Source organism: Calonectris borealis, chromosome 30 (genome assembly GCF_964195595.1).
Source record: "Calonectris borealis chromosome 30, bCalBor7.hap1.2, whole genome shotgun sequence".
Lineage (NCBI taxonomy): Eukaryota > Metazoa > Chordata > Aves > Procellariiformes > Procellariidae > Calonectris > Calonectris borealis.
The window spans coordinates 3987752-4052817 of record NC_134341.1 but is presented as its reverse complement, the minus strand read 5'-3'; positions in this window follow the sequence as shown (position 1 = coordinate 4052817).

The window sequence follows — 65066 nt, the reverse complement described above, 5'->3', positions numbered from 1 at the left end:
TTGTTCTTCAGGCCTTCCTTTTTGTCCTTGGGTTCTGGTTTTGTTCCTCGAACTCTGGTTTTATTCCTTGGGCACTGTTTATGTTCGTCAGGCTCTCGCTTTCTTCCTCGGACTCTCGTTTTGTTCCTCGGGTTCTGGTTTTGTTCCTTGAGGTCTGGTTTTCTTCCTCGGGCTCTGGTTTTCTTCCTCGGGCTCTGGTTTTCTTCCTCAGGCTCTGGTTTTGTTGCTCGGGCTCTGGATTTCTTCCTAGAGCTCTCCTTTTCTTCTTCGGGCCCTAGTATTGTTCCTCGGGCTCTGGTTTTCTTCCTCGGGCTCTGGTTTTCTTCCTTTGGCACTGGTTTTGTTCCTCGGGCTCTCATTTTCTTCCTCGAACTCTCGTTTTGTTCCTCGGGTTCTGGTTTTGTTCCTTGAGCTCTGGTTTTATTCCTCGGGCTCTGGTTTTGTTCATCGAGGTCTTGTTTTCTTCCTCGGGCTCTGGTTGTGTTCCTCGGGCTCTGTTTCTGTTCCTCAGGCTCTGGTTTTGTTCGTCGAGGTCTGGTTTTCTTCCTCGGGCTCTGGTTTTGTTCCTCAGGCTCTGGTTTTCTTCCTCGGGCTCTGGTTTTCTTCCTCGGACCCTGTTTCTTTACCTCGAGGGGTGGTTTTCTTCCTCGGGCTCTGGCTTGGTTCCTCAGGCCCTGGTTGTTTTCCTCGGGCTCTGGTTTTGTTCCTCGGGCTCTGGTTTTGTTCCTCGAGGGCTAGTTTTTTTCCTCGGGCTCTGGACTTGTTCCTCGGTTTCTGGTTCGGTTCCTCGGGCCCTGGTTTTATTCCACGGGCTCTGGTTTTCTTCCTATGGCCCTCGTTTTGTTCTTCAGGCCTTCCTTTTTGTCCTTAGGCTCTGGTTTTGTTCCTTGAGCTCTGGTTTTATTCCTTGGGCACTGGTTATGTTCCTCGGGCTCTCGTTTTCTTCCTCGAACCCTCGTTTTGTTCCTCGGGTTCTGGTTTTGTTCCTTGAGGTCTGGTTTTCTTCCTTGGGGTCTGGTTTTCTTCCTCGGGCTCTGGTTTTCTTCCTCAGGCTCTGGTTTTGTTGCTCGGGCTCTGGATTTCTTCCTCGAGCTCTCCTTTTCTTCTTCGGGCCCTAGTTTTGTTCCTCGGGCTCTGTTTTTGTTCCTCGGGCTCTGGTTGTGTTCCTCGGGACCTGGTTGTGTTCCTCGGGCTCCGTGTTTGTTCCTCGAGCTCTAGTTTTGTTCCTCAGGCCCTGGTTTTCTTCCTCGGGGTTTCCTTTTGTTCCTTGGGCTCTGATATTGTTCTTCGGGCTTTGGTTTTGTTCCTCGGGCTCTGTTTTTGTTCCTCGGGCTCTCCTTTTCTTCCTTGGCATCTGGTTTTGTTCCAAGAGCTCTAGTTTTCTTCCTCAGGCTCTGGTTTTCTTCCTCGGGCTCTGGTTTTCTTCCTCAGGCTCTGATGTTGTTGCTCGGGCTCTGGATTTCTTCCTCGAGCTCTCCTTTTCTTCTTCGGGCCCTAGTTTTGTTCCTCGGGCTCTGTTTTTGTTCCTCGGGCTCTGGTTGTGTTCCTCGGGCTCCGGGTTTGTTCCTCGAGCTCTAGTTTTGTTCCTCAGGCCCTGGTTTTCTTCCTCGGGGTTTCCTTTTGTTCCTTGGGCTCTGATATTGTTCTTCGGGCTTTGGTTTTGTTCCTCGGGCTCTGTTTTTGTTCCTCGGGCTCTCCTTTTCTTCCTTGGCACCTGGTTTTGTTCCAAGAGCTCTAGTTTTCTTCCTCGGGCTCTGGTTTTCTTCCTCGGGCTCTGGTTTTCTTCCTTTGGCACTGGTTTTGTTCCTCGGGCTCTCGTTTTCTTCCTCGAACTCTCGTTTTGTTCCTCGGGTTCTGGTTTTGTTCCTTGAGCTCTGGTTTTATTCCTCGGGCTCTGGTTTTGTTCATCGAGGTCTGGTTTTCTTCCTCGGGCTCTGGTTTTGTTCCTCGGGCTCTGGTTCTGTTCCTCGGTCTCTCGTTTTGTTCATCGAGGTCTGGTTTTGTTCCTCGGGCTCTGGTTTTGTTCCTCAGGCTCTGGTTTTGTTCCTCGGGCTCTGGTTTTCTTCCTCGAGGGCTAGTTTTGTTCCTCGGGCTCTGGATTTGTTCCTCGGTTTCTGGTTCGGTTCCTCGGGCCCTGGTTTTATTCCACGGGCTCTGGTTTTCTTCCTATGGCCCTCGTTTTGTTCTTCAGGCCTTCCTTTTTGTCCTTGGGCTCTGGTTTTGTTCCTCGAGCTCTGGTTTTATTCCTTGGGCACTGGTTATGTTCCTCGGGCTCTCGTTTTGTTCCTCGGGTTCTGGTTTTGTTCCTTGAGGTCTGGTTTTCTTCCTCGGGCTCTGGTTTTCTTCCTCGGGCTCTGGTTTTCTTCCTCAGGCTCTGGTTTTGTTGCTCGGGCTCTGGATTTCTTCCACGAGCTCTCCTTTTCTTCTTCGGGCCCTAGTTTTGTTCCTCGGGCTCTGTTTTTGTTCCTCGGGCTCTGGTTGTGTTCCTCGGGACCTGGTTGTGTTCCTCGGGCTCCGGGTTTGTTCCTCGAGCTCTAGTTTTGTTCCTCAGGCCCTGGTTTTCTTCCTCGGGGTTTCCTTTTGTTCCTTGGGCTCTGATATTGTTCTTCGGGCTTTGGTTTTGTTCCTCGGGCTCTGTTTTTGTTCCTCGGGCTCTCCTTTTCTTCCTCGGCACCTGGTTTTGTTCCAAGAGCTCTAGTTTTCTTCCTCGGGCTCTGGTTTTCTTCCTCGGGCTCTGGTTTTCTTCCTTTGGCACTGGTTTTGTTCCTCGGGCTCTCGTTTTCTTCCTCGAACTCTCGTTTTGTTCCTCGGGTTCTGGTTTTGTTCCTCGGGCTCTCCTTTTCTTCCTCGGCACCTGGTTTTGTTCCAAGAGCTCTGGTTTTATTCCTCGGGCTCTGGTTTTCTTCCTCGGGCTCTGGTTTTCTTCCTTTTGCACTGGTTTTGTTCCTCGGGCTCTCGTTTTCTTCCTCGAACTCTAGTTTTGTTCCTCGGGTTCTGGTTTTGTTCCTTGAGCTCTGGTTTTATTCCTCGGGCTCTGGTTTTGTTCATCGAGGTCTGGTTTTCTTCCTCGGGCTCTGGTTGTGTTCCTCGGGCTCTGGTTCTGTTCCTCGGGCTCTGGTTTTGTTCATCGAGGTCTGGTTTTCTTCCTCGGGCTCTGGTTTTGTTCCTCAGGCTCTGGTTTTCTTCCTCGGGCTCTGGTTTTCTTCCTCGGACCCTGTTTCTTTACCTCGAGGGGTGGTTTTGTTCCTCGGGCTCTGGCTTGGTTCCTCAGGCGCTGGTTGTTTTCCTCGGGCTCTGGTTTTGTTCCTCGGGCTCTGGTTTTGTTCCTCGAGGGCTAGTTTTGTTCCTCGGGCTCTGGACTTGTTCCTCGGTTTCTGGTTCGGTTCCTCGGGCCCTGGTTTTATTCCATGGGCTCTGGTTTTCTTCCTATGGCCCTCGTTTTGTTCTTCAGGCCTTCCTTTTTGTCCTTAGGCTCTGGTTTTGTTCCTTGAGCTCTGGTTTTATTCCTTGGGCACTGATTATGTTCCTCGGGCTCTCGTTTTCTTCCTCGAACTCTCGTTTTGTTCCTCGGGTTCTGGTTTTGTTCCTTGAGGTCTGGTTTTCTTCCTTGGGGTCTGGTTTTCTTCCTCGGGCTCTGGTTTTCTTCCTCAGGCTCTGGTTTTGTTGCTCGGGCTCTGGATTTCTTCCTCGAGCTCTCCTTTTCTTCTTCGGGCCCTAGTTTTGTTCCTCGGGCTCTGTTTTTGTTCCTCGGGCTCTGGTTGTGTTCCTCGGGACCTGGTTGTGTTCCTCGGGCTCCGGGTTTGTTCCTCGAGCTCTAGTTTTGTTCCTCAGGCCCTGGTTTTCTTCCTCGGGGTTTCCTTTTGTTCCTTGGGCTCTGATATTGTTCTTCGGGCTTTGGTTTTGTTCCTCGGGCTCTGTTTTTGTTCCTCGGGCTCTCCTTTTCTTCCTTGGCATCTGGTTTTGTTCCAAGAGCTCTAGTTTTCTTCCTCAGGCTCTGGTTTTCTTCCTCGGGCTCTGGTTTTCTTCCTCAGGCTCTGATGTTGTTGCTCGGGCTCTGGATTTCTTCCTCGAGCTCTCCTTTTCTTCTTCGGGCCCTAGTTTTGTTCCTCGGGCTCTGTTTTTGTTCCTCGGGCTCTGGTTGTGTTCCTCGGGCTCCGGGTTTGTTCCTCGAGCTCTAGTTTTGTTCCTCAGGCCCTGGTTTTCTTCCTCGGGGTTTCCTTTTGTTCCTTGGGCTCTGATATTGTTCTTCGGGCTTTGGTTTTGTTCCTCGGGCTCTGTTTTTGTTCCTCGGGCTCTCCTTTTGTTCCTCGGCACCTGGTTTTGTTCCAAGAGCTCTAGTTTTCTTCCTCGGGCTCTGGTTTTCTTCCTCGGGCTCTGGTTTTCTTCCTTTGGCACTGGTTTTGTTCCTCGGGCTCTCGTTTTCTTCCTCGAACTCTCGTTTTGTTCCTCGGGTTCTGGTTTTGTTCCTTGAGCTCTGGTTTTATTCCTCGGGCTCTGGTTTTGTTCATCGAGGTCTGGTTTTCTTCCTCGGGCTCTGGTTGTGTTCCTCGGGCTCTGGTTCTGTTCCTCGGGCTCTGGTTTTGTTCATCGAGGTCTGGTTTTGTTCCTCGGGCTCTGGTTTTGTTCCTCAGGCTCTGGTTTTGTTCCTCGGGCTCTGGTTTTCTTCCTCGAGGGCTAGTTTTGTTCCTCGGGCTCTGGTTTTGTTCCTCAGGCTCTGGTTTTCTTCCTCGGGCTCTGGTTTTCTTCCTCGGACCCTGTTTCTTTACCTCGAGGGGTGGTTTTGTTCCTCGGGCTCTGGCTTGGTTCCTCAGGCGCTGGTTGTTTTCCTCGGGCTCTGGTTTTGTTCCTCGGGCTCTGGTTTTGTTCCTCGAGGGCTAGTTTTGTTCCTCGGGCTCTGGACTTGTTCCTCGGTTTCTGGTTCGGTTCCTCGGGCCCTGGTTTTATTCCATGGGCTCTGGTTTTCTTCCTATGGCCCTCGTTTTGTTCTTCAGGCCTTCCTTTTTGTCCTTAGGCTCTGGTTTTGTTCCTCGAGCTCTGGTTTTATTCCTTGGGCACTGATTATGTTCCTCGGGCTCTCGTTTTCTTCCTCGAACTCTCGTTTTGTTCCTCGGGTTCTGGTTTTGTTCCTTGAGGTCTGGTTTTCTTCCTTGGGGTCTGGTTTTCTTCCTCGGGCTCTGGTTTTCTTCCTCAGGCTCTGGTTTTGTTGCTCGGGCTCTGGATTTCTTCCTCGAGCTCTCCTTTTCTTCTTCGGGCCCTAGTTTTGTTCCTCGGGCTCTGTTTTTGTTCCTCGGGCTCTGGTTGTGTTCCTCGGGACCTGGTTGTGTTCCTCGGGCTCCGGGTTTGTTCCTCGAGCTCTAGTTTTGTTCCTCAGGCCCTGGTTTTCTTCCTCGGGGTTTCCTTTTGTTCCTTGGGCTCTGATATTGTTCTTCGGGCTTTGGTTTTGTTCCTCGGGCTCTGTTTTTGTTCCTCGGGCTCTCCTTTTCTTCCTTGGCATCTGGTTTTGTTCCAAGAGCTCTAGTTTTCTTCCTCAGGCTCTGGTTTTCTTCCTCGGGCTCTGGTTTTCTTCCTCAGGCTCTGATGTTGTTGCTCGGGCTCTGGATTTCTTCCACGAGCTCTCCTTTTCTTCTTCGGGCCCTAGTTTTGTTCCTCGGGCTCTGTTTTTGTTCCTCGGGCTCTGGTTGTGTTCCTCGGGCTCCGGGTTTGTTCCTCGAGCTCTAGTTTTGTTCCTCAGGCCCTGGTTTTCTTCCTCGGGGTTTCCTTTTGTTCCTTGGGCTCTGATATTGTTCTTCGGGCTTTGGTTTTGTTCCTCGGGCTCTGTTTTTGTTCCTCGGGCTCTCCTTTTCTTCCTCGGCACCTGGTTTTGTTCCAAGAGCTCTAGTTTTCTTCCTCGGGCTCTGGTTTTCTTCCTCGGGCTCTGGTTTTCTTCCTTTGGCACTGGTTTTGTTCCTCGGGCTCTCGTTTTCTTCCTCGAACTCTCGTATTGTTCCTCGGGTTCTGGTTTTGTTCCTTGAGCTCTGGTTTTATTCCTCGGGCTCTGGTTTTGTTCATCGAGGTCTGGTTTTCTTCCTCGGGCTCTGGTTTTGTTCCTCGGGCTCTGGTTCTGTTCCTCGGGCTCTCGTTTTGTTCATCGAGGTCTGGTTTTGTTCCTCGGGCTCTGGTTTTGTTCTTCAGGCTCTGGTTTTGTTCCTCGGGCTCTGGTTTTCTTCCTCGAGGGCTAGTTTTGTTCCTCGGGCTCTGGATTTGTTCCTCGGTTTCTGGTTCGGTTCCTCGGGCCCTGGTTTTATTCCACGGGCTCTGGTTTTCTTCCTATGGCCCTCGTTTTGTTCTTCAGGCCTTCCTTTTTGTCCTTGGGCTCTGGTTTTGTTCCTCGAGCTCTGGTTTTATTCCTTGGGCACTGGTTATGTTCCTCGGGCTCTCGTTTTGTTCCTCGGGTTCTGGTTTTGTTCCTTGAGGTCTGGTTTTCTTCCTCGGGCTCTGGTTTTCTTCCTCGGGCTCTGGTTTTCTTCCTCAGGCTCTGGTTTTGTTGCTCGGGCTCTGGATTTCTTCCACGAGCTCTCCTTTTCTTCTTCGGGCCCTAGTTTTGTTCCTCGGGCTCTGTTTTTGTTCCTCGGGCTCTGGTTGTGTTCCTCGGGACCTGGTTGTGTTCCTCGGGCTCCGGGTTTGTTCCTCGAGCTCTAGTTTTGTTCCTCAGGCCCTGGTTTTCTTCCTCGGGGTTTCCTTTTGTTCCTTGGGCTCTGATATAGTTCTTCGGGCTTTGGTTTTGTTCCTCGGGCTCTGTTTTTGTTCCTCGGGCTCTCCTTTTCTTCCTCGGCACCTGGTTTTGTTCCAAGAGCTCTAGTTTTCTTCCTCGGGCTCTGGTTTTCTTCCTCGGGCTCTGGTTTTCTTCCTTTGGCACTGGTTTTGTTCCTCGGGCTCTCGTTTTCTTCCTCGAACTCTCGTTTTGTTCCTCGGGTTCTGGTTTTGTTCCTCGGGCTCTCCTTTTCTTCCTCGGCACCTGGTTTTGTTCCAAGAGCTCTGGTTTTCTTCCTCGGGCTCTGGTTTTCTTCCTCGGGCTCTGGTTTTCTTCCTTTTGCACTGGTTTTGTTCCTCGGGCTCTCGTTTTCTTCCTCGAACTCTCGTTTTGTTCCTCGGGTTCTGGTTTTGTTCCTTGAGCTCTGGTTTTATTCCTCGGGCTCTGGTTTTGTTCATCGAGGTCTGGTTTTCTTCCTCGGGCTCTGGTTGTGTTCCTCGGGCTCTGGTTTTCTTCCTCAGGCTCTGATTTTGTTGCTCGGTCTCTGGATTTCTTCCTCGAGCTCTCTTTTTCTTCTTCGGGCCCTAGTTTTGTTCCTCGGGCTCTGTTTTTGTTCCTCGGGCTCTGGTTGTGTTCCTCGGGCTCTGGTTGTGTTCCTCGGGCTCCGGGTTTGTTCCTCGAGCTCTAGTTTTGTTCCTCAGGCCCTGGTTTTCTTCCTCGGGGTTTCCTTTTGTTCCTTGGGCTTTGGTTTTGTTCCTCGGGCTCTGTTTTTGTTCCTCGGGCTCTCCTTTTCTTCCTCGGCACCTGGTTTTATTCCAAGAGCTCTAGTTTTCTTCCTCGGGCTCTGGTTTTCTTCCTTTGGCACTGGTTTTGTTCCTCGGGCTCTCGTTTTCTTCCTCGAACTCTCATTTTGTTCCTTTGGTTCTGGTTTTATTCCTCGGGCTCTGGTTTTCTTCATCGAGGTCTGGTTTTCTTCCTCGGGCTCTGGTTGTGTTCCTCGGGCTCTGGTTCTGTTCCTCGGGCTCTGGTTTTGTTCATCGAGGGCTTGTTTTCTTCCTCGGGCTCTGGTTTTGTTCCTCAGGCTCTGGTTTTCTTCCTCGGGCTCTGGTTTTCTTCCTCGGACCCTGTTTCTTTACCTCGAGGGGTGGTTTTGTTCCTCGGGCTCTGGCTTGGTTCCTCAGGCCCTGGTTGTTTTCCTCGGGCTCTGGTTTTCTTCCTCGGGCTCTGGTTTTGTTCCTCGAGGGCTAGTTTTGTTCCTCGGGCTCTGGATTTGTTCCTCGGTTTCTGGTTCGGTTCCTCGGGCCCTGGTTTTATTCCATGGGCTCTGGTTTTCTTCCTATGGCCCTCGTTTTGTTCTTCAGGCCTTCCTTTTTGTCCTTAGGCTCTGGTTTTGTTCCTTGAGCTCTGGTTTTATTCCTTGGGCACTGGTTATGTTCCTCGGGCTCTCGTTTTCTTCCTCGAACTCTCGTTTTGTTCCTCGGGTTCTGGTTTTGTTCCTTGAGGTCTGGTTTTCTTCCTTGGGGTCTGGTTTTCTTCCTCGGGCTCTGGTTTTCTTCCTCAGGCTCTGGTTTTGTTGCTCGGGCTCTGGATTTCTTCCTCGAGCTCTCCTTTTCTTCTTCGGGCCCTAGTTTTTTTCCTCGGGCTCTGTTTTTGTTCCTCGGGCTCTGGTTGTGTTCCTCGGGACCTGGTTGTGTTCCTCGGGCTCCGGGTTTGTTCCTCGAGCTCTAGTTTTGTTCCTCAGGCCCTGGTTTTCTTCCTCGGGGTTTCCTTTTGTTCCTTGGGCTCTGATATAGTTCTTCGGGCTTTGGTTTTGTTCCTCGGGCTCTGTTTTTGTTCCTCGGGCTCTCCTTTTCTTCCTTGGCATCTGGTTTTGTTCCAAGAGCTCTAGTTTTCTTCCTCGGGCTCTGGTTTTCTTCCTCGGGCTCTGGTTTTCTTCCTCAGGCTCTGATTTTGTTGCTCGGGCTCTGGATTTCTTCCTCGAGCTCTCTTTTTCTTCTTTGGGCCCTAGTTTTGTTCCTCGGGCTCTGTTTTTGTTCCTCGGGCTCTGGTTGTGTTCCTCGGGCTCTGGTTGTGTTCCTCGGGCTCCGGGTTTGTTCCTCGAGCTCTAGTTTTGTTCCTCAGGCCCTGGTTTTCTTCCTCGGGGTTTCCTTTTGTTCCTTTGGCTTTGGTTTTGTTCCTCGGGCTCTGTTTTTGTTCTTCGGGCTCTCCTTTTCTTCCTCGGCACCTGGTTTTGTTCCAAGAGCTCTAGTTTTCTTCCTCGGGCTCTGGTTTTCTTCCTTTGGCACTGGTTTTGTTCCTCGGGCTCTCGTTTTCTTCCTCGAACTCTCGTTTTGTTCCTCGGGTTCTGGTTTTATTCCTCGGGCTCTGGTTTTGTTCATCGAGGGCTTGTTTTCTTCCTCGGGCTCTGGTTTTGTTCCTCAGGCTCTGGTTTTCTTCCTCGGGCTCTGGTTTTCTTCCTCGGACCCTGTTTCTTTACCTCGAGGGGTGGTTTTGTTCCTCGGGCTCTGGCTTGGTTCCTCAGGCCCTGGTTGTTTTCCTCGGGCTCTGGTTTTCTTCCTCGGGCTCTGGTTTTGTTCCTCGAGGGCTAGTTTTGTTCCTCGGGCTCTGGATTTGTTCCTCGGTTTCTGTTTCGGTTCCTCAGGCCCTGGTTTTATTCCATGGGCTCTGGTTTTCTTCCTATGGCCCTCGTTTTGTTCTTCAGGCCTTCCTTTTTGTCCTTAGGCTCTGGTTTTGTTCCTTGAGCTCTGGTTTTATTCCTTGGGCACTGGTTATGTTCCTCGGGCTCTCGTTTTCTTCCTCGAACTCTCGTTTTGTTCCTCGGGTTCTGGTTTTGTTCCTTGAGGTCTGGTTTTCTTCCTTGGGGTCTGGTTTTCTTCCTCGGGCTCTGGTTTTCTTCCTCAGGCTCTGGTTTTGTTGCTCGGGCTCTGGATTTCTTCCTCGAGCTCTCCTTTTCTTCTTCGGACCCTAGTTTTTTTCCTCGGGCTCTGTTTTTGTTCCTCGGGCTCTGGTTGTGTTCCTCGGGACCTGGTTGTGTTCCTCGGGCTCCGGGTTTGTTCCTCGAGCTCTAGTTTTGTTCCTCAGGCCCTGGTTTTCTTCCTCGGGGTTTCCTTTTGTTCCTTGGGCTCTGATATAGTTCTTCGGGCTTTGGTTTTGTTCCTCGGGCTCTGTTTTTGTTCCTCGGGCTCTCCTTTTCTTCCTTGGCATCTGGTTTTGTTCCAAGAGCTCTAGTTTTCTTCCTCGGGCTCTGGTTTTCTTCCTCGGGCTCTGGTTTTCTTCCTCAGGCTCTGATTTTGTTGCTCGGGCTCTGGATTTCTTCCTCGAGCTCTCCTTTTCTTCTTCGGGCCCTAGTTTTGTTCCTCGGGCTCTGTTTTTGTTCCTCGGGCTCTGGTTGTGTTCCTCGGGCCCTGGTTGTGTTCCTCGGGCTCCGGGTTTGTTCCTCGAGCTCTAGTTTTCTTCCTCAGGCCCTGGTTTTCTTCCTCGGGGTTTCCTTTTGTTCCTTGGGCTCTGATATTGTTCCTCGGGCTCTGTTTTTGTTCCTCGGGCTCTCCTTTTCTTTCTCGGCACCTGGTTTTGTTCCAAGAGCTCTAGTTTTCTTCCTCGGGCTCTGGTTTTCTTCCTTTGGCACTGGTTTTGTTCCTCGGGCTCTCGTTTTGTTCCTCGAACTCTCGTTTTGTTCCTCGGGTTCTGGTTTTGTTCCTTGAGCTCTGGTTTTATTCCTCGGGCTCTGGTTTTGTTCATCGAGGTCTGGTTTTCTTCCTCGGGCTCTGGTTGTGTTCCTCGGGCTCTGGTTCTGTTCCTCGGGCTCTGGTTTTGTTCATCGAGGTCTGGTTTTCTTCCTCGGGCTCTGGTTTTGTTCCTCAGGCTCTGGTTTTCTTCCTCGGGCTCTGGTTTTCTTCCTCGGACCCTGTTTCTTTACCTCGAGGGGTGGTTTTGTTCCTCGGGCTCTGGCTTGGTTCCTCAGGCCCTGGTTGTTTTCCTCGGGCTCTGGTTGTGTTCCTCGGGCTCTGGTTGTGTTCCTCGGGCTCCGGGTTTGTTCCTCGAGCTCTAGTTTTGTTCCTCAGGCCCTGGTTTTCTTCCTCGGGGTTTCCTTTTTTTCCTTGGGCTCTGATATTGTTCTTCGGGCTTTGGTTTTGTTCCTCGGGCTCTGTTTTTGTTCCTCGGGCTCTCCTTTTCTTCCTCGGCACCTGGTTTTGTTCCAAGAGCTCTAGTTTTCTTCCTCGGGCTCTGGTTTTCTTCCTCGGGCTCTGGTTTTCTTCCTTTGGCACTGGTTTTGTTCCTCGGGCTCTCGTTTTCTTCCTCGAACTCTCGTTTTGTTCCTCGGGTTCTGGTTTTGTTCCTTGAGCTCTGGTTTTATTCCTCGGGCTCTGGTTTTGTTCATCAAGGTCTGGTTTTCTTCCTCGGGCTCTGATTGTGTTCCTCGGGCTCTGGGTCTGTTCCTCGGGCTCTGGTTTTGTTCATCGAGGTCTGGTTTTCTTCCACGGGCTCTGGTTTTGTTCCTTAGGCTCTGGTTTTCTTCCTCGGGCTCTGGTTTTCTTCCTCGGACCCTGTTTCTTTACCTCGAGGGGTGGTTTTGTTCCTCGGGCTCTGGCTTGGTTCCTCAGGCCCTGGTTGTTTTCCTCGGGCTCTGTTTTTGTTCTTCGGGCTCTGGTTGTGTTCCTCGGGCTCTGGTTGTGTTCCTCGGGCTCCGGGTTTGTTCCTCGAGCTCTAGTTTTGTTCCTCAGGCCCTGGTTTTCTTCCTCGGCGTTTCCTTTTGTTCCTTGGGCTTTGGTTTTGTTCCTCGGGCTCTGTTTTTGTTCCTCGGGCTCTCCTTTTCTTCCTCGGAACCTGGTTTTGTTCCAAGAGCTCTAGTTTTCTTCCTCGGGCTCTGGTTTTCTTCCTTTGGCACTGGTTTTGTTCCTCGGGCTCTCGTTTTCTTCCTCGAACTCTCGTTTTGTTCCTCGGGTTCTGGTTTTATTCCTTGAGCTCTGGTTTTATTCCTCGGGCTCTGGTTTTGTTCATCGAGGTCTGGTTTTCTTCCTCGGGCTCTGGTTGTGTTCCTCGGGCTCTGGTTCTGATCCTCGGGCTCTGGTTTTGTTCATCGAGGGCTTGTTTTCTTCCTCGGGCTCTGGTTTTGTTCCTCAGGCTCTGGTTTTGTTCCTCGCGCTCTGGTTTTCTTCCTCGGACCATGTTTCTTTACCTCGAGGGGTGGTTTTCTTCCTCGGGCTCTGGCTTGGTTCCTCAGGCCCTGGTTGTTTTCCTCGGGCTCTGGTTTTGTTCCTCGGGCTCTGGTTTTGTTCCTCGAGGGTTAGTTTTGTTTCTCGGGCTCTGGATTTGTTCCTCGGTTTCTGGTTCGGTTCCTCGGGCCCTGGTTTTATTCCACGGGCTCTGGTTTTCTTCCTATGGCCCTCGTTTTGTTCTTCAGGCCTTCCTTTTTGTCCTTGGGCTCTGGTTTTCTTCCTCGAGCTCTGGTTTTATTCCTTTGGCACTGGTTATGTTCCTCGGGCTCTCGTTTTCTTCCTCGGACTCTCGTTTTGTTCCTCGGGTTCTGGTTTTGTTCCTTGAGGTCTGGTTTTCTTCCTCGGGCTCTGGTTTTCTTCCTCGGGCTCTGGTTTTCTTCCTCAGGCTCTGGTTTTGTTGCTCGGGCTCTGGATTTCTTCCTCGAGCTCTCCTTTTCTTCTTCGGGCCCTAGTTTTGTTCCTCGGGCTCTGTTTTTGTTCCTCGGGCTCTGGTTGTGTTCCTCGGGCTCTGGTTGTGTTCCTCGGGCTCCGGGTTTGTTCCTCGAGCTCTAGTTTTGTTCCTCAGGCCCTGGTTTTCTTCCTCGGGGTTTCCTTTTGTTCCTTGGGCTTTGGTTTTGTTCCTCGGGCTCTGTTTTTGTTCCTCGGGCTCTCCTTTTCTTCCTCGGCACCTGGTTTTGTTCCAAGAGCTCTAGTTTTCTTCCTCGGGCTCTGGTTTTCTTCCTTTGGCACTGGTTTTGTTCCTCGGGCTCTCGTTTTCTTCCTCGAACTCTCGTTTTGTTCCTCGGGTTCTGGTTTTGTTCCTTGAGCTCTGGTTTTATTCCTCGGGCTCTGGTTTTGTTCATCGAGGTCTGGTTTTCTTCCTCGGGCTCTGGTTGTGTTCCTCGGGCTCTGGTTTTGTTCATCGAGGGCTTGTTTTCTTCCTCGGGCTCTGGTTTTGTTCCTCAGGCTCTGGTTTTCTTCCTCGGGCTCTGGTTTTCTTCCTCGGACCCTGTTTCTTTACCTCGAGGGGTGGTTTTCTTCCTCGGGCTCTGGCTTGGTTCCTCAGGCCCTGGTTGTTTTCCTCGGGCTCTGGTTTTGTTCCTCGGGCTCTGGTTTTGTTCCTCGAGGGTTAGTTTTGTTTCTCGGGCTCTGGATTTGTTCCTCGGTTTCTGGTTCGGTTCCTCGGGCCCTGGTTTTATTCCACGGGCTCTGGTTTTCTTTCTATGGCCCTCGTTTTGTTCTTCAGGCCTTCCTTTTTGTCCTTGGGCTCTGGTTTTCTTCCTCGAGCTCTGGTTTTTTTCCTTTGGCACTGGTTATGTTCCTCGGGCTCTCGTTTTCTTCCTCGGTCTCTCGTTTTGTTCCTCGGGTTCTGGTTTTGTTCCTTGAGGTCTGGTTTAATTCCTTGCGGTCTGGTTTTCTTCCTCGGGCTCTGGTTTTCTTCCTCAGGCTCTGGTTTTGTTGCTCGGGCTCTGGATTTCTTCCTCGAGCTCTCCTTTTCTTCTTCGGGCCCTAGTTTTGTTCCTCGGGCTCTGTTTTTGTTCCTCGGGCTCTGGTTGTGTTCCTCGGGCTCTGGGTTTGTTCCTCGAGCTCTAGTTTTGTTCCTCAGGCCCTGGTTTTCTTCCTCGGGGTTTCCTTTTGTTCCTTGGGCTCTGGTTTTGTTCCTCGAGCTCTGGTTTTATTCCTTGGGCACTGGTTATGTTCGTCGGGCTCTCGCTTTCTTCCTCGGACTCTCGTTTTGTTCCTCGAGTTCTGGTTTTGTTCCTTGAGGTCTGGTTTTCTTCCTCGGGCTCTGGTTTTCTTCCTCGAGCTCTGGTTTTATTCCTTTGGCACTGGTTATGTTCCTCGGGCTCTCGTTTTCTTCCTCGGTCTCTCGTTTTGTTCCTCGGGTTCTGGTTTTGTTCCTTGAGGTCTGGTTTAATTCCTTGCGGTCTGGTTTTCTTCCTCGGGCTCTGGTTTTCTTCCTCAGGCTCTGGTTTTGTTGCTCGGGCTCTGGATTTCTTCCTCGAGCTCTCCTTTTCTTCTTCAGGCCCTAGTTTTGTTCCTAGGGCTCTGTTTTTGTTCCTCGGGCTCTGGTTGTGTTCCTCGGGCTCCGGGTTTGTTCCTCGAGCTCTAGTTTTGTTCCTCAGGCCCTGGTTTTCTTCCTCGGGGTTTCCTTTTGTTCCTTGGGCTCTGATATTGTTCTTCGGGCTTTGGTTTTGGTCCTCGGGCTCTGTTTTTGTTCCTCGGGCTCTCCTTTTCTTCCTCGGCACCTGGTTTTGTTCCAAGAGCTCTAGTTTTCTTCCTCGGGCTCTGGTTTTCTTCCTCGGGCTCTGGTTTTCTTCCTTTGGCACTGGTTTTGTTCCTCGGGCTCTCCTTTTCTTCTTCGGGCCCTTGTTTTGTTCCTCGGGCTCTGTTTTTTTTCCTCGTGCTCTGGTTGTGTTCCTCGGGCTCTGGTTGTGTTCCTCGGGCTCCGGGTTTGTTCCTCGAGCTCTAGTTTTGTTCCTCAGGCCCTGGTTTTCTTCCTCGGGGTTTCCTTTTGTTCCTTGGGCTTTGGTTTTGTTCCTCGGGCTCTGTTTTTGTTCCTCGGGCTCTCCTTTTCTTCCTCGGCACCTGGTTTTGTTCCAAGAGCTCTAGTTTTCTTCCTCGGGCTCTGGTTTTCTTCCTTTGGCACTGGTTTTGTTCCTCGGGCTCTCGTTTTCTTCCTCGAACTCTCGTTTTGTTCCTCGGGTTCTGGTTTTGTTCCTTGAGCTCTGGTTTTATTCCTCGGGCTCTGGTTTTGTTCATCGAGGTCTGGTTTTCTTCCTCGGGCTCTGGTTGTGTTCCTCGGCCTCTGGTTCTGTTCCTCGGGCTCTGGTTTTGTTCATCAAGGGCTTGTTTTCTTCCTCGGGCTCTGGTTTTGTTCCTCAGGCTCTGGTTTTTTTCCTCGGGCTCTGGTTTTCTTCCTCGGACCCTGTTTCTTTACCTCGAGGGGTGGTTTTGTTCCTCGGGCTCTGGCTTGGTTCCTCAGGCCCTGGTTGTTTTCCTCGGGCTCTGGTTTTGTTCCTCGGGCTCTGGTTTTGTTCCTCGAGGGTTAGGTTTGTTTCTCGGGCTCTGGATTTGTTCCTCGGTTTCTGGTTCGTTTCCTCGGGCCCTGGTTTTAGTCCACGGGCTCTGGTTTTCTTCCTATGGCCCTCGTTTTGTTCTTCAGGCCTTCCTTTTTGTCCTTGGGCTCTGGTTTTCTTCCTCGAGCTCTGGTTTTATTCCTTTGGCACTGGTTATGTTCCTCGGGCTCTCGTTTTCTTCCTCGGTCTTTCGTTTTGTTCCTCGGGTTCTGGTTTTGTTCCTTGAGGTCTGGTTTAATTCCTTGCGGTCTGGTTTTCTTCCTCGGGCTCTGGTTTTCTTCCTCAGGCTCTGGTTTTGTTGCTCGGGCTCTGGATTTCTTCCTCGAGCTCTCCTTTTCTTCTTCAGGCCCTAGTTTTGTTCCTCGGGCTCTGTTTTTGTTCCTCGGGCTCTGGTTGTGTTCCTCGGGCTCTGGTTGTGTTCCTCGGGCTCCGGGTTTGTTCCTCGAGCTCTAGTTTTGTTCCTCAGGCCCTGGTTTTCTTCCTCGGGGTTTCCTTTTGTTCCTTGGGCTCTGATATTGTTCTTCGGGCTTTGGTTTTGGTCCTCGGGCTCTGTTTTTGTTCCTCGGGCTCTCCTTTTCTTCCTCGGCACCTGGTTTTGTTCCAAGAGCTCTAGTTTTCTTCCTCGGGCTCTGGTTTTCTTCCTCGGGCTCTGGTTTTCTTCCTCAGGCTCTGGTTTTGTTGCTCGGGCTCTGGATTTCTTCCTCGAGCTCTCCTTTTCTTCTTCGGGCCCTAGTTTTGTTCGTCGGGCTCTGGTTTTATTCCTTGGGCACTGGTTATGTTCCTCGGGCTCTCGTTTTCTTCCTCGGACTCTCGTTTTGTTCCTCGGGTTCTGGTTTTGTTCCTTGAGCTCTGGTTTTCTTCTTTGGGCTCTGGTTTTCTTCCTCAGGCTCTGGTTTTGTTGCTCGGGCTCTGGTTTTCTTCCTCGGGCTCTGGTTTTCTTCCTCAGGCTCTGGTTTTGTTGCTCGGGCTCTGGATTTCTTCCTCGAGCTCTCCGTTTCTTCTTCGGGCCCTAGTTTTGTTCCTCGGGCTCTGTTTTTGTTCCTCGGGCTCTGGTTGTGTTCCTCGGGACCTGGTTGTGTTCCTCGGGCTCCGGGTTTGTTCCTCGAACTCTAGTTTTGTTCCTCAGGCCCTGGTTTTCTTCCTCGGGGTTTCCTTTTGTTCCTTGGGCTTTGGTTTTGTTCCTCGGGCTCTGTTTTTGTTCCTCGGGCTCTCCTTTTCTTCCTCGGCACCTGGTTTTGTTCCAAGAGCTCTAGTTTTCTTCCTCGGGCTCTGGTTTTCTTCCTTTGGCACTGGTTTTGTTCCTCGGGCTCTCGTTTTCTTCCTCGAACTCTCGTTTTGTTCCTCGGGTTCTGGTTTTATTCCTTGAGCTCTGGTTTTATTCCTCGGGCTCTGGTTTTGTTCATCGAGGTCTGGTTTTCTTCCTCGGGCTCTGGTTGTGTTCCTCGGGCTCTGGTTCTGTTCCTCGGGCTCTGGTTTTGTTCATCGAGGGCTTGTTTTCTTCCTCGGGCTCTGGTTTTGTTCCTCAGGCTCTGGTTTTGTTCCTCGGGCTCTGGTTTTCTTCCTCGGACCCTGTTTCTTTACCTCGAGGGGTGGTTTTCTTCCTCGGGCTCTGGCTTGGTTCCTCAGGCCCTGGTTGTTTTCCTCGGGCTCTGGTTTTGTTCCTCGGGCTCTGGTTTTGTTCCTCGAGGGTTAGTTTTGTTTCTCGGGCTCTAGATTCGTTCCTCGGTTTCTGGTTCGGTTCCTCGGGCCCTGGTTTTATTCCACGGGCTCTGGTTTTCTTCCTATGGCCCTCGTTTTGCTCTTCAGGCCTTCCTTTTTGTCCTTGGGCTCTGGTTTTCTTCCTCGAGCTCTGGTTTTATTCCTTTGGCACTGATTATGTTCCTCGGGCTCTCGTTTTCTTCCTCGGTCTCTCGTTTTGTTCCTCGGGTTCTGGTTTTGTTCCTTGAGGTCTGGTTTTCTTCCTCGGGCTCTGGTTTTCTTCCTCGGGCTCTGGTTTTCTTCCTCAGGCTCTGGTTTGGTTGCTCGGGCTCTGGATTTCTTCCTCGAGCTCTCCTTTTCTTCTTCGGGCCCTAGTTTTGTTCCTCGGGCTCTGTTTTTGTTCCTCGGGCTCTGGTTGTGTTCCTCGGGCTCTGGTTGTGTTCCTCGGGCTCCGGGTTTGTTCCTCGAGCTCTAGTTTTGTTCCTCAGGCCCTGGTTTTCTTCCTCGGGGTTTCCTTTTGTTCCTTGGGCTCTGATATTGTTCTTCGGGCTTTGGTTTTGTTCCTCGGGCTCTGTTTTTGTTCCTCGGGCTCTCCTTTTCTTCCTCGGCACCTGGTTTTGTTCCAAGAGCTCTAGTTTTCTTCCTCGGGCTCTGGTTTTCTTCCTCGGGCTCTGGTTTTCTTCCTTTGGCACTGGTTTTGTTCCTCGGGCTCTCGTTTTCTTCCTCGAACTCTCGTTTTGTTCCTCGGGTTCTGGTTTTGTTCCTTGAGCTCTGGTTTTATTCCTCGGGCTCTGGTTTTGTTCATCGAGGTCTGGTTTTCTTCCTCGGGCTCTGGTTGTGTTCCTCGGGCTCTGGGTCTGTTCCTCGGGCTCTGGTTTTGTTCATCGAGGTCTGGTTTTCTTCCACGGGCTCTGGTTTTGTTCCTCAGGCTCTGGTTTTCTTCCTCGGGCTCTGGTTTTCTTCCTCGGACCCTGTTTCTTTACCTCGAGGGGTGGTTTTGTTCCTCGGGCTCTGGCTTGGTTCCTCAGGCCCTGGTTGTTTTCCTCGGGCTCTGGTTTTGTTCCTCGGGCTCTGGTTTTGTTCCTCGAGGGCTAGTTTTGTTCCTCGGGCTCTGGACTTGTTCCTCGGTTTCTGGTTCGGTTCCTCGGGCCCTGGTTTTATTCCATGGGCTCTGGTTTTCTTCCTATGGCCCTGGTTTTGTTCTTCAGGCCTTCCTTTTTGTCCTTGGGCTCTGGTTTTGTTCCTTGAGCTCTGGTTTTATTCCTTGGGCACTGGTTATGTTCCTCGGGCTCTCGCTTTCTTCCTCGGACTCTCGTTTTGTTCCTCGGGTTCTGGTTTTGTTCCTTGAGGTCTGGTTTTCTTCCTCGGGCTCTGGTTTTCTTCCTCGGGCTCTCCTTTTCTTCTTCGGGCCCTTGTTTTGTTCCTCGGGCTCTGTTTTTTTTCCTCGTGCTCTGGTTGTGTTCCTCGGGCTCTGGTTGTGTTCCTCGGGCTCCGGGTTTGTTCCTCGAGCTCTAGTTTTGTTCCTCAGGCCCTGGTTTTCTTCCTCGGGGTTTCCTTTTGTTCCTTGGGCTTTGGTTTTGTTCCTCGGGCTCTGTTTTTGTTCCTCGGGCTCTCCTTTTGTTCCTCGGCACCTGGTTTTGTTCCAAGAGCTCTAGTTTTCTTCCTCGGGCTCTGGTTTTCTTCCTTTGGCACTGGTTTTGTTCCTCGGGCTCTCGTTTTCTTCCTCGAACTCTCGTTTTGTTCCTCGGGTTCTGGTTTTGTTCCTTGAGCTCTGGTTTTATTCCTCGGGCTCTGGTTTTGTTCATCGAGGTCTGGTTTTCTTCCTCGGGCTCTGGTTGTGTTCCTCGGGCTCTGGTTCTGTTCCTCGGGCTCTGGTTTTGTTCATCAAGGGCTTGTTTTCTTCCTCGGGCTCTGGTTTTGTTCCTCAGGCTCTGGTTTTTTTCCTCGGGCTCTGGTTTTCTTCCTCGGACCCTGTTTCTTTACCTCAAGGGGTGGTTTTCTTCCTCGGGCTCTGGCTTGGTTCCTCAGGCCCTGGTTGTTTTCCTCGGGCTCTGGTTTTGTTCCTCGGGCTCTGGTTTTGTTCCTCGAGGGTTAGTTTTGTTTCTCGGGCTCTGGATTTGTTCCTCGGTTTCTGGTTCGGTTCCTCGGGCCCTGGTTTTATTCCACGGGCTCTGGTTTTCTTCCTATGGCCCTCGTTTTGTTCTTCAGGCCTTCCTTTTTGTCCTTGGGCTCTGGTTTTCTTCCTCGAGCTCTGGTTTTATTCCTTTGGCACTGGTTATGTTCCTCGGGCTCTCGTTTTCTTCCTCGGTCTTTCGTTTTGTTCCTCGGGTTCTGGTTTTGTTCCTTGAGGTCTGGTTTAATTCCTTGCGGTCTGGTTTTCTTCCTCGGGCTCTGGTTTTCTTCCTCAGGCTCTGGTTTTGTTGCTCGGGCTCTGGATTTCTTCCTCGAGCTCTCCTTTTCTTCTTCAGGCCCTAGTTTTGTTCCTCGGGCTCTGTTTTTGTTCCTCGGGCTCTGGTTGTGTTCCTCGGGCCCTGGTTGTGTTCCTCGGGCTCCGGGTTTGTTCCTCGAGCTCTAGTTTTGTTCCTCAGGCCCTGGTTTTCTTCCTCGGGGTTTCCTTTTGTTCCTTGGGCTCTGATATTGTTCTTCGGGCTTTGGTTTTGGTCCTCGGGCTCTGTTTTTGTTCTTCGGGCTCTCCTTATCTTCCTCGGCACCTGGTTTTGTTCCAAGAGCTCTAGTTTTCTTCCTCGGGCTCTGGTTTTCTTCCTCGGGCTCTGGTTTTCTTCCTTTGGCACTGGTTATGTTCCTCGGGCTCTCGTTTTCTTCCTCGGACTCTCGTTTTGTTCCTCGGGTTCTGGTTTTGTTCCTTGAGGTCTGGTTTTCTTCCTCGGGCTCTGGTTTTCTTCCTCGGGCTCTGGTTTTCTTCCTCAGGCTCTGGTTTTGTTGCTCGGGCTCTGGATTTCTTCCTCGAGCTCTCCTTTTCTTCTTCGGGCCCTAGTTTTGTTCCTCGGGCTCTGTTTTTGTTCCTCGGGCTCTGTTTTTGTTCCTCGGGCTCTGGTTGTGTTCCTCGGGCTCTGGGTTTGTTCCTCGAGCTCTTGTTTTGTTCCTCAGGCCCTGGTTTTCTTCCTCGGGGTTTCCTTTTGTTCCTTGGGCTCTGATATTGTTCTTCGGGCTTTGGTTTTGTTCCTCGGGCTCTGTTTTTGTTCCTCGGGCTCTCCTTTTCTTCCTCGGCACCTGGTTTTGTTCCAAGAGCTCTAGTTTTCTTCCTCGGCCTCTGGTTTTCTTCCTCGGGCTCTGGTTTTCTTCCTCAGGCTCTGGTTTTGTTGCTCGGGCTCTGGATTTCTTCCTCGAGCTCTCCTTTTCTTCTTCGGGCCCTTGTTTTGTTCCTCGGGCTCTGTTTTTGTTCCTCGAGCTCTGGTTGTGTTCCTCGGGCTCTGGTTGTGTTCCTCGGGCTCCGGGTTTGTTCCTCGAGCTCTAGTTTTGTTCCTCAGGCCCTGGTTTTCTTCCTCGGGGTTTCCTTTTGTTCCTTGGGCTTTGGTTTTTTTCCTCGGGCTCTGTTTTTGTTCCTCGGGCTCTCCTTTTCTTCCTCGGCACCTGGTTTTGTTCCAGGAGCTCTAGTTTTCTTCCTCGGGCTCTGGTTTTCTTCCTCGGGCTCTGGTTTTCTTCCTTTGGCACTGGTTTTGTTCCTCGGGCTCTCGTTTTCTTCCTCGAACTCTCGTTTTGTTCCTCGGGTTCTGGTTTTGTTCCTTGAGCTCTGGTTTTATTCCTCGGGCTCTGGTTTTGTTCATCGAGGTCTGGTTTTCTTCCTCGGGCTCTGGTTGTGTTCCTCGGGCTCTGGTTTTGTTCATCGAGGTCTGGTTTTCTTCCTCGGGCTCTGGTTTTGTTCCTCAGGCTCTGGTTTTGTTCCTCGGGCTCTGGTTTTCTTCCTCGGACCCTGTTTCTTTACCTCGAGGGGTGGTTTTCTTCCTCGGGCTCTGGCTTGGTTCCTCAGGCCCTGGTTGTTTTCCTCGGGCTCTGGTTTTGTTCCTCGGGCTCTGGTTTTGTTCCTCGAGGGTTAGTTTTGTTTCTCGGGCTCTAGATTCGTTCCTCGGTTTCTGGTTCGGTTCCTCGGGCCCTGGTTTTATTCCACGGCCTCTGGTTTTCTTCCTATGGCCCTCTTTTTGTTCTTCAGGCCTTCCTTTTTGTCCTTGGGCTCTGGTTTTCTTCCTCGAGCTCTGGTTTTATTCCTTTGGCACTGGTTATGTTCCTCGGGCTCTCGTTTTCTTCCTCGGTCTCTCGTTTTGTTCCTCGGGTTCTGGTTTTGTTCCTTGAGGTCTGGTTTTCTTCCTCGGGCTCTGGTTTTCTTCCTCGGGCTCTGGTTTTCTTCCTCAGGCTCTGGTTTTGTTGCTCGGGCTCTGGATTTCTTCCTCGAGCTCTCCTTTTCTTCTTCGGGCCCTAGTTTTGTTCCTCGGGCTCTGTTTTTGTTCCTCGGGCTCTGGTTGTGTTCCTCGGGCTCTGGTTGTGTTCCTCGGGCTCCGGGTTTGTTCCTCGAGCTCTAGTTTTGTTCCTCAGGCCCTGGTTTTCTTCCTCGGGGTTTCCTTTTGTTCCTTGGGCTCTGATATTGTTCTTCGGGCTTTGGTTTTGGTCCTCGGGCTCTGTTTTTGTTCCTCGGGCTCTCCTTTTCTTCCTCGGCACCTGGTTTTGTTCCAAGAGCTCTAGTTTTCTTCCTCGGGCTCTGGTTTTCTTCCTCGGGCTCTGGTTTTCTTCCTTTGGCACTGGTTATGTTCCTCGGGCTCTCGTTTTCTTCCTCGAACTCTCGTTTTGTTCCTCGGGTTCTGGTTTTGTTCCTTGAGCTCTGGTTTTATTCCTCGGGCTCTGGTTTTGTTCATCGAGGTCTGGTTTTCTTCCTCGGGCTCTGGTTGTGTTCCTCGGGCTCTGGGTCTGTTCCTCGGGCTCTGGTTTTGTTCATCGAGGTCTGGTTTTCTTCCACGGGCTCTGGTTTTGTTCCTCAGGCTCTGGTTTTCTTCCTCGGGCTCTGGTTTTCTTCCTCGGACCCTGTTTCTTTACCTCGAGGGGTGGTTTTGTTCCTCGGGCTCTGGCTTGGTTCCTCAGGCCCTGGTTGTTTTCCTCGGGCTCTGGTTTTGTTCCTCGGGCTCTGGTTTTGTTCCTCGAGGGCTAGTTTTGTTCCTCGGGCTCTGGACTTGTTCCTCGGTTTCTGGTTCGGTTCCTCGGGCCCTGGTTTTATTCCATGGGCTCTGGTTTTCTTCCTATGGCCCTCGTTTTGTTCTTCAGGCCTTCCTTTTTGTCCTTGGGCTCTGGTTTTCTTCCTCGAGCTCTGGTTTTATTCCTTGGGCACTGGTTATGTTCCTCGGGCTCTCGTTTTCTTCCTCGGACTCTCGTTTTGTTCCTCGGGTTCTGGTTTTGTTCCTTGAGGTCTGGTTTTCTTCCTCGGGCTCTGGTTTTCTTCCTCGGGCTCTGGTTTTCTTCCTCAGGCTCTGGTTTTGTTGCTCGGGCTCTGGATTTCTTCCTCAAGCTCTCCTTTTCTTCTTCGGGCCCTAGTTTTGTTCCTCGGGCTCTGTTTTTGTTCCTCGGGCTCTGGTTGTGTTCCTCGGGCTCTGGTTGTGTTCCTCGGGCTCCGGGTTTGTTCCTCGAGCTCTAGTTTTGTTCCTCAGGCCCTGGTTTTCTTCCTCGGGGTTTCCTTTTGTTCCTTGGGCTTTGGTTTTGTTCCTCGGGCTCTGTTTTTGTTCCTCGGGCTCTCCTTTTCTTCCTCGGCACCTGGTTTTGTTCCAAGAGCTCTAGTTTTCTTCCTCGGGCTCTGGTTTTCTTCCTTTGGCACTGGTTTTGTTCCTCGGGCTCTCGTTTTCTTCCTCGAACTCTCGTTTTGTTCCTCGGGTTCTGGTTTTGTTCCTTGAGCTCTGGTTTTATTCCTCGGGCTCTGGTTTTGTTCATCGCGGTCTGGTTTTCTTCCTCGGGCTCTGGTTGTGTTCCTCGGGCTCTGGTTTTGTTCATCGAGGGCTTGTTTTCTTCCTCGGGCTCTGGTTTTTTTCCTCAGGCTCTGGTTTTCTTCCTCGGGCTCTGGTTTTCTTCCTCGGACCCTGTTTCTTTACCTCGAGGGGTGGTTTTGTTCCTCGGGCTCCGGCTTGGTTCCTCAGGCCTTGGTTGTTTTCCTCGGGCTCTGGTTTTGTTCCTCGGGCTCTGGTTTTGTTCCTCGAGGGCTAGTTTTGTTTCTAGGGCTCTGGATTTGTTCCTCGGTTTCTGGTTCGGTTCCTCGGGCCCTGGTTTTATTCCACGGGCTCTGGTTTTCTTCCTATGGCCCTCGTTTTGTTCTTCAGGCCTTCCTTTTTGTCCTTGGGCTCTGGTTTTCTTCCTCGAGCTCTGGTTTTATTCCTTTGGCACTGGTTATGTTCCTCGGGCTCTCGTTTTCTTCCTCGGTCTCTCGTTTTGTTCCTCGGGTTCTGGTTTTGTTCCTTGAGGTCTGGTTTAATTCCTTGCGGTCTGGTTTTCTTCCTCGGGCTCTGGTTTTCTTCCTCAGGCTCTGGTTTTGTTGCTCGGGCTCTGGATTTCTTCCTCGAGCTCTCCTTTTCTTCTTCAGGCCCTAGTTTTGTTCCTCGGGCTCTGTTTTTGTTCCTCGGGCTCTGGTTGTGTTCCTCGGGCTCCGGGTTTGTTCCTCGAGCTCTAGTTTTGTTCCTCAGGCCCTGGTTTTCTTCCTCGGGGTTTCCTTTTGTTCCTTGGGCTCTGATATTGTTCTTCGGGCTTTGGTTTTGGTCCTCGGGCTCTGTTTTTGTTCCTCGGGCTCTCCTTTTCTTCCTCGGCACCTGGTTTTGTTCCAAGAGCTCTAGATTTCTTCCTCGGGCTCTGGTTTTCTTCCTCGGGCTCTGGTTTTCTTCCTTTGGCACTGGTTATGTTCCTCGGGCTCTCGTTTTAATCCTCGAACTCTCGTTTTGTTTTTCGGGTTCTGGTTTTGTTCCTTGAGCTCTGGTTTTATTCCTCGGGCTCTGGTTTTGTTCATCGAGGTCTGGTTTTCTTCCTCGGGCTCTGGTTGTGTTCCTTGGGCTCTGGTTCTGTTCCTCGGGCTCTGGTTTTGTTCATTGAGGTCTGGTTTTCTTCCACGGGCTCTGGTTTTGTTCCATGGGCTCTGGTTTTCTTCCTATGGCCCTGGTTTTGTTCTTCAGGCCTTCCTTTTTGTCCTTGGGCTCTGGTTTTGTTCCTTGAGCTCTGGTTTTATTCCTTGGGCACTGGTTATGTTCCTCGGGCTCTCGCTTTCTTCCTCGGACTCTCGTTTTGTTCCTCGGGTTCTGGTTTTGTTCCTTGAGGTCTGGTTTTCTTCCTCGGGCTCTGGTTTTCTTCCTCGGGCTCTCCTTTTCTTCTTCGGGCCCTTGTTTTGTTCCTCGGGCTCTGTTTTTTTTCCTCGTGCTCTGGTTGTGTTCCTCGGGCTCTGGTTGTGTTCCTCGGGCTCCGGGTTTGTTCCTCGAGCTCTAGTTTTGTTCCTCAGGCCCTGGTTTTCTTCCTCGGGGTTTCCTTTTGTTCCTTGGGCTTTGGTTTTGTTCCTCGGGCTCTGTTTTTGTTCCTCGGGCTCTCCTTTTCTTCCTCGGCACCTGGTTTTGTTCCAAGAGCTCTAGTTTTCTTCCTCGGGCTCTGGTTTTCTTCCTTTGGCACTGGTTTTGTTCCTCGGGCTCTCGTTTTCTTCCTCGAACTCTCGTTTTGTTCCTCGGGTTCTGGTTTTGTTCCTTGAGCTCTGGTTTTATTCCTCGGGCTCTGGTTTTGTTCATCGAGGTCTGGTTTTCTTCCTCGGGCTCTGGTTGTGTTCCTCGGGCTCTGGTTCTGTTCCTCGGGCTCTGGTTTTGTTCATCAAGGGCTTGTTTTCTTCCTCGGGCTCTGGTTTTGTTCCTCAGGCTCTGGTTTTTTTCCTCGGGCTCTGGTTTTCTTCCTCGGACCCTGTTTCTTTACCTCAAGGGGTGGTTTTCTTCCTCGGGCTCTGGCTTGGTTCCTCAGGCCCTGGTTGTTTTCCTCGGGCTCTGGTTTTGTTCCTCGGGCTCTGGTTTTGTTCCTCGAGGGTTAGTTTTGTTTCTCGGGCTCTGGATTTGTTCCTCGGTTTCTGGTTCGGTTCCTCGGGCCCTGGTTTTATTCCACGGGCTCTGGTTTTCTTCCTATGGCCCTCGTTTTGTTCTTCAGGCCTTCCTTTTTGTCCTTGGGCTCTGGTTTTCTTCCTCGAGCTCTGGTTTTATTCCTTTGGCACTGGTTATGTTCCTCGGGCTCTCGTTTTCTTCCTCGGTCTTTCGTTTTGTTCCTCGGGTTCTGGTTTTGTTCCTTGAGGTCTGGTTTAATTCCTTGCGGTCTGGTTTTCTTCCTCGGGCTCTGGTTTTCTTCCTCAGGCTCTGGTTTTGTTGCTCGGGCTCTGGATTTCTTCCTCGAGCTCTCCTTTTCTTCTTCAGGCCCTAGTTTTGTTCCTCGGGCTCTGTTTTTGTTCCTCGGGCTCTGGTTGTGTTCCTCGGGCCCTGGTTGTGTTCCTCGGGCTCCGGGTTTGTTCCTCGAGCTCTAGTTTTGTTCCTCAGGCCCTGGTTTTCTTCCTCGGGGTTTCCTTTTGTTCCTTGGGCTCTGATATTGTTCTTCGGGCTTTGGTTTTGGTCCTCGGGCTCTGTTTTTGTTCTTCGGGCTCTCCTTATCTTCCTCGGCACCTGGTTTTGTTCCAAGAGCTCTAGTTTTCTTCCTCGGGCTCTGGTTTTCTTCCTCGGGCTCTGGTTTTCTTCCTTTGGCACTGGTTATGTTCCTCGGGCTCTCGTTTTCTTCCTCGGACTCTCGTTTTGTTCCTCGGGTTCTGGTTTTGTTCCTTGAGGTCTGGTTTTCTTCCTCGGGCTCTGGTTTTCTTCCTCGGGCTCTGGTTTTCTTCCTCAGGCTCTGGTTTTGTTGCTCGGGCTCTGGATTTCTTCCTCGAGCTCTCCTTTTCTTCTTCGGGCCCTAGTTTTGTTCCTCGGGCTCTGTTTTTGTTCCTCGGGCTCTGTTTTTGTTCCTCGGGCTCTGGTTGTGTTCCTCGGGCTCTGGGTTTGTTCCTCGAGCTCTAGTTTTGTTCCTCAGGCCCTGGTTTTCTTCCTCGGGGTTTCCTTTTGTTCCTTGGGCTCTGATATTGTTCTTCGGGCTTTGGTTTTGTTCCTCGGGCTCTGTTTTTGTTCCTCGGGCTCTCCTTTTCTTCCTCGGCACCTGGTTTTGTTCCAAGAGCTCTAGTTTTCTTCCTCGGCCTCTGGTTTTCTTCCTCGGGCTCTGGTTTTCTTCCTCAGGCTCTGGTTTTGTTGCTCGGGCTCTGGATTTCTTCCTCGAGCTCTCCTTTTCTTCTTCGGGCCCTTGTTTTGTTCCTCGGGCTCTGTTTTTGTTCCTCGAGCTCTGGTTGTGTTCCTCGGGCTCTGGTTGTGTTCCTCGGGCTCCGGGTTTGTTCCTCGAGCTCTAGTTTTGTTCCTCAGGCCCTGGTTTTCTTCCTCGGGGTTTCCTTTTGTTCCTTGGGCTTTGATTTTGTTCCTCGGGCTCTGTTTTTGTTCCTCGGGCTCTCCTTTTCTTCCTCGGCACCTGGTTTTGTTCCAGGAGCTCTAGTTTTCTTCCTCGGGCTCTGGTTTTCTTCCTCGGGCTCTGGTTTTCTTCCTTTGGCACTGGTTTTGTTCCTCGGGCTCTCGTTTTCTTCCTCGAACTCTCGTTTTGTTCCTCGGGTTCTGGTTTTGTTCCTTGAGCTCTGGTTTTATTCCTCGGGCTCTGGTTTTGTTCATCGAGGTCTGGTTTTCTTCCTCGGGCTCTGGTTGTGTTCCTCGGGCTCTGGTTTTGTTCATCGAGGTCTGGTTTTCTTCCTCGGGCTCTGGTTTTGTTCCTCAGGCTCTGGTTTTGTTCCTCGGGCTCTGGTTTTCTTCCTCGGACCCTGTTTCTTTACCTCGAGGGGTGGTTTTCTTCCTCGGGCTCTGGCTTGGTTCCTCAGGCCCTGGTTGTTTTCCTCGGGCTCTGGTTTTGTTCCTCGGGCTCTGGTTTTGTTCCTCGAGGGTTAGTTTTGTTTCTCGGGCTCTAGATTCGTTCCTCGGTTTCTGGTTCGGTTCCTCGGGCCCTGGTTTTATTCCACGGGCTCTGGTTTTCTTCCTATGGCCCTCGTTTTGTTCTTCAGGCCTTCCTTTTTGTCCTTGGGCTCTGGTTTTCTTCCTCGAGCTCTGGTTTTATTCCTTTGGCACTGGTTATGTTCCTCGGGCTCTCGTTTTCTTCCTCGGTCTCTCGTTTTGTTCCTCGGGTTCTGGTTTTGCTCCTTGAGGTCTGGTTTTCTTCCTCGGGCTCTGGTTTTCTTCCTCGGGCTCTGGTTTTCTTCCTCAGGCTCTGGTTTTGTTGCTCGGGCTCTGGATTTCTTCCTCGAGCTCTCCTTTTCTTCTTCGGGCCCTAGTTTTGTTCCTCGGGCTCTGTTTTTGTTCCTCGGGCTCTGGTTGTGTTCCTCGGGCTCTGGTTGTGTTCCTCGGGCTCCGGGTTTGTTCCTCGAGCTCTAGTTTTGTTCCTCAGGCCCTGGTTTTCTTCCTCGGGGTTTCCTTTTGTTCCTTGGGCTCTGATATTGTTCTTCGGGCTTTGGTTTTGTTCCTCGGGCTCTGTTTTTGTTCCTCGGGCTCTCCTTTTCTTCCTCGGCACCTGGTTTTGTTCCAAGAGCTCTAGTTTTCTTCCTCGGGCTCTGGTTTTCTTCCTCGGGCTCTGGTTTTCTTCCTTTGGCACTGGTTATGTTCCTCGGGCTCTCGTTTTCTTCCTCGAACTCTCGTTTTGTTCCTCGGGTTCTGGTTTTGTTCCTTGAGCTCTGGTTTTATTCCTCGGGCTCTGGTTTTGTTCATCGAGGTCTGGTTTTCTTCCTCGGGCTCTGGTTGTGTTCCTCGGGCTCTGGGTCTGTTCCTCGGGCTCTGGTTTTGTTCATCGAGGTCTGGTTTTCTGCCACGGGCTCTGGTTTTGTTCCTCAGGCTCTGGTTTTCTTCCTCGGGCTCTGGTTTTCTTCCTCGGACCCTGTTTCTTTACCTCGAGGGGTGGTTTTGTTCCTCGGGCTCTGGCTTGGTTCCTCAGGCCCTGGTTGTTTTCCTCGGGCTCTGGTTTTGTTCCTCGGGCTCTGGTTTTGTTCCTCGAGGGCTAGTTTTGTTCCTCGGGCTCTGGACTTGTTCCTCGGTTTCTGGTTCGGTTCCTGGGGCCCTGGTTTTATTCCATGGGCTCTGGTTTTCTTCCTATGGCCCTCGTTTTGTTCTTCAGGCCTTCCTTTTTGTCCTTGGGCTCTGGTTTTGTTCCTCGAGCTCTGGTTTTATTCCTTGGGCACTGGTTATGTTCCTCGGGCTCTCGTTTTCTTCCTCGGACTCTTGTTTTTTTCCTCGGGTTCTGGTTTTGTTCCTTGAGGTCTGGTTTTCTTCCTCGGGCTCTGGTTTTCTTCCTCGGGCTCTGGTTTTCTTCCTCAGGCTCTGGTTTTGTTGCTCGGGCTCTGGATTTCTTCCTCAAGCTCTCCTTTTCTTCTTCGGGCCCTAGTTTTGTTCCTCGGGCTCTGTTTTTGTTCCTCGGGCTCTGGTTGTGTTCCTCGGGCTCTGGTTGTGTTCCTCGGGCTCCGGGTTTGTTCCTCGAGCTCTAGTTTTGTTCCTCAGGCCCTGGTTTTCTTCCTCGGGGTTTCCTTTTGTTCCTTGGGCTTTGGTTTTGTTCCTCGGGCTCTGTTTTTGTTCCTCGGGCTCTCCTTTTCTTCCTCGGCACCTGGTTTTGTTCCAAGAGCTCTAGTTTTCTTCCTCGGCCTCTGGTTTTCTTCCTCGGGCTCTGGTTTTCTTCCTCAGGCTCTGGTTTTGTTGCTCGGGCTCTGGATTTCTTCCTCGAGCTCTCCTTTTCTTATTCGGGCCCTTGTTTTGTTCCTCGGGCTCTGTTTTTGTTCCTCGAGCTCTGGTTGTGTTCCTCGGGCTCTGGTTGTGTTCCTCGGGCTCCGGGTTTGTTCCTCGAGCTCTAGTTTTGTTCCTCAGGCCCTGGTTTTCTTCCTCGGGGTTTCCTTTTGTTCCTTGGGCTTTGGTTTTTTTCCTCGGGCTCTGTTTTTGTTCCTCGGGCTCTCCTTTTCTTCCTCGGCACCTGGTTTTGTTCCAGGAGCTCTAGTTTTCTTCCTCGGGCTCTGGTTTTCTTCCTCGGGCTCTGGTTTTCTTCCTTTGGCACTGGTTTTGTTCCTCGGGCTCTCGTTTTCTTCCTCGAACTCTCGTTTTGTTCCTCGGGTTCTGGTTTTGTTCCTTGAGCTCTGGTTTTATTCCTCGGGCTCTGGTTTTGTTCATCGAGGTCTGGTTTTCTTCCTCGGGCTCTGGTTGTGTTCCTCGGGCTCTGGTTTTGTTCATCGAGGTCTGGTTTTCTTCCTCGGGCTCTGGTTTTGTTCCTCAGGCTCTGGTTTTGTTCCTCGGGATCTGGTTTTCTTCCTCGGACCCTGTTTCTTTACCTCGAGGGGTGGTTTTGTTCCTCGGGCTCTGGCTTGGTTCCTCAGGCCCTGGTTGTTTTCCTCGGGCTCTGGTTTTGTTCCTCGGGCTCTGGTTTTGTTCCTCGAGGGTTAGTTTTGTTTCTCGGGCTCTAGATTCGTTCCTCGGTTTCTGGTTCGGTTCCTCGGGCCCTGGTTTTATTCCACGGGCTCTGGTTTTCTTCCTATGGCCCTCTTTTTGTTCTTCAGGCCTTCCTTTTTGTCCTTGGGCTCTGGTTTTCTTCCTCGAGCTCTGGTTTTATTCCTTTGGCACTGGTTATGTTCCTCGGGCTCTCGTTTTCTTCCTCGGTCTCTCGTTTTGTTCCTCGGGTTCTGGTTTTGTTCCTTGAGGTCTGGTTTTCTTCCTCGGGCTCTGGTTTTCTTCCTCGGGCTCTGGTTTTCTTCCTCAGGCTCTGGTTTTGTTGCTCGGGCTCTGGATTTCTTCCTCGAGCTCTCCTTTTCTTCTTCGGGCCCTAGTTTTGTTCCTCGGGCTCTGTTTTTGTTCCTCGGGCTCTGGTTGTGTTCCTCGGGCTCTGGTTGTGTTCCTCGGGCTCCGGGTTTGTTCCTCGAGCTCTAGTTTTGTTCCTCAGGCCCTGGTTTTCTTCCTCGGGGTTTCCTTTTGTTCCTTGGGCTCTGATATTGTTCTTCGGGCTTTGGTTTTGTTCCTCGGGCTCTGTTTTTGTTCCTCGGGCTCTCCTTTTCTTCCTCGGCACCTGGTTTTGTTCCAAGAGCTCTAGTTTTCTTCCTCGGGCTCTGGTTTTCTTCCTCGGGCTCTGGTTTTCTTCCTTTGGCACTGGTTATGTTCCTCGGGCTCTCGTTTTCTTCCTCGAACTCTCGTTTTGTTCCTCGGGTTCTGGTTTTGTTCCTTGAGCTCTGGTTTTATTCCTCGGGCTCTGGTTTTGTTCATCGAGGTCTGGTTTTCTTCCTCGGGCTCTGGTTGTGTTCCTCGGGCTCTGGGTCTGTTCCTCGGGCTCTGGTTTTGTTCATCGAGGTCTGGTTTTCTTCCACGGGCTCTGGTTTTGTTCCTCAGGCTCTGGTTTTCTTCCTCGGGCTCTGGTTTTCTTCCTCGGACCCTGTTTCTTTACCTCGAGGGGTGGTTTTGTTCCTCGGGCTCTGGCTTGGTTCCTCAGGCCCTGGTTGTTTTCCTCGGGCTCTGGTTTTGTTCCTCGGGCTCTGGTTTTGTTCCTCGAGGGCTAGTTTTGTTCCTCGGGCTCTGGACTTGTTCCTCGGTTTCTGGTTCGGTTCCTCGGGCCCTGGTTTTATTCCATGGGCTCTGGTTTTCTTCCTATGGCCCTCGTTTTGTTCTTCAGGCCTTCCTTTTTGTCCTTGGGCTCTGGTTTTGTTCCTCGAGCTCTGGTTTTATTCCTTGGGCACTGGTTATGTTCCTCGGGCTCTCGTTTTCTTCCTCGGACTCTCGTTTTGTTCCTCGGGTTCTGGTTTTGTTCCTTGAGGTCTGGTTTTCTTCCTCGGGCTCTGGTTTTCTTCCTCGGGCTCTGGTTTTCTTCCTCAGGCTCTGGTTTTGTTGCTCGGGCTCTGGATTTCTTCCTCAAGCTCTCCTTTTCTTCTTCGGGCCCTAGTTTTGTTCCTCGGGCTCTGTTTTTGTTCCTCGGGCTCTGGTTGTGTTCCTCGGGCTCTGGTTGTGTTCCTCGGGCTCCGAGTTTGTTCCTCGAGCTCTAGTTTTGTTCCTCAGGCCCTGGTTTTCTTCCTCGGGGTTTCCTTTTGTTCCTTGGGCTTTGGTTTTGTTCCTCGGGCTCTGTTTTTGTTCCTCGGGCTCTCCTTTTCTTCCTCGGCACCTGGTTTTGTTCCAAGAGCTCTAGTTTTCTTCCTCGGGCTCTGGTTTTCTTCCTTTGGCACTGGTTTTGTTCCTCGGGCTCTCGTTTTCTTCCTCGAACTCTCGTTTTGTTCCTCGGGTTCTGGTTTTGTTCCTTGAGCTCTGGTTTTATTCCTCGGGCTCTGGTTTTGTTCATCGCGGTCTGGTTTTCTTCCTCGGGCTCTGGTTGTGTTCCTCGGGCTCTGGTTTTGTTCATCGAGGGCTTGTTTTCTTCCTCGGGCTCTGGTTTTGTTCCTCAGGCTCTGGTTTTCTTCCTCGGGCTCTGGTTTTCTTCCTCGGACCCTGTTTCTTTACCTCAAGGGGTGGTTTTCTTCCTCGGGCTCTGGCTTGGTTCCTCAGGCCCTGGTTGTTTTCCTCGGGCTCTGGTTTTGTTCCTCGGGCTCTGGTTTTGTTCCTCGAGGGTTATTTTTGTTTCTAGGGCTCTGGATTTGTTCCTCGGTTTCTGGTTCGGTTCCTCGGGCCCTGGTTTTATTCCACGGGCTCTGGTTTTCTTCCTATGGCCCTCGTTTTGTTCTTCAGGCCTTCCTTTTTGTCCTTGGGCTCTGGTTTTCTTCCTCGAGCTCTGGTTTTATTCCTTTGGCACTGGTTATGTTCCTCGGGCTCTCGTTTTCTTCCTCGGTCTCTCGTTTTGTTCCTCGGGTTCTGGTTTTGTTCCTTGAGGTCTGGTTTAATTCCTTGCGGTCTGGTTTTCTTCCTCGGGCTCTGGTTTTCTTCCTCAGGCTCTGGTTTTGTTGCTCGGGCTCTGGATTTCTTCCTCGAGCTCTCCTTTTCTTCTTCAGGCCCTAGTTTTGTTCCTCGGGCTCTGTTTTTGTTCCTCGGGCTCTGGTTGTGTTCCTCGGGCTCCGGGTTTGTTCCTCGAGCTCTAGTTTTGTTCCTCAGGCCCTGGTTTTCTTCCTCGGGGTTTCCTTTTGTTCCTTGGGCTCTGATATTGTTCTTCGGGCTTTGGTTTTGGTCCTCGGGCTCTGTTTTTGTTCCTCGGGCTCTCCTTTTCTTCCTCGGCACCTGGTTTTGTTCCAAGAGCTCTAGATTTCTTCCTCGGGCTCTGGTTTTCTTCCTCGGGCTCTGGTTTTCTTCCTTTGGCACTGGTTATGTTCCTCGGGCTCTCGTTTTAATCCTCGAACTCTCGTTTTGTTTTTCGTGTTCTGGTTTTGTTCCTTGAGCTCTGGTTTTATTCCTCGGGCTCTGGTTTTGTTCATCGAGGTCTGGTTTTCTTCCTCGGGCTCTGGTTGTGTTCCTTGGGCTCTGGTTCTGTTCCTCGGGCTCTGGTTTTGTTCATCGAGGTCTGGTTTTCTTCCACGGGCTCTGGTTTTGTTCCTCATTCTCTGGTTTTCTTCCTCGGGCTCTGGTTTTCTTCCTCGGACCCTGTTTCTTTACCTCGAGGGGTGGTTTTGTTCCTCGGGCTCTGGCTTGGTTCCTCAGGCCCTGGTTGTTTTCCTCGGGCTCTGGTTTTGTTCCTCGGGCTCTGGTTTTGTTCCTCGAGGGCTAGTTTTGTTCCTCGGGCTCTGGACTTGTTCCTCAGTTTCTGGTTCGGTTCCTCGGGCCCTGGTTTTATTCCATGGGCTCTGGTTTTCTTCCTATGGCCCTCGTTTTGTTCTTCAGGCCTTCCTTTTTGTCCTTGGGCTCTGGTTTTCTTCCTCGAGCTCTGGTTTTATTCCTTTGGCACTGGTTATGTTCCTCGGGCTCTCGTTTTCTTTCTCGGTCTCTCGTTTTGTTCCTCGGGTTCTGGTTTTGTTCCTTGAGGTCTGGTTTTCTTCCTTGCGGTCTGGTTTTCTTCCTCGGGCTCTGGTTTTCTTCCTCAGGCTCTGGTTTTGTTGCTCGGGCTCTGGATTTCTTCCTCGAGCTCTCCTTTTCTTCTTCAGGCCCTAGTTTTGTTCCTCGGGCTCTGTTTTTGTTCCTCGGGCTCTGGTTGTGTTCCTCGGGCTCTGGTTGTGTTCCTCGGGCTCCGGGTTTGTTCCTCGAGCTCTAGTTTTGTTCCTCAGGCCCTGGTTTTCTTCCTCGGGGTTTCCTTTTGTTCCTTGGGCTCTGATATTGTTCTTCGGGCTTTGGTTTTGTTCCTCGGGCTCTGTTTTTGTTCCTCGGGCTCTCCTTTTCTTCCTCGGCACCTGGTTTTGTTCCAAGAGCTCTAGTTTTCTTCCTCGGGCTCTGGTTTTCTTCCTCGGGCTCTGGTTTTCTTCCTTTGGCACTGGTTTTGTTCCTCGGGCTCTCGTTTTCTTCCTCGAACTCTCGTTTTGTTCCTCGGGTTCTGGTTTTGTTCCTTGAGCTCTGGTTTTATTCCTCGGGCTCTGGTTTTGTTCATCGAGGTCTGGTTTTCTTCCTCGGGCTCTGGTTGTGTTCCTCGGGCTCTGGGTCTGTTCCTCGGGCTCTGGTTTTGTTCATCGAGGTCTGGTTTTCTTCCACGGGCTCTGGTTTTGTTCCTCAGGCTCTGGTTTTCTTCCTCGGGCTCTGGTTTTGTTGCTCGGACCCTGTTTCTTTACCTCGAGGGGTGGTTTTGTTCCTCGGGCTCTGGCTTGGTTCCTCAGGCCCTGGTTGTTTTCCTCGGACTCTGGTTTTGTTCCTCCCGCTCTGGTTTTGTTCCTCGAGGGCTAGTTTTGTTCCTCGGGCTCTGGACTTGTTCCTCGGTTTCTGGTTCGGTTCCTCGGGCCCTGGTTTTATTCCATGGGCTCTGGTTTTCTTCCTATGGCCCTGGTTTTGTTCTTCAGGCCTTCCTTTTTGTCCTTGGGCTCTGGTTTTGTTCCTTGAGCTCTGGTTTTATTCCTTGGGCACTGGTTATGTTCCTCGGGCTCTCGCTTTCTTCCTCGGACTCTCGTTTTGTTCCTCGGGTTCTGGTTTTGTTCCTTGAGGTCTGGTTTTCTTCCTCGGGCTCTGGTTTTCTTCCTCGGGCTCTCCTTTTCTTCTTCGGGCCCTAGTTTTGTTCCTCGGGCTCTGTTTTTTTTCCTCGTGCTCTGGTTGTGTTCCTCGGGCTCTGGTTGTGTTCCTCGGGCTCCGGGTTTGTTCCTCGAGCTCTAGTTTTGTTCCTCAGGCCCTGGTTTTCTTCCTCGGGGTTTCCTTTTGTTCCTTGGGCTTTGGTTTTGTTCCTCGGGCTCTGTTTTTGTTCCTCGGGCTCTCCTTTTCTTCCTCGGCACCTGGTTTTGTTCCAAGAGCTCTAGTTTTCTTCCTCGGGCTCTGGTTTTCTTCCTTTGGCACTGGTTTTGTTCCTCGGGCTCTCGTTTTCTTCCTCGAACTCTCGTTTTGTTCCTCGGGTTCTGGTTTTGTTCCTTGAGCTCTGGTTTTCTTCCTCGGGCTCTGGTTTTGTTCCTCAGGCTCTGGTTTTGTTCCTCGGGCTCTGGTTTTCTTCCTCGGACCCTGTTTCTTTACCTCGAGGGGTGGTTTTCTTCCTCGGGCTCTGGCTTGGTTCCTCAGGCCCTGGTTGTTTTCCTCGGGCTCTGGTTTTGTTCCTCGGGCTCTGGTTTTGTTCCTCGAGGGTTAGTTTTGTTTCTCGGGCTCTGGATTTGTTCCTCGGTTTCTGGTTCGGTTCCTCGGGCCCTGGTTTTATTCCACGGCCTCTGGTTTTCTTCCTATGGCCCTCGTTTTGTTCTTCAGGCCTTCCTTTTTGTCCTTGGGCTCTGGTTTTCTTCCTCGAGCTCTGGTTTTATTCCTTTGGCACTGGTTATGTTCCTCGGGCTCTCGTTTTCTTCCTCGGTCTCTCGTTTTGTTCCTCGGGTTCTGGTTTTGTTCCTTGAGGTCTGGTTTAATTCCTCGGGCTCTGGTTTTCTTCCTCGGGCTCTGGTTTTCTTCCTCAGGCTCTGGTTTTGTTGCTCGGGCTCTGGATTTCTTCCTCGAGCTCTCCTTTTCTTCTTCGGGCCCTAGTTTTGTTCCTCGGGCTCTGTTTTTGTTCCTCGGGCTCTGGTTGTGTTCCTCGGGCCCTGGTTGTGTTCCTCGGGCTCCGGGTTTGTTCCTCGAGCTCTAGTTTTGTTCCTCAGGCCCTGGTTTTCTTCCTCGGGGTTTCCTTTTGTTCCTTGGGCTCTGATATTGTTCTTCGGGCTTTGGTTTTGGTCCTCGGGCTCTGTTTTTGTTCCTCGGGCTCTCCTTTTCTTCCTCGGCACCTGGTTTTGTTCCAAGAGCTCTAGTTTTCTTCCTCGGGCTCTGGTTTTCTTCCTCGGGCTCTGGTTTTCTTCCTTTGGCTCTGCTTATGTTCCTCGGGCTCTCGTTTTCTTCCTCGGACTCTCGTTTTGTTCCTCGGGTTCTGGTTTTGTTCCTTGAGGTCTGGTTTTCTTCCTCGGGCTCTGGTTTTGTTCATCGAGGTCTGGTTTTCTTCCTCAGGCTCTGGTTTTGTTGCTCGGGCTCTGGATTTCTTCCTCGAGCTCTCCTTTTCTTCTTCGGGCCCTAGTTTTGTTCCTCGGGCTCTGTTTTTGTTCCTCGGGCTCTGTTTTTGTTCCTCGGGCTCTGGTTGTGTTCCTCGGGCTCTGGGTTTGTTCCTCGAGCTCTAGTTTTGTTCCTCAGGCCCTGGTTTTCTTCCTCGGGGTTTCCTTTTGTTCCTTGGGCTCTGATATTGTTCTTCGGGCTTTGGTTTTGTTCCTCGGGCTCTGTTTTTGTTCCTCGGGCTCTCCTTTTCTTCCTCGGCACCTGGTTTTGTTCCAAGAGCTCTAGTTTTCTTCCTCGGGCTCTGGTTTTCTTCCTCGGGCTCTGGTTTTCTTCCTCAGGCTCTGGTTTTTTTGCTCGGGCTCTGGATTTCTTCCTCGAGCTCTCCTTTTCTTCTTCGGGCCCTTGTTTTGTTCCTCGGGCTCTGTTTTTGTTCCTCGAGCTCTGGTTGTGTTCCTCGGGCTCTGGTTGTGTTCCTCGGGCTCCGGGTTTGTTCCTCGAGCTCTAGTTTTGTTCCTCAGGCCCTGGTTTTCTTCCTCGGGGTTTCCTTTTGTTCCTTGGGCTTTGGTTTTGTTCCTCGGGCTCTGTTTTTGTTCCTCGGGCTCTCCTTTTCTTCCTCGGCACCTGGTTTTGTTCCAGGAGCTCTAGTTTTCTTCCTCGGGCTCTGGTTTTCTTCCTCGGGCTCTGGTTTTCTTCCTTTGGCACTGGTTTTGTTCCTCGGGCTCTCGTTTTCTTCCTCGAACTCTCGTTTTGTTCCTCGGGTTCTGGTTTTGTTCCTTGAGCTCTGGTTTTATTCCTCGGGCTCTGGTTTTGTTCATCGAGGTCTGGTTTTCTTCCTCGGGCTCTGGTTGTGTTCCTCGGGCTCTGGCTTTGTTCATCGAGGTCTGGTTTTCTTCCTCGGGCTCTGGTTTTGTTCCTCAGGCTCTGGTTTTGTTCCTCGGGCTCTGGTTTTCTTCCTCGGACCCTGTTTCTTTACCTCGAGGGGTGGTTTTGTTCCTCGGGCTCTGGCTTGGTTCCTCAGGCCCTGGTTGTTTTCCTCGGGCTCTGGTGTTGTTCCTCGGGCTCTGGTTTTGTTCCTCGAGGGTTAGTTTTGTTTCTCGGGCTCTAGATTCGTTCCTCGGTTTCTGGTTCGGTTCCTCGGGCCCTGGTTTTATTCCACGGGCTCTGGTTTTCTTCCTATGGCCCTCGTTTTGTTCTTCAGGCCTTCCTTTTTGTCCTTGGGCTCTGGTTTTCTTCCTCGAGCTCTGGTTTTATTCCTTTGGCACTGGTTATGTTCCTCGGGCTCTCGTTTTCTTCCTCGGTCTCTCGTTTTGTTCCTCGGGTTCTGGTTTTGTTCCTTGAGGTCTGGTTTTCTTCCTCGGGCTCTGGTTTTCTTCCTCGGGCTCTGGTTTTCTTCCTCAGGCTCTGGTTTTATTGCTCGGGCTCTGGATTTCTTCCTCGAGCTCTCCTTTTCTTCTTCGGGCCCTAGTTTTGTTCCTCGGGCTCTGTTTTTGTTCCTCGGGCTCTGGTTGTGTTCCTCGGGCTCTGGTTGTGTTCCTCGGGCTCCGGGTTTGTTCCTCGAGCTCTAGTTTTGTTCCTCAGGCCCTGGTTTTCTTCCTCGGGGTTTCCTTTTGTTCCTTGGGCTCTGATATTGTTCTTCGGGCTTTGGTTTTGTTCCTCGGGCTCTGTTTTTGTTCCTCGGGCTCTCCTTTTTTTCCTTGGCATCTGGTTTTGTTCCAAGAGCTCTAGTTTTGTTCCTCGGGCTCTGGTTTTCTTCCTCGGGCTCTGGTTTTCTTCCTCAGGCTCTGGTTTTGTTGCTCGGGCTCTGGATTTCTTCCTCGAGCTCTCCTTTTCTTCTTCGGGCCCTTGTTTTGTTCCTCGGGCTCTGTTTTTGTTCCTCGGGCTCTGGTTGTGTTCCTCGGGCTCTGGTTGTGTTCCTCGGGCTCCGGGTTTGTTCCTCGAGCTCTAGTTTTGTTCCTCAGGCCCTGGTTTTCTTCCTCGGGGTTTCCTTTTGTTCCTTGGGCTTTGGTTTTGTTCCTCGGGCTCTGTTTTTGTTCCTCGGGCTCTCCTTTTCTTCCTCGGCACCTGGTTTTGTTCCAAGAGCTCTAGTTTTCTTCCTCGGGCTCTGGTTTTCTTCCTTTGGCACTGGTTTTGTTCCTCGGGCTCTCGTTTTCTTCCTCGAACTCTCGTTTTGTTCCTCGGGTTCTGGTTTTGTTCCTTGAGCTCTGGTTTTATTCCTCGGGCTCTGGTTTTGTTCATCGAGGTCTGGTTTTCTTCCTCGGGCTCTGGTTGTGTTCCTCGGGCTCTGGGTCTGTTCCTCGGGCTCTGGTTTTGTTCATCGAGGTCTGGTTTTCTTCCACGGGCTCTGGTTTTGTTCCTCAGGCTCTGGTTTTCTTCCTCGGGCTCTGGTTTTCTTCATCGGACCCTGTTTCTTTACCTCGAGGGGTGGTTTTGTTCCTCGGGCTCTGGCTTGGTTCCTCAGGCCCTGGTTGTTTTCCTCGGGCTCTGGTTTTGTTCCTCGGGCTCTGGTTTTGTTCCTCGAGGGCTAGTTTTGTTCCTCGGGCTCTGGACTTGTTCCTCGGTTTCTGGTTCGGTTCCTCGGGCCCTGGTTTTATTCCACGGGCTCTGGTTTTCTTCCTATGGCCCTCGTTTTGTTCTTCAGGCCTTCCTTTTTGTCCTTGGGCTCTGGTTTTGTTCCTCGAGCTCTGGTTTTATTCCTTGGGCACTGGTTATGTTCCTCGGGCTCTCGTTTTCTTCCTCGGACTCTCGTTTTGTTCCTCGGGTTCTGGTTTTGTTCCTTGAGGTCTGGTTTTCTTCCTTGCGGTCTGGTTTTCTTCCTCAGGCTCTGGTTTTCTTCCTCAGGCTCTAGTTTTGTTGCTCGGGCTCTGGATTTCTTCCTCGAGCTCTCCTTTTCTTCTTCGGGCCCTAGTTTTGTTCCTCGGGCTCTGTTTTTGTTCCTCGGGCTCTGGTTGTGTTCCTCGGGCTCTGGTTGTGTTCCTCGGGCTCCGGGTTTGTTCCTCGAGCTCTAGTTTTGTTCCTCAGGCCCTGGTTTTCTTCCTCGGGGTTTCCTTTTGTTCCTTGGGCTCTGATATTGTTCTTCGGGCTTTGGTTTTGTTCGTCGGGCTCCGGTTTTCTTCCTCGGGCTCTGGTTTTCTTCCTCAGGCTCTGGTTTTGTTGCTCGGGCTCTGGATTTCTTCCTCGAGCTCTCCTTTTCTTCTTCGGGCCCTTGTTTTGTTCCTCGGGCTCTGTTTTTGTTCCTCGGGCTCTGGTTGTGTTCCTCGGGCTCCGGGTTTGTTCCTCGAGCTCTAGTTTTGTTCCTCAGGCCCTGGTTTTCTTCCTCGGGGTTTCCTTTTGTTCCTTGGGCTCTGATATTGTTCTTCGGGCTTTGGTTTTGTTCCTCGGGCTCTGTTTTTGTTCCTCGGGCTCTCCTTTTCTTCCTCGGCACCTGGTTTTGTTCCAAGAGCTCTAGTTTTCTTCCTCGGGCTCTGGTTTTCTTCCTCGGGCTCTGGTTTTCTTCCTTTGGCACTGGTTTTGTTCCTCGGGCTCTCGTTTTCTTCCTCGAACTCTCGTTTTGTTCCTCGGGTTCTGGTTTTGTTCCTTGAGCTCTGGTTTTATTCCTCGGGCTCTGGTTTTGTTCATCGAGGTCTGGTTTTCTTCCTCGGGCTCTGGTTCTGTTCCTCGGGCTCTGGGTCTGTTCCTCGGGCTCTGGTTTTGTTCATCGAGGTCTGGTTTTCTTCCACGGGCTCTGGTTTTGTTCCTCAGGCTCTGGTTTTGTTCCTCGGGCTCTGGTTTTCTTCCTCGGACCCTGTTTCTTTACCTCGAGGGGTGGTTTTGTTCCTCGGGCTCTGGCTTGGTTCCTCAGGCCCTGGTTGTTTTCCTCGGGCTCTGGTTTTGTTCCTCCCGCTCTGGTTTTGTTCCTCGAGGGCTAGTTTTGTTCCTCGGGCTCTGGACTTGTTCCTCGGTTTCTGGTTCGGTTCCTCGGGCCCTGGTTTTATTCCATGGGCTCTGGTTTTCTTCCTATGGCCCTGGTTTTGTTCTTCAGGCCTTTCTTTTTTGTCCTTGGGCTCTGGTTTTCTTCCTCAGGCTCTGATTTTGTTGCTCGGGCTCTGGATTTCTTCCTCGGGCTCTCGCTTTCTTCCTCGGACTCTCGTTTTGTTCCTCGGGTTCTGGTTTTGTTCCTTGAGCTCTGGTTTTCTTCCTCGGGCTCTGGTTTTCTTCCTCGGGCTCTCCTTTTCTTCTTCGGGCCCTAGTTTTGTTCCTCGGGCTCTGTTTTTTTTCCTCGTGCTCTGGTTGTGTTCCTCGGGCTCTGGTTGTGTTCCTCGGGCTCCGGGTTTGTTCCTCGAGCTCTAGTTTTGTTCCTCAGGCCCTGGTTTTCTTCCTCGGGGTTTCCTTTTGTTCCTTGGGCTTTGGTTTTGTTCCTCGGGCTCTGTTTTTGTTCCTCGGGCTCTCCTTTTCTTCCTCGGCACCTGGTTTTGTTCCAAGAGCTCTAGTTTTCTTCCTCGGGCTCTGGTTTTCTTCCTTTGGCACTGGTTTTGTTCCTCGGGCTCTCGTTTTCTTCCTCGAACTCTCGTTTTGTTCCTCGGGTTCTGGTTTTGTTCCTTGAGCTCTGGTTTTATTCCTCGGGCTCTGGTTTTGTTCATCGAGGTCTGGTTTTCTTCCTCGGGCTCTGGTTGTGTTCCTCGGGCTCTGGCTTTGTTCATCGAGGTCTGGTTTTCTTCCTCGGGCTCTGGTTTTGTTCCTCAGGCTCTGGTTTTGTTCCTCGGGCTCTGGTTTTCTTCCTCGGACCCTGTTTCTTTACCTCGAGGGGTGGTTTTCTTCCTCGGGCTCTGGCTTGGTTCCTCAGGCCCTGGTTGTTTTCCTCGGGCTCTGGTTTTGTTCCTCGGGCTCTGGTTTTGTTCCTCGAGGGTTAGTTTTGTTTCTCGGGCTCTGGATTTGTTCCTCGGTTTCTGGTTCGGTTCCTCGGGCCCTGGTTTTATTCCACGGCCTCTGGTTTTCTTCCTATGGCCCTCGTTTTGTTCTTCAGGCCTTCCTTTTTGTCCTTGGGCTCTGGTTTTCTTCCTCGAGCTCTGGTTTTATTCCTTTGGCACTGGTTATGTTCCTCGGGCTCTCGTTTTCTTCCTCGGTCTCTCGTTTTGTTCCTCGGGTTCTGGTTTTGTTCCTTGAGGTCTGGTTTAATTCCTTGCGGTCTGGTTTTCTTCCTCGGGCTCTGGTTTTCTTCCTCAGGCTCTGGTTTTGTTGCTCGGGCTCTGGATTTCTTCCTCGAGCTCTCCTTTTCTTCTTCGGGCCCTAGTTTTGTTCCTCGGGCTCTGTTTTTGTTCCTCGGGCTCTGGTTGTGTTCCTCGGGCCCTGGTTGTGTTCCTCGGGCTCCGGGTTTGTTCCTCGAGCTCTAGTTTTGTTCCTCAGGCCCTGGTTTTCTTCCTCGGGGTTTCCTTTTGTTCCTTGGGCTCTGATATTGTTCTTCGGGCTTTGGTTTTGGTCCTCGGGCTCTGTTTTTGTTCCTCGGGCTCTCCTTTTCTTCCTCGGCACCTGGTTTTGTTCCAAGAGCTCTAGTTTTCTTCCTCGGGCTCTGGTTTTCTTCCTCGGGCTCTGGTTTTCTTCCTTTGGCACTGGTTATGTTCCTCGGGCTCTCGTTTTCTTCCTCGGACTCTCGTTTTGTTCCTCGGGTTCTGGTTTTGTTCCTTGAGGTCTGGTTTTCTTCCTCGGGCTCTGGTTTTGTTCATCGAGGTCTGGTTTTCTTCCTCAGGCTCTGGTTTTGTTGCTCGGGCTCTGGATTTCTTCCTCGAGCTCTCCTTTTCTTCTTCGGGCCCTAGTTTTGTTCCTCGGGCTCTGTTTTTGTTCCTCGGGCTCTGTTTTTGTTCCTCGGGCTCTGGTTGTGTTCCTCGGGCTCTGGGTTTGTTCCTCAAGCTCTAGTTTTGTTCCTCAGGCCCTGGTTTTCTTCCTCGGGGTTTCCTTTTGTTCCTTGGGCTCTGATATTGTTCTTCGGGCTTTGGTTTTGTTCCTCGGGCTCTGTTTTTGTTCCTCGGGTTCTCCTTTTCTTCCTCGGCACCTGGTTTTGTTCCAAGAGCTCTAGTTTTCTTCCTCGGGCTCTGGTTTTCTTCCTCGGGCTCTGGTTTTCTTCCTCAGGCTCTGGTTTTTTTGCTCGGGCTCTGGATTTCTTCCTCGAGCTCTCCTTTTCTTCTTCGGGCCCTTGTTTTGTTCCTCGGGCTCTGTTTTTGTTCCTCGAGCTCTGGTTGTGTTCCTCGGGCTCTGGTTGTGTTCCTCGGGCTCCGGTTTTGTTCCTCGAGCTCTAGTTTTGTTCCTCAGGCCCTGGTTTTCTTCCTCGGGGTTTCCTTTTGTTCCTTGGGCTTTGGTTTTGTTCCTCGGGCTCTGTTTTTGTTCCTCGGGCTCTCCTTTTCTTCCTCGGCACCTGGTTTTGTTCCAGGAGCTCTAGTTTTCTTCCTCGGGCTCTGGTTTTCTTCCTCGGGCTCTGGTTTTCTTCCTTTGGCACTGGTTTTGTTCCTCGGGCTCTCGTTTTCTTCCTCGAACTCTCGTTTTGTTCCTCGGGTTCTGGTTTTGTTCCTCGAGCTCTGGTTTTATTCCTCGGGCTCTGGTTTTGTTCATTGAGGTCTGGCTTTCTTCCTCGGGCTCTGGTTGTGTTCCTCGGGCTCTGGTTCTGTTCCTCGGGCTCTGGTTTTGTTCATCGAGGGCTTGTTTTCTTCCTCGGGCTCTGGTTTTGTTCCTCAGGCTCTGGTTTTGTTCCTCGGGCTCTGGTTTTCTTCCTCGGACCCTGTTTCTTTATCTTGAGGGGTGGTTTTGTTCCTCGGGCTCTGGCTTGGTTCCTCAGGCCCTGGGTGTTTTCCACGGGCGCTGGTTTTGTTCCTCGGGCTCTGGTTTTGTTCCTCGAGGGCTAATTTTGTTCCTCGGGCTCTGGATTTGTTCTTCGGTTTCTGGTTCGGTTCCTCGGGCCCTGGTTTTATTCCACAGGCTTTGGTTTTCTTCCTATGGCCCTCGTTTTGTTCTTCAGGCCTTCCTTTTTGTCCTCGGGCTCTGGTTTTGTTCCTCGAGCTCTGGTTTTATTCCTTGGGCACTGGTTATGTTCCTCGGACTCTCGTTTTGTTCCTCGGGTTCTGGTTTTGTTCCTTGACCTCTGGTTTTGTTCCTTGAGCTCTGGTTTTCTTCCTCGGGCTCTGGTTTTCTTCCTCGGGCTCTGATTTTCTTCCTCAGGCTCTGGTTTTGTTGCTCGGGCTCTGGATTTCTTCCTCGAGCTCTCCTTTTCTTCTTCGGGCCCTAGTTTTGTTCCTCGGGCTCTGTTTTTGTTCCTCGGGCTCTGGTTGTGTTCCTCGGGCTCTGGTTGTGTTCCTCGGGCTCCGGGTTTGTTCCTCGAGCTCTAGTTTTGTTCCTCAGGCCTTGGTTTTCTTCCTCGGGGTTTCCTTGGGCTCTGATATTGTTCTTCGGGCTTTGGTTTTGTTCCTCGGGCTCTGTTTTTGTTCCTCGGGCTCTGGTTGTGTTCCTCGGGCTCTGGTTGTGTTCCTCGGGCTCCGGGTTTGTTCCTCGAGCTCTAGTTTTGTTCCTCAGGCCCTGGTTTTCTTCCTCGGGGTTTCCTTTTGTTCCTTGGGCTTTGGTTTTGTTCCTCGGGCTCTGTTTTTGTTCCTCGGGCTCTCCTTTTCTTCCTCGGCACCTGGTTTTGTTCCAGGAGCTCTAGTTTTCTTCCTCGGGCTCTGGTTTTCTTCCTCGGGCTCTGGTTTTCTTCCTTTGGCACTGGTTTTGTTCCTCGGGCTCTCGTTTTCTTCCTCGAACTCTCGTTTTGTTCCTCGGGTTCTGGTTTTGTTCCTTGAGCTCTGGTTTTATTCCTCGGGCTCTGGTTTTGTTCATCGAGGTCTGGTTTTCTTCCTCGGGCTCTGGTTGTGTTCCTCGGGCTCTGGCTTTGTTCATCGAGGTCTGGTTTTCTTCCTCGGGCTCTGGTTTTGTTCCTCAGGCTCTGGTTTTGTTCCTCGGGCTCTGGTTTTCTTCCTCGGACCCTGTTTCTTTACCTCGAGGGGTGGTTTTGTTCCTCGGGCTCTGGCTTGGTTCCTCAGGCCCTGGTTGTTTTCCTCGGGCTCTGGTGTTGTTCCTCGGGCTCTGGTTTTGTTCCTCGAGGGTTAGTTTTGTTTCTCGGGCTCTAGATTCGTTCCTCGGTTTCTGGTTCGGTTCCTCGGGCCCTGGTTTTATTCCACGGGCTCTGGTTTTCTTCCTATGGCCCTCGTTTTGTTCTTCAGGCCTTCTTTTTTGTCCTTGGGCTCTGGTTTTCTTCCTCGAGCTCTGGTTTTATTCCTTTGGCACTGGTTATGTTCCTCGGGCTCTCGTTTTCTTCCTCGGTCTCTCGTTTTGTTCCTCGGGTTCTGGTTTTGTTCCTTGAGGTCTGGTTTTCTTCCTCGGGCTCTGGTTTTCTTCCTCGGGCTCTGGTTTTCTTCCTCAGGCTCTGGTTTTATTGCTCGGGCTCTGGATTTCTTCCTCGAGCTCTCCTTTTCTTCTTCGGGCCCTAGTTTTGTTCCTCGGGCTCTGTTTTTGTTCCTCGGGCTCTGGTTGTGTTCCTCGGGCTCTGGTTGTGTTCCTCGGGCTCCGGGTTTGTTCCTCGAGCTCTAGTTTTGTTCCTCAGGCCCTGGTTTTCTTCCTCGGGGTTTCCTTTTGTTCCTTGGGCTCTGATATTGTTCTTCGGGCTTTGGTTTTGTTCCTCGGGCTCTGTTTTTGTTCCTCGGGCTCTCCTTTTTTTCCTTGGCATCTGGTTTTGTTCCAAGAGCTCTAGTTTTGTTCCTCGGGCTCTGGTTTTCTTCCTCGGGCTCTGGTTTTCTTCCTCAGGCTCTGGTTTTGTTGCTCGGGCTCTGGATTTCTTCCTCGAGCTCTCCTTTTCTTCTTCGGGCCCTTGTTTTGTTCCTCGGGCTCTGTTTTTGTTCCTCGGGCTCTGGTTGTGTTCCTCGGGCTCTGGTTGTGTTCCTCGGGCTCCGGGTTTGTTCCTCGAGCTCTAGTTTTGTTCCTCAGGCCCTGGTTTTCTTCCTCGGGGTTTCCTTTTGTTCCTTGGGCTTTGGTTTTGTTCCTCGGGCTCTGTTTTTGTTCCTCGGGCTCTCCTTTTCTTCCTCGGCACCTGGTTTTGTTCCAAGAGCTCTAGTTTTCTTCCTCGGGCTCTGGTTTTCTTCCTTTGGCACTGGTTTTGTTCCTCGGGCTCTCGTTTTCTTCCTCGAACTCTCGTTTTGTTCCTCGGGTTCTGGTTTTGTTCCTTGAGCTCTGGTTTTATTCCTCGGGCTCTGGTTTTGTTCATCGAGGTCTGGTTTTCTTCCTCGGGCTCTGGTTGTGTTCCTCGGGCTCTGGGTCTGTTCCTCGGGCTCTGGTTTTGTTCATCGAGGTCTGGTTTTCTTCCACGGGCTCTGGTTTTGTTCCTCAGGCTCTGGTTTTCTTCCTCGGGCTCTGGTTTTCTTCCTCGGACCCTGTTTCTTTACCTCGAGGGGTGGTTTTGTTCCTCGGGCTCTGGCTTGGTTCCTCAGGCCCTGGTTGTTTTCCTCGGGCTCTGGTTTTGTTCCTCGGGCTCTGGTTTTGTTCCTCGAGGGCTAGTTTTGTTCCTCGGGCTCTGGACTTGTTCCTCGGTTTCTGGTTCGGTTCCTCGGGCCCTGGTTTTATTCCACGGGCTCTGGTTTTCTTCCTATGGCCCTCGTTTTGTTCTTCAGGCCTTCCTTTTTGTCCTTGGGCTCTGGTTTTGTTCCTCGAGCTCTGGTTTTATTCCTTGGGCACTGGTTATGTTCCTCGGGCTCTCGTTTTCTTCCTCGGACTCTCGTTTTGTTCCTCGGGTTCTGGTTTTGTTCCTTGAGGTCTGGTTTTCTTCCTTGCGGTCTGGTTTTCTTCCTCGGGCTCTGGTTTTCTTCCTCAGGCTCTAGTTTTGTTGCTCGGGCTCTGGATTTCTTCCTCGAGCTCTCCTTTTCTTCTTCGGGCCCTAGTTTTGTTCCTCGGGCTCTGTTTTTGTTCCTCGGGCTCTGGTTGTGTTCCTCGGGCTCTGGTTGTGTTCCTCGGGCTCCGGGTTTGTTCCTCGAGCTCTAGTTTTGTTCCTCAGGCCCTGGTTTTCTTCCTCGGGGTTTCCTTTTGTTCCTTGGGCTCTGATATTGTTCTTCGGGCTTTGGTTTTGTTCGTCGGGCTCCGGTTTTCTTCCTCGGGCTCTGGTTTTCTTCCTCAGGCTCTGGTTTTGTTGCTCGGGCTCTGGATTTCTTCCTCGAGCTCTCCTTTTCTTCTTCGGGCCCTTGTTTTGTTCCTCGGGCTCTGTTTTTGTTCCTCGGGCTCTGGTTGTGTTCCTCGGGCTCCGGGTTTGTTCCTCGAGCTCTAGTTTTGTTCCTCAGGCCCTGGTTTTCTTCCTCGGGGTTTCCTTTTGTTCCTTGGGCTCTGATATTGTTCTTCGGGCTTTGGTTTTGTTCCTCGGGCTCTGTTTTTGTTCCTCGGGCTCTCCTTTTCTTCCTCGGCACCTGGTTTTGTTCCAAGAGCTCTAGTTTTCTTCCTCGGGCTCTGGTTTTCTTCCTCGGGCTCTGGTTTTCTTCCTTTGGCACTGGTTTTGTTCCTCGGGCTCTCGTTTTCTTCCTCGAACTCTCGTTTTGTTCCTCGGGTTCTGGTTTTGTTCCTTGAGCTCTGGTTTTATTCCTCGGGCTCTGGTTTTGTTCATCGAGGTCTGGTTTTCTTCCTCGGGCTCTGGTTCTGTTCCTCGGGCTCTGGGTCTGTTCCTCGGGCTCTGGTTTTGTTCATCGAGGTCTGGTTTTCTTCCACGGGCTCTGGTTTTGTTCCTCAGGCTCTGGTTTTGTTCCTCGGGCTCTGGTTTTCTTCCTCGGACCCTGTTTCTTTACCTCGAGGGGTGGTTTTGTTCCTCGGGCTCTGGCTTGGTTCCTCAGGCCCTGGTTGTTTTCCTCGGGCTCTGGTTTTGTTCCTCCCGCTCTGGTTTTGTTCCTCGAGGGCTAGTTTTGTTCCTCGGGCTCTGGACTTGTTCCTCGGTTTCTGGTTCGGTTCCTCGGGCCCTGGTTTTATTCCATGGGCTCTGGTTTTCTTCCTATGGCCCTGGTTTTGTTCTTCAGGCCTTTCTTTTTTGTCCTTGGGCTCTGGTTTTCTTCCTCAGGCTCTGATTTTGTTGCTCGGGCTCTGGATTTCTTCCTCGGGCTCTCGCTTTCTTCCTCGGACTCTCGTTTTGTTCCTCGGGTTCTGGTTTTGTTCCTTGAGCTCTGGTTTTCTTCCTCGGGCTCTGGTTTTCTTCCTCGGGCTCTCCTTTTCTTCTTCGGGCCCTAGTTTTGTTCCTCGGGCTCTGTTTTTTTTCCTCGTGCTCTGGTTGTGTTCCTCGGGCTCTGGTTGTGTTCCTCGGGCTCCGGGTTTGTTCCTCGAGCTCTAGTTTTGTTCCTCAGGCCCTGGTTTTCTTCCTCGGGGTTTCCTTTTGTTCCTTGGGCTTTGGTTTTGTTCCTCGGGCTCTGTTTTTGTTCCTCGGGCTCTCCTTTTCTTCCTCGGCACCTGGTTTTGTTCCAAGAGCTCTAGTTTTCTTCCTCGGGCTCTGGTTTTCTTCCTTTGGCACTGGTTTTGTTCCTCGGGCTCTCGTTTTCTTCCTCGAACTCTCGTTTTGTTCCTCGGGTTCTGGTTTTGTTCCTTGAGCTCTGGTTTTATTCCTCGGGCTCTGGTTTTGTTCATCGAGGTCTGGTTTTCTTCCTCGGGCTCTGGTTGTGTTCCTCGGGCTCTGGCTTTGTTCATCGAGGTCTGGTTTTCTTCCTCGGGCTCTGGTTTTGTTCCTCAGGCTCTGGTTTTGTTCCTCGGGCTCTGGTTTTCTTCCTCGGACCCTGTTTCTTTACCTCGAGGGGTGGTTTTCTTCCTCGGGCTCTGGCTTGGTTCCTCAGGCCCTGGTTGTTTTCCTCGGGCTCTGGTTTTGTTCCTCGGGCTCTGGTTTTGTTCCTCGAGGGTTAGTTTTGTTTCTCGGGCTCTGGATTTGTTCCTCGGTTTCTGGTTCGGTTCCTCGGGCCCTGGTTTTATTCCACGGCCTCTGGTTTTCTTCCTATGGCCCTCGTTTTGTTCTTCAGGCCTTCCTTTTTGTCCTTGGGCTCTGGTTTTCTTCCTCGAGCTCTGGTTTTATTCCTTTGGCACTGGTTATGTTCCTCGGGCTCTCGTTTTCTTCCTCGGTCTCTCGTTTTGTTCCTCGGGTTCTGGTTTTGTTCCTTGAGGTCTGGTTTAATTCCTTGCGGTCTGGTTTTCTTCCTCGGGCTCTGGTTTTCTTCCTCAGGCTCTGGTTTTGTTGCTCGGGCTCTGGATTTCTTCCTCGAGCTCTCCTTTTCTTCTTCGGGCCCTAGTTTTGTTCCTCGGGCTCTGTTTTTGTTCCTCGGGCTCTGGTTGTGTTCCTCGGGCCCTGGTTGTGTTCCTCGGGCTCCGGGTTTGTTCCTCGAGCTCTAGTTTTGTTCCTCAGGCCCTGGTTTTCTTCCTCGGGGTTTCCTTTTGTTCCTTGGGCTCTGATATTGTTCTTCGGGCTTTGGTTTTGGTCCTCGGGCTCTGTTTTTGTTCCTCGGGCTCTCCTTTTCTTCCTCGGCACCTGGTTTTGTTCCAAGAGCTCTAGTTTTCTTCCTCGGGCTCTGGTTTTCTTCCTCGGGCTCTGGTTTTCTTCCTTTGGCACTGGTTATGTTCCTCGGGCTCTCGTTTTCTTCCTCGGACTCTCGTTTTGTTCCTCGGGTTCTGGTTTTGTTCCTTGAGGTCTGGTTTTCTTCCTCGGGCTCTGGTTTTGTTCATCGAGGTCTGGTTTTCTTCCTCAGGCTCTGGTTTTGTTGCTCGGGCTCTGGATTTCTTCCTCGAGCTCTCCTTTTCTTCTTCGGGCCCTAGTTTTGTTCCTCGGGCTCTGTTTTTGTTCCTCGGGCTCTGTTTTTGTTCCTCGGGCTCTGGTTGTGTTCCTCGGGCTCTGGGTTTGTTCCTCAAGCTCTAGTTTTGTTCCTCAGGCCCTGGTTTTCTTCCTCGGGGTTTCCTTTTGTTCCTTGGGCTCTGATATTGTTCTTCGGGCTTTGGTTTTGTTCCTCGGGCTCTGTTTTTGTTCCTCGGGTTCTCCTTTTCTTCCTCGGCACCTGGTTTTGTTCCAAGAGCTCTAGTTTTCTTCCTCGGGCTCTGGTTTTCTTCCTCGGGCTCTGGTTTTCTTCCTCAGGCTCTGGTTTTTTTGCTCGGGCTCTGGATTTCTTCCTCGAGCTCTCCTTTTCTTCTTCGGGCCCTTGTTTTGTTCCTCGGGCTCTGTTTTTGTTCCTCGAGCTCTGGTTGTGTTCCTCGGGCTCTGGTTGTGTTCCTCGGGCTCCGGTTTTGTTCCTCGAGCTCTAGTTTTGTTCCTCAGGCCCTGGTTTTCTTCCTCGGGGTTTCCTTTTGTTCCTTGGGCTTTGGTTTTGTTCCTCGGGCTCTGTTTTTGTTCCTCGGGCTCTCCTTTTCTTCCTCGGCACCTGGTTTTGTTCCAGGAGCTCTAGTTTTCTTCCTCGGGCTCTGGTTTTCTTCCTCGGGCTCTGGTTTTCTTCCTTTGGCACTGGTTTTGTTCCTCGGGCTCTCGTTTTCTTCCTCGAACTCTCGTTTTGTTCCTCGGGTTCTGGTTTTGTTCCTCGAGCTCTGGTTTTATTCCTCGGGCTCTGGTTTTGTTCATTGAGGTCTGGCTTTCTTCCTCGGGCTCTGGTTGTGTTCCTCGGGCTCTGGTTCTGTTCCTCGGGCTCTGGTTTTGTTCATCGAGGGCTTGTTTTCTTCCTCGGGCTCTGGTTTTGTTCCTCAGGCTCTGGTTTTGTTCCTCGGGCTCTGGTTTTCTTCCTCGGACCCTGTTTCTTTATCTTGAGGGGTGGTTTTGTTCCTCGGGCTCTGGCTTGGTTCCTCAGGCCCTGGGTGTTTTCCACGGGCGCTGGTTTTGTTCCTCGGGCTCTGGTTTTGTTCCTCGAGGGCTAATTTTGTTCCTCGGGCTCTGGATTTGTTCTTCGGTTTCTGGTTCGGTTCCTCGGGCCCTGGTTTTATTCCACAGGCTTTGGTTTTCTTCCTATGGCCCTCGTTTTGTTCTTCAGGCCTTCCTTTTTGTCCTCGGGCTCTGGTTTTGTTCCTCGAGCTCTGGTTTTATTCCTTGGGCACTGGTTATGTTCCTCGGACTCTCGTTTTGTTCCTCGGGTTCTGGTTTTGTTCCTTGACCTCTGGTTTTGTTCCTTGAGCTCTGGTTTTCTTCCTCGGGCTCTGGTTTTCTTCCTCGGGCTCTGATTTTCTTCCTCAGGCTCTGGTTTTGTTGCTCGGGCTCTGGATTTCTTCCTCGAGCTCTCCTTTTCTTCTTCGGGCCCTAGTTTTGTTCCTCGGGCTCTGTTTTTGTTCCTCGGGCTCTGGTTGTGTTCCTCGGGCTCTGGTTGTGTTCCTCGGGCTCCGGGTTTGTTCCTCGAGCTCTAGTTTTGTTCCTCAGGCCTTGGTTTTCTTCCTCGGGGTTTCCTTGGGCTCTGATATTGTTCTTCGGGCTTTGGTTTTGTTCCTCGGGCTCTGTTTTTGTTCCTCGGGCTCTCCTTTTCTTCCTCGGCACCTGGTTTTGTTCCAAGAGCTCTAGTTTTCTTCCTCGGGCACTGGTTTTCTTCCTCGGGCTCTGGTTTTCTTCCTTTGGCACTGGTTTTATTCCTCGGGCTCTCGTTTTCTTCCTCGAACTCTCGTTTTGTTCTTCGGGTTCTGGTTTTGTTCCTCGAGCTCTGGTTTTATTCCTCGGGCTCTGGTTTTCTTCCTCGGACCCTGTTTCTTTACCTCGAGGGGTGGTTTTGTTCCTCGGGCTCTGGCTTGGTTCCTCAGGCTCTGGTTTTGTTCCTCGGGCTCTGGTTTTCTTCCTCGGACCCTTTTTCTTTACCTCGAGGGGTGGTTTTGTTCCTCGGGCTCTGGCTTGGTTCCTCAGGCCCTGGTTGTTTTCCTCGGGCTCTGGTTCTGTTCCTCGGCCTCTGGTTTTGTTCATCGAGGGCTTCTTTTCTTCCTCGGGCTCTGGTTTTGTTCCTCAGGCTCTGGTTTTCTTCCTCGGGCTCTGGTTTTCTTCCTCGGACCCTGTTTCTTTACCTCGAGGGGTGGTTTTGTTCCTCGGGCTCTGGCTTGGTTCCTCAGGCCCTGGTTGTTTTCCTCGGGCTCTGGTTTTGTTCCTTGGGCTCTGGTTTTGTTCCTCGAGGGCTAGTTTTGTTCCTCGGGCTCTGGATTTGTTCCTCGGTTTCTGGTTCGGTTCCTCGGGCCCTGGTTTTATTCCATGGCTCTGGCTTTCTTCCTATGGCCCTCGTTTTTTTCTTCAGGCCTTCCTTTTTGTCCTTGGGCTCTGGTTTTGTTCCTTGAGCTCTGCTTTTATTCCTTGGGCACTGGTTATGTTCCTCGGGCTCTCGCTTTCTTCCTCGGACTCTCGTTTTGTTCCTCGGGTTCTGGTTTTGTTCCTTGAGCTCTGGTTTTCTTCCTCCGGCTCTGGTTTTCTTCCTCGGGCTCTGGTTTTCTTCCTCGGGCTCTGTTTTTCTTCCTCAGGCTCTGGTTTTGTTGCTCGGTCTCTGGATTTCTTCCTCGAGCTCTCCTTTTCTTCTTCGGGCCCTAGTTTTGTTCCTCGGGCTCTGTTTTTGTTCCTCGGGCTCTGGTTGTGTTCCTCGGGCTCCGGGTTTGTTGCTCGAGCTCTAGTTTTGTTCCTCAGGCCCTGGTTTTCTTCCTCAGGGTTTCCTTTTGTTCCTTGGGCTCTGATATTGTTCTTCGGGCTTTGGTTTTGTTCCTCGGGCTCTGTTTTTGTTCCTCGGGCTCTCCTTTTCTTTCTCGGCACCTGGTTTTGTTCCAAGAGCTCTAGTTTTCTTCCTCGGGCTCTGGTTTTCTTCCTCGGGCTCTGGTTGTGTTCCTCGGGCTCTGGTTCTGTTCCTCGGGCTCTGGTTTTGTTCATCGAGGGCTTGTTTTCTTCCTCGGGCTCTGGTTGTGTTCCTCGGGCTCTGGTTTTGTTCATCGAGGTCTGGTTTTCTTCCTCGGGCTCTGGTTTTGTTCCTCAGGCTCTGGTTTTCTTCCTCGGGCTCTGGTTTTCTTCCTCGGACCCTGTTTCTTTACCTCGAGGGGTGGTTTTGTTCCTCGGGCTCTGGCTTGGTTCCTCAGGCCCTGGTTGTTTTCCTCGGGCTCTGGTTTTGTTCCTCGGGCTCTGGTTTTGTTCCTCGAGGGTTAGTTTTGTTTCTCGGGCTCTAGATTCGTTCCTCGGTTTCTGGTTCGGTTCCTCGGGCCCTGGTTTTATTCCACGGGCTCTGGTTTTCTTCCTATGGCCCTCGTTTTGTTCTTCAGGCCTTCCTTTTTGTCCTTGGGCTCTGGTTTTCTTCCTCGAGCTCTGGTTTTATTCCTTTGGCACTGGTTATGTTCCTCGGGCTCTCGTTTTCTTCCTCGGTCTCTCGTTTTGTTCCTCGGGTTCTGGTTTTGTTCCTTGAGGTCTGGTTTTCTTCCTCGGGCTCTGGTTTTCTTCCTCGGGCTCTGGTTTTCTTCCTCAGGCTCTGGTTTTGTTGCTCGGGCTCTGGATTTCTTCCTCGAGCTCTCCTTTTCTTCTTCGGGCCCTAGTTTTGTTCCTCGGGCTCTGTTTTTGTTCCTCGGGCTCTGGTTGTGTTCCTCGGGCTCTGGTTGTGTTCCTCGGGCTCCGGGTTTGTTCCTCGAGCTCTAGTTTTGTTCCTCAGGCCCTGGTTTTCTTCCTCGGGGTTTCCTTTTGTTCCTTGGGCTCTGATATTGTTCTTCGGGCTTTGGTTTTGTTCCTCGGGCTCTGTTTTTGTTCCTCGGGCTCTCCTTTTCTTCCTCGGCACCTGGTTTTGTTCCAAGAGCTCTAGTTTTCTTCCTCGGGCTCTGGTTTTCTTCCTCGGGCTCTGGTTTTCTTCCTTTGGCACTGGTTATGTTCCTCGGGCTCTCGTTTTCTTCCTCGAACTCTCGTTTTGTTCCTCGGGTTCTGGTTTTGTTCCTTGAGCTCTGGTTTTATTCCTCGGGCTCTGGTTTTGTTCATCGAGGTCTGGTTTTCTTCCTCGGGCTCTGGTTGTGTTCCTCGGGCTCTGGGTCTGTTCCTCGGGCTCTGGTTTTGTTCATCGAGGTCTGGTTTTGTTCCTCGGGCTCTGGTTTTGTTCCTCAGGCTCTGGTTTTCTTCCTCGGGCTCTGGTTTTCTTCCTCGGACCCTGTTTCTTTACCTCGAGGGGTGGTTTTGTTCCTCGGGCTCTGGCTTGGTTCCTCAGGCCCTGGTTGTTTTCCTCGGGCTCTGGTTTTGTTCCTCGGGCTCTGGTTTTGTTCCTCGAGGGCTAGTTTTGTTCCTCGGGCTCTGGACTTGTTCCTCGGTTTCTGGTTCGGTTCCTCGGGCCCTGGTTTTATTCCATGGGCTCTGGTTTTCTTCCTATGGCCCTCGTTTTGTTCTTCAGGCCTTCCTTTTTGTCCTTGGGCTCTGGTTTTGTTCCTCGAGCTCTGGTTTTATTCCTTGGGCACTGGTTATGTTCCTCGGGCTCTCGTTTTCTTCCTCGGACTCTCGTTTTGTTCCTCGGGTTCTGGTTTTGTTCCTTGAGGTCTGGTTTTCTTCCTCGGGCTCTGGTTTTCTTCCTCGGGCTCTGGTTTTCTTCCTCAGGCTCTGGTTTTGTTGCTCGGGCTCTGGATTTCTTCCTCGAGCTCTCCTTTTCTTCTTCGGGCCCTAGTTTTGTTCCTCGGGCTCTGTTTTTGTTCCTCGGGCTCTGGTTGTGTTCCTCGGGCTCTGGTTGTGTTCCTCGGGCTCCGGGTTTGTTCCTCGAGCTCTAGTTTTGTTCCTCAGGCCCTGGTTTTCTTCCTCGGGGTTTCCTTTTGTTCCTTGGGCTCTGATATTGTTCTTCGGGCTTTGGTTTTGTTCCTCGGGCTCTGTTTTTGTTCCTCGGGCTCTCCTTTTCTTCCTTGGCATCTGGTTTTGTTCCAAGAGCTCTAGTTTTCTTCCTCGGGCTCTGGTTTTCTTCCTCGGGCTCTGGTTTTCTTCCTCAGGCTCTGATTTTGTTGCTCGGGCTCTGGATTTCTTCCTCGGGCTCTCGCTTTCTTCCTCGGACTCTCGTTTTGTTCCTCGGGTTCTGGTTTTGTTCCTTGAGCTCTGGTTTTCTTCCTCGGGCTCTGGTTTTCTTCCTCGGGCTCTCCTTTTCTTCTTCGGGCCCTAGTTTTGTTCCTCGGGCTCTGTTTTTTTTCCTCGTGCTCTGGTTGTGTTCCTCGGGCTCTGGTTGTGTTCCTCGGGCTCCGGGTTTGTTCCTCGAGCTCTAGTTTTGTTCCTCAGGCCCTGGTTTTCTTCCTCGGGGTTTCCTTTTGTTCCTTGGGCTTTGGTTTTGTTCCTCGGGCTCTGTTTTTGTTCCTCGGGCTCTCCTTTTCTTCCTCGGCACCTGGTTTTGTTCCAAGAGCTCTAGTTTTCTTCCTCGGGCTCTGGTTTTCTTCCTTTGGCACTGGTTTTGTTCCTCGGGCTCTCGTTTTCTTCCTCGAACTCTCGTTTTGTTCCTCGGGTTCTGGTTTTGTTCCTTGAGCTCTGGTTTTATTCCTCGGGCTCTGGTTTTGTTCATCGAGGTCTGGTTTTCTTCCTCGGGCTCTGGTTGTGTTCCTCGGGCTCTGGCTTTGTTCATCGAGGTCTGGTTTTCTTCCTCGGGCTCTGGTTTTGTTCCTCAGGCTCTGGTTTTGTTCCTCGGGCTCTGGTTTTCTTCCTCGGACCCTGTTTCTTTACCTCGAGGGGTGGTTTTCTTCCTCGGGCTCTGGCTTGGTTCCTCAGGCCCTGGTTGTTTTCCTCGGGCTCTGGTTTTGTTCCTCGGGCTCTGGTTTTGTTCCTCGAGGGTTAGTTTTGTTTCTCGGGCTCTGGATTTGTTCCTCGGTTTCTGGTTCGGTTCCTCGGGCCCTGGTTTTATTCCACGGCCTCTGGTTTTCTTCCTATGGCCCTCGTTTTGTTCTTCAGGCCTTCCTTTTTGTCCTTGGGCTCTGGTTTTCTTCCTCGAGCTCTGGTTTTATTCCTTTGGCACTGGTTATGTTCCTCGGGCTCTCGTTTTCTTCCTCGGTCTCTCGTTTTGTTCCTCGGGTTCTGGTTTTGTTCCTTGAGGTCTGGTTTAATTCCTTGCGGTCTGGTTTTCTTCCTCGGGCTCTGGTTTTCTTCCTCAGGCTCTGGTTTTGTTGCTCGGGCTCTGGATTTCTTCCTCGAGCTCTCCTTTTCTTCTTCGGGCCCTAGTTTTGTTCCTCGGGCTCTGTTTTTGTTCCTCGGGCTCTGGTTGTGTTCCTCGGGCCCTGGTTGTGTTCCTCGGGCTCCGGGTTTGTTCCTCGAGCTCTAGTTTTGTTCCTCAGGCCCTGGTTTTCTTCCTCGGGGTTTCCTTTTGTTCCTTGGGCTCTGATATTGTTCTTCGGGCTTTGGTTTTGTTCCTCGGGCTCTGTTTTTGTTCCTCGGGCTCTCCTTTTCTTCCTCGGCACCTGGTTTTGTTCCAAGAGCTCTAGTTTTCTTCCTCGGGCTCTGGTTTTCTTCCTCGGGCTCTGGTTTTCTTCCTTTGGCACTGGTTATGTTCCTCGGGCTCTCGTTTTCTTCCTCGGACTCTCGTTTTGTTCCTCGGGTTCTGGTTTTGTTCCTTGAGGTCTGGTTTTCTTCCTCGGGCTCTGGTTTTGTTCATCGAGGTCTGGTTTTCTTCCTCAGGCTCTGGTTTTGTTGCTCGGGCTCTGGATTTCTTCCTCGAGCTCTCCTTTTCTTCTTCGGGCCCTAGTTTTGTTCCTCGGGCTCTGTTTTTGTTCCTCGGGCTCTGTTTTTGTTCCTCGGGCTCTGGTTGTGTTCCTCGGGCTCTGGGTTTGTTCCTCAAGCTCTAGTTTTGTTCCTCAGGCCCTGGTTTTCTTCCTCGGGGTTTCCTTTTGTTCCTTGGGCTCTGATATTGTTCTTCGGGCTTTGGTTTTGTTCCTCGGGCTCTGTTTTTGTTCCTCGGGCTCTCCTTTTCTTCCTCGGCACCTGGTTTTGTTCCAAGAGCTCTAGTTTTCTTCCTCGGGCTCTGGTTTTCTTCCTCGGGCTCTGGTTTTCTTCCTCAGGCTCTGGTTTTTTTGCTCGGGCTCTGGATTTCTTCCTCGAGCTCTCCTTTTCTTCTTCGGGCCCTTGTTTTGTTCCTCGGGCTCTGTTTTTGTTTCTCGAGCTCTGGTTGTGTTCCTCGGGCTCTGGTTGTGTTCCTCGGGCTCCGGGTTTGTTCCTCGAGCTCTAGTTTTGTTCCTCAGGCCCTGGTTTTCTTCCTCGGGGTTTCCTTTTGTTCCTTGGGCTTTGGTTTTGTTCCTCGGGCTCTGTTTTTGTTCCTCGGGCTCTCCTTTTCTTCCTCGGCACCTGGTTTTGTTCCAGGAGCTCTAGTTTTCTTCCTCGGGCTCTGGTTTTCTTCCTCGGGCTCTGGTTTTCTTCCTTTGGCACTGGTTTTGTTCCTCGGGCTCTCGTTTTCTTCCTCGAACTCTCGTTTTGTTCCTCGGGTTCTGGTTTTGTTCCTCGAGCTCTGGTTTTATTCCTCGGGCTCTGGTTTTGTTCATTGAGGTCTGGCTTTCTTCCTCGGGCTCTGGTTGTGTTCCTCGGGCTCTGGTTCTGTTCCTCGGGCTCTGGTTTTGTTCATCGAGGGCTTGTTTTCTTCCTCGGGCTCTGGTTTTGTTCCTCAGGCTCTGGTTTTGTTCCTCGGGCTCTGGTTTTCTTCCTCGGAACCTGTTTCTTTATCTTGAGGGGTGGTTTTGTTCCTCGGGCTCTGGCTTGGTTCCTCAGGCCCTGGGTGTTTTCCACGGGCGCTGGTTTTGTTCCTCGGGCTCTGGTTTTGTTCCTCGAGGGCTAATTTTGTTCCTCGGGCTCTGGATTTGTTCCTCGGTTTCTGGTTCGGTTCCTCGGGCCCTGGTTTTATTCCACAGGCTCTGGTTTTCTTCCTATGGCCCTCGTTTTGTTCTTCAGGCCTTCCTTTTTGTCCTCGGGCTCTGGTTTTGTTCCTCGAGCTCTGGTTTTATTCCTTGGGCACTGGTTATGTTCCTCGGACTCTCGTTTTGTTCCTCGGGTTCTGGTTTTGTTCCTTGACCTCTGGTTTTGTTCCTTGAGGTAGGGTTTTCTTCCTCGGGCTCTGGTTTTCTTCCTCGGGCTCTGATTTTCTTCCTCAGGCTCTGGTTTTGTTGCTCGGGCTCTGGATTTCTTCCTCGAGCTCTCCTTTTCTTCTTCGGGCCCTAGTTTTCTTCCTCGGGCTCTCTTTTTGTTCCTCGGGCTCTGGTTGTGTTCCTCGGGCTCTGGTTGTGTTCCTCGGGCTCCGGGTTTGTTCCTCGAGCTCTAGTTTTGTTCCTCAGGCCTTGGTTTTCTTCCTCGGGGTTTCCTTGGGCTCTGATATTGTTCTTCGGGCTTTGGTTTTGTTCCTCGGGCTCTGTTTTTGTTCCTCGGGCTCTCCTTTTCTTCCTCGGCACCTGGTTTTGTTCCAAGAGCTCTAGTTTTCTTCCTCGGGCACTGGTTTTCTTCCTCGGGGTCTGGTTTTCTTCCTTTGGCACTGGTTTTGTTCCTCGGGCTCTCGTTTTCTTCCTCGAACTCTCGTTTTGTTCCTCGGGTTCTGGTTTTGTTCCTTGAGCTCTGGTTTTATTCCTCGGGCTCTGGTTTTCTTCCTCGGACCCTGTTTCTTTACCTCGAGGGGTGGTTTTGTTCCTCGGGCTCTGGCTTGGTTCCTCAGGCTCTGGTTTTGTTCCTCGGGCTCTGGTTTTCTTCCTCGGACCCTTTTTCTTTACCTCGAGGGGTGGTTTTGTTCCTCGGGCTCTGGCTTGGTTCCTCAGGCCCTGGTTGTTTTCCTCGGGCTCTGGTTCTGTTCCTCGGCCTCTGGTTTTGTTCATCGAGGGCTTCTTTTCTTCCTCGGGCTCTGGTTTTGTTCCTCAGGCTCTGGTTTTCTTCCTCGGGCTCTGGTTTTCTTCCTCGGACCCTGTTTCTTTACCTCGAGGGGTGGTTTTGTTCCTCGGGCTCTGGCTTGGTTCCTCAGGCCATGGTTGTTTTCCTCGGGCTCTGGTTTTGTTCCTTGGGCTCTGGTTTTGTTCCTCGAGGGCTAGTTTTGTTCCTCGGGCTCTGGATTTGTTCCTCGGTTTCTGGTTCGGTTCCTCGGGCCCTGGTTTTATTCCATGACTCTGGCTTTCTTCCTATGGCCCTCGTTTTTTTCTTCAGGCCTTCCTTTTTGTCCTTGGGCTCTGGTTTTGTTCCTTGAGCTCTGCTTTTATTCCTTGGGCACTGGTTATGTTCCTCGGGCTCTCGCTTTCTTCCTCGGACTCTCGTTTTGTTCCTCGGGTTCTGGTTTTGTTCCTTGAGCTCTGGTTTTCTTCCTCCGGCTCTGGTTTTCTTCCTCGGGCTCTGGTTTTCTTCCTCGGGCTCTGTTTTTCTTCCTCAGGCTCTGGTTTTGTTGCTCGGTCTCTGGATTTCTTCCTCGAGCTCTCCTTTTCTTCTTCGGGCCCTAGTTTTGTTCCTCGGGCTCTGTTTTTGTTCCTCGGGCTCTGGTTGTGTTTCTCGGGCTCCGGGTTTGTTCCTCGAGCTCTAGTTTTGTTCCTCAGGCCCTGGTTTTCTTCCTCAGGGTTTCCTTTTGTTCCTTGGGCTCTGATATTGTTCTTCGGGCTTTGGTTTTGTTCCTCGGGCTCTGTTTTTGTTCCCCGGGCTCTCCTTTTCTTTCTCGGCACCTGGTTTTGTTCCAAGAGCTCTAGTTTTCTTCCTCGGGCTCTGGTTTTCTTCCTCGGGCTCTGGTTGTGTTCCTCGGGCTCTGGTTCTGTTCCTCGGGCTCTGGTTTTGTTCATCGAGGGCTTGTTTTCTTCCTCGGGCTCTGGTTGTGTTCCTCGGGCTCTGGTTTTGTTCATCGAGGTCTGGTTTTCTTCCTCGGGCTCTGGTTTTGTTCCTCAGGCTCTGGTTTTGTTCCTCGGGCTCTGGTTTTCTTCCTCGGACCCTGTTTCTTTACCTCGAGGGGTGGTTTTGTTCCTCGGGCTCTGGCTTGGTTCCTCAGGCCCTGGTTGTTTTCCTCGGGCTCTGGTTTTGTTCCTCGGGCTCTGGTTTTGTTCCTCGAGGGTTAGTTTTGTTTCTCGGGCTCTAGATTCGTTCCTCGGTTTCTGGTTCGGTTCCTCGGGCCCTGGTTTTATTCCACGGGCTCTGGTTTTCTTCCTATGGCCCTCGTTTTGTTCTTCAGGCCTTCCTTTTTGTCCTTGGGCTCTGGTTTTCTTCCTCGAGCTCTGGTTTTATTCCTTTGGCACTGGTTATGTTCCTCGGGCTCTCGTTTTCTTCCTCGGTCTCTCGTTTTGTTCCTCGGGTTCTGGTTTTGTTCCTTGAGGTCTGGTTTTCTTCCTCGGGCTCTGGTTTTCTTCCTCGGGCTCTGGTTTTCTTCCTCAGGCTCTGGTTTTGTTGCTCGGGCTCTGGATTTCTTCCTCGAGCTCTCCTTTTCTTCTTCGGGCCCTAGTTTTGTTCCTCGGGCTCTGTTTTTGTTCCTCGGGCTCTGGTTGTGTTCCTCGGGCTCTGGTTGTGTTCCTCGGGCTCCGGGTTTGTTCCTCGAGCTCTAGTTTTGTTCCTCAGGCCCTGGTTTTCTTCCTCGGGGTTTCCTTTTGTTCCTTGGGCTCTGATATTGTTCTTCGGGCTTTGGTTTTGTTCCTCGGGCTCTGTTTTTGTTCCTCGGGCTCTCCTTTTCTTCCTCGGCACCTGGTTTTGTTCCAAGAGCTCTAGTTTTCTTCCTCGGGCTCTGGTTTTCTTCCTCGGGCTCTGGTTTTCTTCCTTTGGCACTGGTTATGTTCCTCGGGCTCTCGTTTTCTTCCTCGAACTCTCGTTTTGTTCCTCGGGTTCTGGTTTTGTTCCTTGAGCTCTGGTTTTATTCCTCGGGCTCTGGTTTTGTTCATCGAGGTCTGGTTTTCTTCCTCGGGCTCTGGTTGTGTTCCTCGGGCTCTGGGTCTGTTCCTCGGGCTCTGGTTTTGTTCATCGAGGTCTGGTTTTCTTCCACGGGCTCTGGTTTTGTTCCTCAGGCTCTGGTTTTCTTCCTCGGGCTCTGGTTTTCTTCCTCGGACCCTGTTTCTTTACCTCGAGGGGTGGTTTTGTTCCTCGGGCTCTGGCTTGGTTCCTCAGGCCCTGGTTGTTTTCCTCGGGCTCTGGTTTTGTTCCTCGGGCTCTGGTTTTGTTCCTCGAGGGCTAGTTTTGTTCCTCGGGCTCTGGACTTGTTCCTCGGTTTCTGGTTCGGTACCTCGGGCCCTGGTTTTATTCCATGGGCTCTGGTTTTCTTCCTATGGCCCTCGTTTTGTTCTTCAGGCCTTCCTTTTTGTCCTTGGGCTCTGGTTTTGTTCCTCGAGCTCTGGTTTTATTCCTTGGGCACTGGTTATGTTCCTCGGGCTCTCGTTTTCTTCCTCGGACTCTCGTTTTGTTCCTCGGGTTCTGGTTTTGTTCCTTGAGGTCTGGTTTTCTTCCTCGGGCTCTGGTTTTCTTCCTCGGGCTCTGGTTTTCTTCCTCAGGCTCTGGTTTTGTTGCTCGGGCTCTGGATTTCTTCCTCGAGCTCTCCTTTTCTTCTTCGGGCCCTAGTTTTGTTCCTCGGGCTCTGTTTTTGTTCCTCGGGCTCTGGTTGTGTTCCTCGGGCTCTGGTTGTGTTCCTCGGGCTCCGGGTTTGTTCCTCGAGCTCTAGTTTTGTTCCTCAGGCCCTGGTTTTCTTCCTCGGGGTTTCCTTTTGTTCCTTGGGCTCTGATATTGTTCTTCGGGCTTTGGTTTTGTTCCTCGGGCTCTGTTTTTGTTCCTCGGGCTCTCCTTTTCTTCCTTGGCATCTGGTTTTGTTCCAAGAGCTCTAGTTTTCTTCCTCGGGCTCTGGTTTTCTTCCTCGGGCTCTGGTTTTCTTCCTCAGGCTCTGATTTTGTTGCTCGGGCTCTGGATTTCTTCCTCGAGCTCTCTTTTTCTTCTTTGGGCCCTAGTTTTGTTCCTCGGGCTCTGTTTTTGTTCCTCGGGCTCTGGTTGTGTTCCTCGGGCTCTGGTTGTGTTCCTCGGGCTCCGGGTTTGTTCCTCGAGCTCTAGTTTTGTTCCTCAGGCCCTGGTTTTCTTCCTCGGGGTTTCCTTTTGTTCCTTGGGCTTTGGTTTTGTTCCTCGGGCTCTGTTTTTGTTCCTCGGGCTCTCCTTTTCTTCCTCGGCACCTGGTTTTGTTCCAAGAGCTCTAGTTTTCTTCCTCGGGCTCTGGTTTTCTTCCTTTGGCACTGGTTTTGTTCCTCGGGCTCTCGTTTTCTTCCTCGAACTCTCGTTTTGTTCCTCGGGTTCTGGTTTTGTTCCTTGAGCTCTGGTTTTATTCCTCGGGCTCTGGTTTTGTTCATCGAGGTCTGGTTTTCTTCCTCGGGCTCTGGTTGTGTTCCTCGGGCTCTGGGTCTGTTCCTCGGGCTCTGGTTTTGTTCATCGAGGTCTGGTTTTCTTCCACGGGCTCTGGTTTTGTTCCTCAGGCTCTGGTTTTCTTCCTCGGGCTCTGGTTTTCTTCCTCGGACCCTGTTTCTTTACCTCGAGGGGTGGTTTTGTTCCTCGGGCTCTGGCTTGGTTCCTCAGGCCCTGGTTGTTTTCCTCGGGCTCTGGTTTTGTTCCTCGGGCTCTGGTTTTGTTCCTCGAGGGCTAGTTTTGTTCCTCGGGCTCTGGACTTGTTCCTCGGTTTCTGGTTCGGTTCCTCGGGCCCTGGTTTTATTCCACGGGCTCTGGTTTTCTTCCTATGGCCCTCGTTTTGTTCTTCAGGCCTTCCTTTTTGTCCTTGGGCTCTGGTTTTGTTCCTCGAGCTCTGGTTTTATTCCTTGGGCACTGGTTATGTTCCTCGGGCTCTCGTTTTCTTCCTCGGACTCTCGTTTTGTTCCTCGGGTTCTGGTTTTGTTCCTTGAGGTCTGGTTTTCTTCCTTGCGGTCTGGTTTTCTTCCTCGGGCTCTGGTTTTCTTCCTCAGGCTCTAGTTTTGTTGCTCGGGCTCTGGATTTCTTCCTCGAGCTCTCCTTTTCTTCTTCGGGCCCTAGTTTTGTTCCTCGGGCTCTGGTTGTGTTCCTCGGGCTCTGGTTGTGTTCCTCGGGCTCCGGGTTTGTTCCTCGAGCTCTAGTTTTGTTCCTCAGGCCCTGGTTTTCTTCCTCGGGGTTTCCTTTTGTTCCTTGGGCTCTGATATTGTTCTTCGGGCTTTGGTTTTGTTCGTCGGGCTCCGGTTTTCTTCCTCGGGCTCTGGTTTTCTTCCTCAGGCTCTGGTTTTGTTGCTCGGGCTCTGGATTTCTTCCTCGAGCTCTCCTTTTCTTCTTCGGGCCCTTGTTTTGTTCCTCGGGCTCTGTTTTTGTTCCTCGGGCTCTGGTTGTGTTCCTCGGGCTCTGGTTGTGTTCCTCGGGCTCCGGGTTTGTTCCTCGAGCTCTAGTTTTGTTCCTCAGGCCCTGGTTTTCTTCCTCGGGGTTTCCTTTTGTTCCTTGGGCTTTGGTTTTGTTCCTCGGGCTCCGTTTTTGTTCCTCGGGCTCTCCTTTTCTTCCTCGGCACCTGGTTTTGTTCCAAGAGCTCTAGTTTTCTTCCTCGGGCTCTGGTTTTCTTCCTTTGGCACTGGTTTTGTTCCTCGGGCTCTCGTTTTCTTCCTCGAACTCTCGTTTTGTTCCTCGGGTTCTGGTTTTGTTCCTTGAGCTCTGGTTTTATTCCTCGGGCTCTGGTTTTGTTCATCGAGGTCTGGTTTTCTTCCTCGGGCTCTGGTTGTGTTCCTCGGGCTCTGGTTCTGTTCCTCGGGCTCTGGTTTTGTTCATCGAGGTCTGGTTTTCTTCCACGGGCTCTGGTTTTGTTCCTCAGGCTCTGGTTTTCTTCCTCGGGCTCTGGTTTTCTTCCTCGGACCCTGTTTCTTTACCTCGAGGGGTGGTTTTGTTCCTCGGGCTCTGGCTTGGTTCCTCAGGCCCTGGTTGTTTTCCTCGGGCTCTGGTTTTGTTCCTCGGGCTCTGGTTTTGTTCCTCGAGGGCTAGTTTTGTTCCTCGGGCTCTGGACTTGTTCCTCGGTTTCTGGTTCGGTTCCTCGGGCCCTGGTTTTATTCCACGGGCTCTGGTTTTCTTCCTATGGCCCTCGTTTTGTTCTTCAGGCCTTCCTTTTTGTCCTTGGGCTCTGGTTTTGTTCCTCGAGCTCTGGTTTTATTCCTTGGGCACTGGTTATGTTCCTCGGGCTCTCGTTTTCTTCCTCGGACTCTCGTTTTGTTCCTCGGGTTCTGGTTTTGTTCCTTGAGGTCTGGTTTTCTTCCTTGCGGTCTGGTTTTCTTCCTCGGGCTCTGGTTTTCTTCCTCAGGCTCTGGTTTTGTTGCTCGGGCTCTGGATTTCTTCCTCGAGCTCTCCTTTTCTTCTTCGGGCCCTAGTTTTGTTCCTCGGGCTCTGTTTTTGTTCCTCGGGCTCTGGTTGTGTTCCTCGGGCTCTGGTTGTGTTCCTCGGGCTCCGGGTTTGTTCCTCGAGCTCTAGTTTTGTTCCTCAGGCCCTGGTTTTCTTCCTCGGGGTTTCCTTTTGTTCCTTGGGCTCTGATATTGTTCTTCGGGCTTTGGTTTTGTTCCTCGGGCTCTGTTTTTGTTCCTCGGGCTCTCCTTTTCTTCCTTGGCATCTGGTTTTGTTCCAAGAGCTCTAGTTTTCTTCCTCGGGCTCTGGTTTTCTTCCTCGGGCTCTGGTTTTCTTCCTCAGGCTCTGATTTTGTTGCTCGGGCTCTGGATTTCTTCCTCGAGCTCTCCTTTTCTTCTTCGGGCCCTTGTTTTGTTCCTCGGGCTCTGTTTTTGTTCCTCGGGCTCTGGTTGTGTTCCTCGGGCTCTGGTTGTGTTCCTCGGGCTCCGGGTTTGTTCCTCGAGCTCTAGTTTTGTTCCTCAGGCCCTGGTTTTCTTCCTCGGGGTTTCCTTTTGTTCCTTGGGCTTTGGTTTTGTTCCTCGGGCTCTGTTTTTGTTCCTCGGGCTCTCCTTTTCTTCCTCGGCACCTGGTTTTGTTCCAAGAGCTCTAGTTTTCTTCCTCGGGCTCTGGTTTTCTTCCTTTGGCACTGGTTTTGTTCCTCGGGCTCTCGTTTTCTTCCTCGAACTCTCGTTTTGTTCCTCGGGTTCTGGTTTTGTTCCTTGAGCTCTGGTTTTATTCCTCGGGCTCTGGTTTTGTTCATCGAGGTCTGGTTTTCTTCCTCGGGCTCTGGTTGTGTTCCTCGGGCTCTGGGTCTGTTCCTCGGGCTCTGGTTTTGTTCATCGAGGTCTGGTTTTCTTCCACGGGCTCTGGTTTTGTTCCTCAGGCTCTGGTTTTCTTCCTCGGGCTCTGGTTTTCTTCCTCGGACCCTGTTTCTTTACCTCGAGGGGTGGTTTTGTTCCTCGGGCTCTGGCTTGGTTCCTCAGGCCCTGGTTGTTTTCCTCGGGCTCTGGTTTTGTTCCTCGGGCTCTGGTTTTGTTCCTCGAGGGCTAGTTTTGTTCCTCGGGCTCTGGACTTGTTCCTCGGTTTCTGGTTCGGTTCCTCGGGCCCTGGTTTTATTCCACGGGCTCTGGTTTTCTTCCTATGGCCCTCGTTTTGTTCTTCAGGCCTTCCTTTTTGTCCTTGGGCTCTGGTTTTGTTCCTCGAGCTCTGGTTTTATTCCTTGGGCACTGGTTATGTTCCTCGGGCTCTCGTTTTCTTCCTCGGACTCTCGTTTTGTTCCTCGGGTTCTGGTTTTGTTCCTTGAGGTCTGGTTTTCTTCCTTGCGGTCTGGTTTTCTTCCTCGGGCTCTGGTTTTCTTCCTCAGGCTCTAGTTTTGTTGCTCGGGCTCTGGATTTCTTCCTCGAGCTCTCCTTTTCTTCTTCGGGCCCTAGTTTTGTTCCTCGGGCTCTGGTTGTGTTCCTCGGGCTCTGGTTGTGTTCCTCGGGCTCCGGGTTTGTTCCTCGAGCTCTAGTTTTGTTCCTCAGGCCCTGGTTTTCTTCCTCGGGGTTTCCTTTTGTTCCTTGGGCTCTGATATTGTTCTTCGGGCTTTGGTTTTGTTCGTCGGGCTCCGGTTTTCTTCCTCGGGCTCTGGTTTTCTTCCTCAGGCTCTGGTTTTGTTGCTCGGGCTCTGGATTTCTTCCTCGAGCTCTCCTTTTCTTCTTCGGGCCCTTTTTTTGTTCCTCGGGCTCTGTTTTTGTTCCTCGGGCTCTGGTTGTGTTCCTCGGGCTCTGGTTGTGTTCCTCGGGCTCCGGGTTTGTTCCTCGAGCTCTAGTTTTGTTCCTCAGGCCCTGGTTTTCTTCCTCGGGGTTTCCTTTTGTTCCTTGGGCTTTGGTTTTGTTCCTCGGGCTCCGTTTTTGTTCCTCGGGCTCTCCTTTTCTTCCTCGGCACCTGGTTTTGTTCCAAGAGCTCTAGTTTTCTTCCTCGGGCTCTGGTTTTCTTCCTTTGGCACTGGTTTTGTTCCTCGGGCTCTCGTTTTCTTCCTCGAACTCTCGTTTTGTTCCTCGGGTTCTGGTTTTGTTCCTTGAGCTCTGGTTTTATTCCTCGGGCTCTGGTTTTGTTCATCGAGGTCTGGTTTTCTTCCTCGGGCTCTGGTTGTGTTCCTCGGGCTCTGGTTCTGTTCCTCGGGCTCTGGTTTTGTTCATCGAGGTCTGGTTTTCTTCCACGGGCTCTGGTTTTGTTCCTCAGGCTCTGGTTTTCTTCCTCGGGCTCTGGTTTTCTTCCTCGGACCCTGTTTCTTTACCTCGAGGGGTGGTTTTGTTCCTCGGGCTCTGGCTTGGTTCCTCAGGCCCTGGTTGTTTTCCTCGGGCTCTGGTTTTGTTCCTCGGGCTCTGGTTTTGTTCCTCGAGGGCTAGTTTTGTTCCTCGGGCTCTGGACTTGTTCCTCGGTTTCTGGTTCGGTTCCTCGGGCCCTGGTTTTATTCCACGGGCTCTGGTTTTCTTCCTATGGCCCTCGTTTTGTTCTTCAGGCCTTCCTTTTTGTCCTTGGGCTCTGGTTTTGTTCCTCGAGCTCTGGTTTTATTCCTTGGGC